The 72,089-nt window shown below is 45.5% G+C and overlaps 2 protein-coding genes across 2 annotated transcripts in view; one reads left to right on the top strand and one right to left on the bottom strand.

Moving 5' to 3' along the window:
• Positions 1 to 993, top strand: part of ZDHHC9 (zinc finger DHHC-type palmitoyltransferase 9) — a 48,585-nt gene extending 47,592 nt beyond the window's left edge. Inside the window, exon 9 of the mRNA XM_066579986.1 lies at positions 1 to 993. This exon is cut by the window's left edge and continues 1,507 nt beyond it. The gene's annotated coding sequence lies outside the window, so the exon portion shown is untranslated.
• Positions 994 to 25,620: 24,627 nt separating this feature from the next.
• SASH3 (SAM and SH3 domain containing 3) lies at positions 25,621 to 70,501 on the bottom strand. The gene is made up of 8 exons (XM_066581439.1): positions 70,362 to 70,501; positions 51,377 to 51,472; positions 39,823 to 39,975; positions 36,396 to 36,525; positions 34,810 to 34,967; positions 33,229 to 33,435; positions 31,383 to 31,533; positions 25,621 to 30,151 (listed from the first exon to the last, which is right to left on the bottom strand). Exons 1-8 carry the CDS (start codon positions 70,416 to 70,418, stop codon positions 29,922 to 29,924), a joined length of 1,182 nt encoding a protein of 393 aa, XP_066437536.1. The 5' UTR covers positions 70,419 to 70,501; the 3' UTR covers positions 25,621 to 29,921.
• Positions 70,502 to 72,089: the final 1,588 nt, after the last annotated feature.

The following is a 72,089-nucleotide window of genomic DNA, read 5'->3' as shown; positions in this document are numbered from 1 at the left end:
TGTGACTGGTTGATTGTAGGTTTCTCAACATTGTGGTATTCACTATCCTCACCACGTTCCTGGTTGCAGATGATCAATTTGTGATATCACGTGCGTTCTTCCGATCATCCTTGGGATTAGCTCGTTCAATCTTGAAGATCCTTTTAAAGTGCTATTTTTTTTTTTTTTTTTATATAATATGCAGGAACTTTTCATTAATCTAAGGAGCCCCAAAACAACTATTGCCTAAAAATGACAATTTCATTTACAGAATTGACCATTCAAAGGTCATCAGGAGAGATACTTGACCTACTCCAGTCCAAATCCAGTGGCATCGGCACCTTCACTTCCAGCCTAAATCCGACACCGCGTTGTGTGGAGTCTTCTTCTTCCCTCTTGTCAGTGAGATCCAGAAGAGAAATAGTGGAACACCTTTTTATTACTGAGGGGCATGAGTGCAAAATTGATTGGCCGAAGTTCTGCCAAGCCAAGTGACATTTCACTATAGAAAGGGGCGTCGATGCTATTTGGAGAAAGTACAAAAAACTTGAGCGAGATTTGACCTTCTTATCATGAAGCAAAGACCTGAGCCATGGGTAGAACCCGAGTCCTCGGTTTTGGAAACTATCAGTATGTACCACGTTTCGAGGCTTGTATCCTCGAAACGTGTTTATGTTCTGCTTGTTTTGAACTACCCTTGCTTCTGGTCTCTGCTTCATTATTAGAAGACCCCCAGCCCTAGTTCTTTTGTATTTCCTCCAAATTGTTGCTGTAGTTGGGGATGTAATTACAGGCAGCTGTTTGGTTAATTTTAATAACTAAGGCTGCTCCCACCCCGCTTCCTTTTCCGTAATGACTGATACAGGTGACTAAATAAAAGCAAAATAGGCTTTGGTACAACCTGTAGGTGAAAACAAAGAGGCCAATAGTAAGTAAAGGTAAAAGCTTTACTTGCACACTGCTTTAACGCGGTTCGAGAGTAAAGTGCCTCTTCCTCAGACAGGTGCATAGTGAAACCACACGTTATAGAGCAAGTGATACACAAAACCATAATTGTGACAAAGGGGGAAATAAAAGCACAAAAAGTCAACAGAAAATACATTTTAAACCAAAAGAGCAGAGCGTTTTTTGTGCTTTTATTTCCCCCTTTGCCACAATTATTGTTTTGTGTCTCACCTGCACCATAATGTATGGTTTCACTATGCAGCTGTCTGAGGAAGAAGCAGTACACGCTCGAAACGTCTTCCACACTCGTTTATGCAAAGTATTTACCCCTTACTTGCAATTCAACCTTAAGCTTGCACGTACAGCGCCGGCTTCACATGGGCGTAAGCGTATCTCTGCTTGTATTTGTGCGATGGGTGTTGCAGTTTTGCGTGCGCATTTGTGTGCAGAGGCCATGCATATTTATGTGTGCAAAAAAACCCACAAGCGTGGTCCCCGCTGATTGCAAAGGGCAACTAAGTTTTAATATGTGCTATTTTAATGCACAAAATAACATGCTGCAGGTTTTTTTGCACGACTGAAGTGTGCGCAGAATGTACGTAACCAAACCGAGTGAAATTATTGCACACACAATACACAGCGCAAATGTGCTTGTGCGAATAAGCGCCAAGGTGTGGCAGAGCCTTGGGGTGCTTTTCCATGGAATGTTTATCGGTCGGATTCCTGCGATCCACCGAGAATCGGTCGCTTCTCATTCATCGTTCACGATGCAGAAAACTGTAAACGGGCAGTATTACTTATGAACGACGGCCTGCTTACTGTGAATGGAGGCAGACCGCAACGATTCCCGTCCCGCTTTACCTCCGTTCAGTCTGCGATGATCGTTTCTCTGTAAAGGCATAGGAACAACTATCGCTGGGACGAGCGGTCGTGTATCTGTGCCATGGAAAAGCACCCTTGGGCAATCTATTCACACTAACTGGCTGGCAACACCTCTATTATTCCATCACTGCTTTGAGCTCTTTCCTTGGGTATTTTATCTCATGCCTGATGTGGAGACAGAAGGGGGCTGGCTTAGTTATAGAAATGTGCCAAAGCGCCAACCCTTGCAATGACCTCACAGCCAACAGAAGAGTCTTACCATGTGACTCAGTGACTGATTTCTGGGGACAATCATATCTCTCCGGATGATACCTTTAAGTCCCAGTCTGAGAGCCAGGATCCATAATTTCTGGTTCGGTGTACTCCCATCCACCAGCGGAAGGACTCTTTCGGCTTATTTGTGGTCAAGGCTGCAGGGGGGTTCATATGACCATTTTGGGTTCTCCTGAAAAGGATTCAAAATAAGGGACATTTCTACTGCACTATTTTCAAGCCCTCCAATTAGAACTTTTGGAATCCTTTTAATGATTCCAGTTGCACCCCATGAACCTTAAAAGGGCCTCACCGTGTTCTCTTTAAAGGGGTTGTGCAGCCTTAAAAAAATAAAATGGCTGCTTTCTTCCAAAAAACAGCACTACACCGCTCCATGGTTCAAGAGTTCAGGAAGTGAAAGGGGCTAAGCTGCTATTCCGCATTCGACCTGTGTACTGGTGCGGTGCTGTTTTTGAAAGAAAAAGAAGAAAAATCTGCCATGTTTCTAGATCCTTACAGCTCCTTTAAGACCGGGGCTTCACACCTAGTCTTGTGATTGCAGTGCAATTCTACCATAGATAATGGGTCACATTAAATCATGTATGTGCTTACCGTTTCATGTAGCTGCATAAATGGCGCTGCTCACAGCTCATAAATTGTTGAGTACCCCAGTCTTGGAGAACGTTCTACTATCCCAAGAGGACTGCACTTTATTCCTGCTATCTTTATGCAAGAGATCTGGTTCTATAGAATGTTGCCAATAGACAGTAATGATGAGACAGATGCTGTGATCTCTTCCACCATTGTAGTCTACGGAGTGGATCCCTAACCAGCGTGCTCTCATATAGGCCAATAGAGTGCCCCATAGTACATCTGATATATATAATTGGCTCTAACTTGTGCTACCTTATCGTATGGTACCAACACCTCTTGGTTCTGTGAATCAGTAAGGGTCCCAGCTTATAGACCCCAATTGGTGTTCTCTCTCAATATGGCAGAGGAGGTGGAGTTCCCATTCACAGGGTTTGCTCATATCTGAGCGCCATCATACTGTTAGATATCATATATATAAAAAGTTGAGTCTCTTTGTACATATATTACTGAATCTGAGTTATAGCATGTATTATACTCGAGAGCTGAATTCACAATTCTGTAAGATGTAGTTGAAACCACTCAACAAGCTTGTAGATGGACACCACCTATTGTGGGGTGGGGTAGTTTTAAGGTTTTTTTCAAAAACTTAAAATTGCTTCACAACCAGTCTGTCCTTCCTGGTTGCTGCTGATTGGCTGTAGCAGTCACATTTCCTGGGCAGCAGGAAGGAGCAATTTATGAAGAAATTTTAAGCCCTGAGAAAACCCCTTTTAGGGTGGCCATACACATGAGATAATGGTTCAGTCCTATGTAACACCACAGATATTGCAGAGGACTGCAGGTCACATCTACTACATTATCACAGATGACATAGGGATACTATATGCAATAACTGATTTTGTCCATTTCGGGCGATGATCGATTTAGAAAAGCAAGACAAACAATTGCTCATGATGAACAGTGTCAGAACGTAGTCTACCACAGACCTGATCTGGCCTGTTGCAAAGTTCTGTCCAACTGTGGCCAAAATTGCAAGTGTATGGCATAAAATATCGAAACCTGGTGATCAATTTGATGTTATGGTGAAATCTCTAACAACCTAAAAGAAGTAATACTTGCCTGCCCCTTCTCACTCACCACTCCTGTTCTTCTATTAGCTGGGCCCCCACTTGTCCTCACTTACGGGTGCATGTTCAGACGTACACTGTGGTGATTGCTGCAGCACTGACCTGAGGTCTTGTGATTGCTGCAGCAGAGGCAATGGTTAGCTGCAGCAGTGCACCTGGAATGGGAATACAGCCACTGAAGGTATCCGGTACGGAAGGGGAGGGGGGGGGGGGGGGAGGGGTAGGTGACTATGCTATTACTACTTTTATGTTTTCTTACACCACTTTGTACCTGTTTCTTTCGTCCTTTCTATTGTTAGTAGGAGTGCTCATACACATATCATTATATACAGACCATTATATTTTGAAGCTTTAGTTTGTTATACATCAGGTTGTTGGCACTATATAAATAAAGATTATTATTACCAGAATGCAAATCACCAGAGCAAGCTCTATGCACTGAATAAGCAGGGAATGCTAGAGAGATGTCTGCTCTCTGCTGAATTGTGAATGCAGCTCTGCAGTATAATACAATGCTTTCATTCAGGATCTGAATGGTGTCCAGAGGTTGACGGGCAGCACACTCATTATGACAGGTCTAACTCTGTGTCTGGTTTAACCTAAATATACTTTGTAATTACACATCCTACTTATTGGAGTCAAAGCCAGTAGACCGCCACCACTCCCACCTTGAGATGATGTAGAAAAACTGGAAATTTTGGATTCTCGCTATTCATCCCGCCTGTTGTCTACCCTTTAATGCTGGTTATAATCTACTATTGTGACAAAATCCTTGATCCTCCTCATTGCATCCATAAGGTGTAGGACTCTTTGGTCCTGCGAGACTCGAATTCCTGCTGGTGGGAAGCGTTGTTTTAGTTCCTTCTCTCAGGTATTAAGTTCCATGAGTTGATCTTGAACATTTATGGAGCATTTTTGTTCAGGTTTCTCTCCCGCATCTTTGGGGGGGTGTGCGGTGACTCTAAGCGTCATTGACTATGCTTCCCATTGTACCATCCCAGTCCACTCAATACGTCATGACCTGCAAGGATAAGGGCTTTGTAAGACTATCAATTCTGTGCGTTCATATATTACTCATCCGTTGCGAAAACTGCTACTGGCCGTAATTCTGAAACCGATCGTATGATAACAGCAAAAAGCTATTTTATTGACTGAATAAAGAAAATAGCCATAAATAAGGTGTCTGCGACTGTCACTGTGTCTTTTTTTTCTTCTCTTGTGAACACTGGATGATAATTGGTTACATGAGCTTCTTGAACCATGACTGTGCATGGTATTCTTCAATCAGGTTTATTGAAAATAATTTCCCCTCGTCATCCTGACAGCATACACCTGGAGGTTGTCCGCTGGACACCTGTTGGCACAGGAAGCGAAAACACAAAAGGCAACTCCCACCACCGGCTCACCAGTGTCTTCCTGTCCCTACAGCACAGTCCAAGCGGAGCCTCCAGGTGTATGCCGGGGGACATCCTCTTTTATCGGGCTGGCAGGGTCTGCGCGGGTGAGACCCTACGAGGGGACCCTCACCCGCAGGATATTACCCAGCACCTATTCCCCATGAGGGAAGAAACTCCCCAGGGCACTGCCCAGAGGGTAGCTGACTGGTGGAGGGACCCCGGCGAGCGTACTGCCTCTACTCACCCCGTCTGCAGCTCCGGTCTGGCAGCGGTGTGTGGGATCCATGACAGCCATCATCGGCACTTAGACACAGCGGGTAAGCGCTTCCTTCCGGATCCAACACTGAGGTATAACAGCAGGGACGGCGCAGCCGCGCGCGATCTGCAGGCAGCATGGGGTGTTCCTCTTTGGTGTGCGTCCGACGTGTAACAGCGCATCCCCCAAGTCCGGCGCGGCGGCGTGATGTCAGCGCAGCCGCATCACGTGGGGGGCGGGGCCTCATCCGGGGGCGTGTTGGCGCCAAATTTAAAAGTTTTTAAAAGGCTGGATTTTCTTTGCAATGGCACCTGTCTGCACCTTATGCTGGGAAGTTGCAGGATGTCAGCCAGGGAGAACACTGAGAGCAGTCTAGCTGTAAGTAGACCTTATATGCTTTTTGCTGGGGTGAAGAGGAAAAAGATAAGGTGCTGGAAGTTTTTTCTTTGCTATCTCCGTTTCTTAGGAAAGAGATGCGCAAAAGAATAGAGAAGCCAAAAAACGCATACGGAAATGCCCGGTCTGCTTACGTCGGCTAGAGGAAAGCCATACAAAACCTCTGTGTACAGATTGTACGGCAAAAGTGATCCATGAAGAGGGCTCCTCTGCCATGGTGGACATCCGGTCCGTAATCCGTGAGGAAATTGAAGCCTCTCTCCCCCTTCCGCCCCCCACGAAAAGGGCAAGGCGGATGCATATGGAGGAGTCTGACTCTGAGGAAGGACTCTTAGAAGACTCCCCCTCGGAATCCATGCCGCCAATGGAAGACGTGAAAAAAATACTTCTCATCGGCGGACCTGGGTCATCTGTTAAACGCAGTCAGACGCACCATGCAGGTGGAGGAAGAGGTTCCGCAGCAGCCATCAGTTCAAGATGGTCTGTTTCGGGGGCTCCAGCCTCAGCCTAAACCAACATTTCCAGTTAATGACATTCTGAAGCAGTTAATTCTGACAGAATGGAAGCAGACGGAACAAAAATTCTTTCAAAGGAATTCAGGGACCGTATGGTCTTCGCACCGGACGACGTCGATTTCCTAGAAACCACCCCCAAGGTGGACCTGGCCGTGGCCACGGTTTCAAAAAAAGCAGCCCTCCCCTTTGAGGACGTCTCACAATTGCGGGATCCACTTGATACCAAGGTGGACTCCGTGATGAAAAAAGCTTGGGAGATCACAGCCCTGACCATTAAGGCTAATATTACGTCCACGTCGGTGGCAAGGTCCATGACAGCCTGGCTGGACCAACTCCAGCCAGAGGGGTTCCAGGGAAGACCTCTCCAGCTGCCTTCCCCTCCTCCAGCAAGCAACCAGGTTCCTAGCAGATGCCTCAATGGAGTCGGTGAGGCTCGGAGCCCGTTCAGCGGCTCTCTCTAATACAGCCAGGAGAGCCGTCTAGGTCAAGGCCTGGGCGGGTGACAACGCATCAAAAAACAGGCTCTGCGCCCTGCCTTTCCAAGGACATAGAATCTTTGGACCTTCCCTGGATACCCTTTTGGAAAAGGCATCAGACAAGAGCCAGGGACTACCCACGGAGAAGTCCTTCAAGCGGCCTCCCTCCTTCTACCCTCCATCCTTTATTCCCCAAGGACATACAAGGGGAAAGGGAAGACTGGACGCTGGTCCTACTCCAAGGGAGGAAAGGGTGAGATACCGCCCTCAAAAACCCTACAGGTCGGGGGTAGGCTTATGGGATTCGCCCTCAAATGAAAGGAGGTGACCTCCAACCCCTGGGCCCTACGCCTAGTTACGGAGGGCTATAAAATCGAATTCTCCTCTCCTCCTAGGAGGTTTGTAGTTACCCCCTGCCAGTCACCCTCCTCTGCTCAGGCCCCCCAGCAGGGGGTACGGGAGCTGTTATCCTTAGGGGCTATCATTCGGGTTCCCATAGAAGAGCAGTACAGGGGTTGCTACTCCACCCTGTTCCTCGTTAAAAAGCCCAACGGGTCTTATAGAACCATTATTAATTTAAAATTTCTAAACAGGTCCATCTCATGCAAAAGGTTCAAAATGGAATCGGTACGGTCGGCGATCTCCTTAATCGCACCGGATACCATCATGGCCACCATAGACTTAAAGGACGCCTACTACCACGTCCCCATCCACGCAGATTTCCAGCAGTTCCTGCGGTTCGCTCTGGTGGTTAATGGATCAGTCTCACACTTCCAGTTTACGTGCCTGCCGTTCAGGATTTCTTCCGCACCTCGGGTGTTTTCTAAACTAGTGTTGGAGATGGTGGCGGCACTAAGGACAAACAAAGTGTTGATCGTCCCGTACCTGGATGATTTCCTTATCATAGCAGGATCAGCCACAGAGCTTCGGTCCCATATTGATCTCGCTCTCCACCTGTTTGAATCATTGGGCTGGATCATCAACACTGCCAAGTCTAGTCTCCTTCCCGAACAAAGGAAAAAATTCCTCGGGGTTATCCTGGACTCTCACCGCCACTGCTCGTCCCTCCCCCTAGAGAGGCAGAAGGCAATATTAGAGGAGTGTTAGGCACTTTCTCCACTAAAATCTCCCTTAGGAGAGGCATGAGGGTCCTTGGTCTCATGACATCCTGTAGAACCCTCCAGGACTTCATCCTGAGTAACTCGGATAAGTTACCCGCTTCCCTGGATCAGTCAGTTCTCCTTACCTCCAAGATAAAGAGATCTTTGGAATGGTGGATGTCCACTTCCAACCTCGCCAGAGCCACAGTTTGGTATCGCGCATCCCCAGTTTCTATTTTTACTGATACAAGTGCAACTGGCTGGGGGGCCCACTCAGGCCGTTATTACGTCCAAGGGGGTTGGAACCAGGAGGAAGCTATCCAGTCCTCCAACTATAAGGAACTTTGCGCTGTATGGAAGGCCGTCCGTGGCTTCGAGACAGAGGTCAGGGGTAGACACTAGAGATGAGCGAACACCAAAATGTTCGGGTGTTCGTTATTCGGAACGAACTTCCCGGGATGCTCGAGGGTTCGTTTCGAACAACGAACCCCATTGAAGTCAATGGGCGACCAGAACATTTTTGTATTTCGCCGATGCTCGCTAAGGTTTTCATGTGTGAAAATCTGGGCAATTCAACAAAGTGATGGGAACGACACAGAAACGGATAGGGCAGGCGAGGGGCTACATGTTGGGCTGCATCTCAAGTTCCCAGGTCCCACTATTAAGCCACAATACCGGCAAGAGTGGGCCCCCCCCCCCCCTCCCAACAACTTTTACTTCTGAAAAGCCCTCATTAGCATGGCATACCTTTGCTAAGCACCACACTACCTCCAACAAAGCACAATCACTGCCTGCATGACACTCCACTGACACTTCTCCTGGGTTACATGCTGCCCAACCGCCCCCCCTCCCCCCCCACAGCGCACACCAAAGTGTCCCTGGGCAGCCTTCAGCTGCCCTCATGCCACACCACGCTCATGTCTATTTAGAATTGCGTCTGCCATGACGAGGGACCGCAGGCACACACTGCAGAGGTTGGCACGGCTAGGCAGCGACCCTCTTTAAAAGTGGCGGGGCGATAGCCCACAATGCTGTACAGAAGCAATGAGAAATAGAATCCTGTGCCACCGCCATCAGGAGCTGCACACGTGGGCATAGCAATGGGGAACCTATGTGCCACACACTATTCATTCTGTCAAGGTGTCTGCATGCCCCAGTCAGACCGGGCTTTTTAATTCATAGACACAGGCAGGTACAACTCCCTATTGTGAAGTCCCTGTCGACCCACAGCATGGGTGGCTCCCTGGAACCCACCGGCGGTACACAGAAATATCCCATTGCATTGCCCAACACAGCTGAGGTAGTAATGTCGTGCGTAATACAGGTGGGCTTCGGCCCACACTGCATGCCCCAGTCAGACGGGTTCTTTAGAAGTGTACAGATGTATTAAAAACTCAGTGTGCACCTACAGCATGGGTGGCTCCCTGGAACCCACCGGCGGTACATAAAAATATCCCATTGCATTGCCCAACACAGCTGAGGTAACGTCAGCTGTAATGCAGGTGGGCTAAAAATTAATTTGATTACACTGTAGGCGAGGGCCCACAAAAATTGCTGTATCAACAGTACTAATGTACATCCCAAAAATTGGCCATGGCCAGCCAAGAGGGCAGGTGAAACCCATTAATCGCTTTGGTTAATGTGGCTTAAGTGGTAACTAGGCCTGGAGGCAGCCCAGTGTAATGAAAAATTGGTTCAAGTTAAAGTTCCAATGCTTTTAAGCGCATTGAAACTTATAAAAATTGTTCTGAAAAATTATTTGAGTGAGCCTTGTGGCCCTAAGAAAAATTGCCCGTTCAGCGTGATTACGTGAGGTTTCAGGAGGAGGAGCAGGAGGAGGAGGAGGAGGAATATTAGACACAGATTGATGAAGCAGAAATGTCCCCGTTTTGGATGGTGAGAGAGAACGTAGCTTCCATCCGCGGGTGCAGCCTACGTATTGCTTACGTATCGCTGCTGTCCGCTGGTGGAGAACAGAAGTCTGGGGAAATCCAGCCTTTGTTCATCTTGATGAGTGTTAGCCTGTCGGCACTGTCGGTTGACAAGCGGCTACGCTTATCTGTGATGATTCCCCCAGCCGCACTAAACACCCTCTCCGACAAGACGCTAGCCGCAGGACAAGCAAGCACCTCCAGGGCATACAGCGCGAGTTCAGGCCACGTGTCCAGCTTCGACACCCAGTAGTTGTAGGGGGCAGAGGCGTCACCAAGGATGGTCGTGCGATCCGCTACGTACTCCCTCACCATCCTTTTACAGTGCTCCCGCCGACTCAGCCGTGACTGGGGAGCGGTGACACAGTCTTGGTGGGGAGCCATAAAGCTGGCCAGGCCCTTAAAGACTGTTGCACTGCCTGGGATGTACATGCTGCTCGATCTACGCACATCCCCTGCTACCTTGCCCTCGGTACTGCGCCTTCTGCCACTAGCGCTGTCGGCTGGGAATTTTACCATCAGCTTGTCCGCAAGGGTCCTGTGGTATAGCAACACTCTCGAACCCCTTTCCTCTTCGGGAATCAGAGTGGGCAGGTTCTCCTTATACCGTGGATCGAGCAGTGTGTACACCCAGTAATCCGTCGTGGCCAGAATGCGTGCAACGCGAGGGTCACGAGAAAGGCATCCTAACATGAAGTCAGCCATGTGTGCCAGGGTACCTGTACGCAACACATGGCTGTCTTCACTAGGAAGATCACTTTCAGGATCCTCCTCCTCCTCCTCCTCCTCCTCCTCAGGCCATACACGCTGAAAGGATGACAGGCAATCAGCCGGTGTACCGTCAGCAGCGGCCCAAGCTGTCTCTTCCCCCTCCTCCTCATCCTCCTCATGCTCCTCCTCCTCCTCCTGTACGCGCTGAGAAATAGACAGGAGGGTGCCCTGACTATCCAGCGGCATACTGTCTTCCCCCGCCCCCGTTTCCGAGCGCAAAGCAGCTGCCTTTATGCTTTGCAGGGAATTTCTCAAGATGCATAGCAGAGGAATGGTGACGCTAATGATTGTAGCATCGCCGCTCACCACCTGGGTAGACTCCTCAAAATTACCAAGGACATGGCAGATGTCTGCCAACCAGGCCCACTCTTCTGAAAGGAATTGAGGAGGCTGACTCCCACTGCGCCGGCCATGTTGGAGTTGGTATTCGACTATAGCTCTACGTTGTTCATAGAGCCTGGCCAACATGTGGAGCGTAGAGTTCCACCGTGTGGGCACGTCGCACAGCAGTCGGTGCACTGGCAGCTTAAAGTGATGTTGCAGGGTGCGCAGGGTGGCAGCGTCCGTGTGGGACTTGCGGAAATGTGCGCAGAGCCGGCGCGCCTTAACGAGCAGGTCTGACAAGCGTGGGTAGCTTTTCAGAAAGCGCTGAACCACCAAATTAAAGACGTGGGCCAGGCATGGCACGTGCGTGAGGCTGCCGAGCTGCAGAGCCGCCACCAGGTTACGGCCGTTGTCACACACGACCATGCCCGGTTGGAGGCTCAACGGCGCAAGCCAGCGGTCGGTCTGCTCTGTCAGACCCTGCAGCAGTTCGTGGGCCGTGTGCCTCTTATCGCCTAAGCTGAGTAGTTTCAGCACGGCCTGCTGACGCTTGCCCACCGCTGTGCTGCCACACCGCGCGACACCGACTGCTGGCGACATGCTGCTGCTAACACATCTTGATTGCGAGACAGAGGAGGAGGAGGAGGAGGAGGGTGCTTTAGTGGAGGAAGCATACACCTCCGCAGATACCAGCACCGAGCTGGGGCCCGCAATTCTGGGGGTGGGTAGGACGTGAGCGGTCCCAGGCTCTGACTCTGTCCCAGCCTCCACTAAATTCACCCAATGTGCCGTCAGGGAGATGTAGTGGCCCTGCCCGCCTGTGCTTGTCCACGTGTCCGTTGTTAAGTGGACCTTGGCAGTAACCGCGTTGGTGAGGGCGCGTACAATGTTGCGGGAGACGTGGTCGTGCAGGGCTGGGACGGCACATCGGGAAAAGTAGTGGCGACTGGGAACTGAGTAGCGCGGGGCCGCCGCCTCCATGATACTTTTGAAGGACTCCGTTTCCACAACCCTATACGGCAGCATCTCAAGGCTGATGAATTTTGCGATGCGGACGGTTAACGTTTGAGCGTGCGGGTGCGTGGCGGCGTACTTGCGCTTGCGCTCGAACACTTGCGCAAGCGACGGCTGGACGGTGCGCTGAACTACACTGCTGGATGGGGCCGAGGACAGCGGAGATGAGGGTGTGGGTGCAGGCCATGAGGCGGTAGTGCCTGTGTCCTGAGAGGGGGGTTGCATCTCAGTGGCAGGTTGGGGCACAGGGGGAGAGGCAGGGGTGCAAACCGGAGGCGCTGAACGGCCTTCGTCCCACCTTGTGGGGTGCTTGGCCATCATATGCCTGCGCATGGTGGTGGTGGTGAGGCTGTTGGTGTTGGCTCCCCGGCTGAGCTTTGCGCAACAAAGGTTGCACACCACTGTTCGTCGGTCGTCAGGCGTCTCTGTGAAAAACTGCCAGACCTTAGAGCACCTCGGCCTCTGCAGGGTGGCATGGCGCGAGGGGGCGCTTTGGGAAACACTTGGTGGATTATTCGCTCTGGCCCTGCCTCTACCCCTGGCCCTGGCCACCGCACTGCCTCTTGCAACCTGCCCTGCTGATGCCCTTGACTCCCCCTCTGAAGACCTGTCCTCCTGAGTAAGCGTTGCACACCAGGTGGGGTCAGTCACCTCATCGTCCTGCTGCTCTTCCTCCGAATCCTCTGTGCGCTGCTCCCTCGGACTTACTGCCCTTACTACTACCTCACTGCAAGACAACTGTGTCTGATCGTCATCGTCCTCCTCACCCACAGAAAGTTGTTGAGACAGTTGGCGGAAGTCCCCAGCCTCATCCCCCGGACCCCGTGAACTTTCGAATGGTTGGGCATCAGTGACTATAAACTCCTCTGGTGGGAGAGGAACCGCTGCTGCCCAATCTGAGCAGGGGCCCGAGAACAGTTCCTGGGAGTGTTCCCGCTCCTGAGCAGGTGTCATTGTAGTGGAGTGAGGAGGCTGGGAGGAAGGAGGAGCAGCAGACAGAGGATTCGGATTTGCAGCAGTGGACGGCGCAGAACTGCGTGTTGACGATAGGTTGCTTGAAGCACTTTCTGCCATCCAGGACAGGACCTGCTCACACTGCTCATTTTCTAATAACCGTCTCCCGCGTGGACCCATTAATTGGGCGATGAATGTGGGGACGCCAGAAACGTGCCTCTCTCCTAATCGCGCAGCAGTCGGCTGCGACACACCGGGATCAGGAGCTCGGCCTGTGCCCACACCCTGACTTGGCCCTCCGCGTCCTCGGCCGCGTCCACGTCCTCTAGACCTACCCCTACCCCTCAGCATGCTGTATTACCAGTGATTTGATTTCACAGGCAGGAAATAAATTGGCGCAAGACTGCAGACCAAATATAATTTTTTCCCTTTTTGGAAAACGAAAGGCCCCACTGCCTCTAGTGAATGAATAATCTAAGTTTAATAACTGTGCTGTGTCCCTGCTAATGTGTCACTGAACGTGAGGGTAGCAGAGTTATTATAACTCTGGCAGAGCAGGTATTTTTTTTCCCAATTAAGGAAAGCAAATGGCGAAGCCAGCAGTAAAGCGTAGCTGGGTGCGTCTGATTTAGCAATGTTGTTCACGCAGCTCACACGTGTCCACCGCCCGTAAGGACGGACAGAGGCTGGACAAATAGATTTGTTTTCAGTTTTTTCCCACCAAAAGGCAGCACTGTGTATATTCAATGAACATGAGAAGTTTAATAACTGTGCTGTGTCCCTGCTAATGTGTCACTGAACGTGAGGGTAGCAGAGTTATTATAACTCTGGCAGAGCAGGTATTTTTTTCCCAATTAAGGAAAGCAAATGGCGAAGCCAGCAGTAAAGCGTAGCTTGGTGCGTATGATTTAGCAATGTTGTTCACGCAGCTCACACGTGTCCACAGGCGTTAGGACGGACAGAGGCTGGACAAATAGATTTGTTTTCAGTTTTTTTCCACCAAAAGGCAGCACTGCGTATATTCAATGAACATGAGAAGTTTAATAACTGTGCTGTGTCCCTGCTTATGTGTCACAGAACGTGAGGGTAGCAGAGCTATTAACTGTGGCAGAGCAGGTATATTTTTTCCCAATTAAGGAAAGCAAATGGCGAAGCCAGCAGTAAAGCGTAGCTGGGTGCGTATGATTTAGCAATGTTGTTCACGCAGCTCACACGTGTCCACAGGCGTTAGGACGGACAGAGGCTGGACAAATAGATTTGTTTTCAGTTTTTTTCCACCAAAAGGCAGCACTGCGTATATTCAATGAACATGAGAAGTTTAATAACTGTGCTGTGTCCCTGCTTATGTGTCACAGAACGTGAGGGTAGCAGAGTTATTATAACTCTGGCAGAGCAGGTATTTTTTTTCCCAATTAAGGAAAGCAAATGGCGAAGCCAGCAGTAAAGCGTAGCTGGGTGCGTATGATTTAGCAATGTTGTTCACGCAGCTCACACGTGTCCACAGGCGTCAGGACGGACAGAGGCTGGACAAATAGATTTGTTTTCAGTTTTTTTCCACCAAAAGGCAGCACTGCGTATATTCAATGAACATGAGAAGTTTAATAACTGTGCTGTGTCCCTGCTTATGTGTCACAGAACGTGAGGGTAGCAGAGTTATTATAACTCTGGCAGAGCAGGTATTTTTTTTCCCAATTAAGGAAAGCAAATGGCGAAGCCAGCAGTAAAGCGTAGCTGGGTGCGTCTGATTTAGCAATGTTGTTCACGCAGCTCACACGTGTCCACAGGCGTTAGGACGGACAGAGGCTGGACAAATAGATTTGTTTTCAGTTTTTTTCCACCAAAAGGCAGCACTGCGTATATTCAATGAACATGAGAAGTTTAATAACTGTGCTGTGTCCCTGCTTATGTGTCACAGAACGTGAGGGTAGCAGAGTTATTATAACTCTGGCAGAGCAGGTATTTTTTTTCCCAATTAAGGAAAGCAAATGGCGAAGCCAGCAGTAAAGCGTAGCTGGGTGCGTATGATTTAGCAATGTTGTTCACGCAGCTCACACGTGTCCACAGGCGTCAGGACGGACAGAGGCTGGACAAATAGATTTGTTTTCAGTTTTTTTCCACCAAAAGGCAGCACTGCGTATATTCAATGAACATGAGAAGTTTAATAACTGTGCTGTGTCCCTGCTTATGTGTCACAGAACGTGAGGGTAGCAGAGTTATTATAACTCTGGCAGAGCAGGTATTTTTTTTCCCAATTAAGGAAAGCAAATGGCGAAGCCAGCAGTAAAGCGTAGCTGGGTGCGTATGATTTAGCAATGTTGTTCACGCAGCTCACACGTGTCCACAGGCGTTAGGACGGACAGAGGCAGGACAAATAGAATTATTTTCACTTGTTTTACAAGCAAAAGGCAGCACTGCGTATATTCAATGAATAATAACTGTGTTGTGGCCCTGCCTATACAATTCTTTCCCTGCAGTATCAATGGAGGGTGGAATGCTCTGCAGAGGCGATTTTGAGAAGCCCAAAAAAAATGCAGCACAGCTAACAGCAGCCTGGACAGTACTGCACACGGATAAATATGGCCCTAGAAAGGACCGTTGAGGTTCTTGAAGGCTACACTCACTCCTAACACTCTCCCTGCCTATGCAGCACTTCTGTCCCTAATGCCAGGTGCAACGCTCTGCAGAGCCGATTTTGAGAAAAAAAAAATGCCACTGCTAACAGCAGCCAACACACAGCTATCAGTGGCCCTAATAAGGACCTTTGGGGGGTCTTGAAGCCTACACTAACTACCAATTCTTTCCCTACAGCAGCTCCGGTACAAACAGCACTGTCCCTCATCTAACTCACCAGGCATCTGAGGCGAGCCGCGGGAGGGGCCGACTTTTATATTAGGCGAACACCTGATCTTCCCAGCCACTCACAGCAGGGGGGTGGTATAGGGCTTGAACGTCACAGGGGGAAGTTGTAATGCCTTCCCTGTCTTTCAATTGGCCAGAAAAGCGCGCAAACGTCTCAGGGAAGTAAGTGAAAGTAACCAGAACACCGCATGGTGTTCGTTACGAATAACGAACATCCCGAACACCCTAATATTCGCACGAATATCAAGCTCGGACGAACACGTTCGCTCATCTCTAGTAGACACATAAAGATCTTTTCAGATAATGTAACTGTGTCCCTCATTCGCCACCAGGGATCCACGCGGAACCCCCGACTTCAAGACGTGGCGGCGAAAGTTCTCGAATAGATAGAACAGCGGACACCTTCCGTCACAGCGTTCCATGTAAGGGGCCCAGAGAACTCCATGGCGGATCATCTCAGCCGCAGGAAGATAGATCCGGGGGAGTGGACTCTACATCCACACGCATTTCAGCGGATCATAGGAAAATGGGGGACACCGCAGGTGGACTTGTTCGCCTCACGGGAGAACACCAAATGTCCCTGGTTTTTCTCCAAGGGAGCAGATGAGGGTTCCCTGGGAATAGATGCGCTGTCCCAGGTCTTGGATTGGGACCTCGCATACGCCCTCTCACCCATCCCCCTGATCCCACTGGTCCTGAGAAAGATCCAGGGGTCCCCAGGCTCTGTCATCCTGGTGGCTCCATTCTGGTCCAAAAGACCCTGGTTTCCGCTCCTGGCCGCTCTCTCGACCCAGGACCCTCTACATCTGCTGAGAGACGATCTCCTACAACAAAGTCCTCTGATATGCCCAGGGGTCCGGAAGTTCAGGCTTGCGGCCTGGAAGCTGAGCCGGTAAAATACCTGAGCCAGGGGCTATCAGGAAGGGTAATAACTACCTTAAGCGAGAGCCTCAAAAAATCTACTAGTCATATATGCTAGTGTTTGGGAGACCTTTTCTAGGTGGTTGGGTCATAGTTTCCATGACCTCCAACAACCTAACATTAGCCAGATATTGGAGTTCCTGCAAGATGGGCTAGATATGGGACTAAGACCTAGTACCCTTAAGGTCCAGGTGGCTGCTCTTGGAGCCTTCTTTGACTCCCCTTTGGGGGACCATAGATTAATTAGGAAATATCTCAAAGGGGCAGTCAGACTTGTGAGGGAAACCATGCCTCCCTGGGATCTTAACCTAGTTTTACAGGCACTCTGCACACACCCCTTTGAGACCCTGGAAGTCCTATCAGTTAGGATTCTTTCCTATAAGGTAGCCTTCTTAGTCGCCATCACATCCGCTAGACGGATTGGGGAAATCCAGTCCCTCTCCATCAGGACTCCGTATATGACCATCTTCCCAGATAAAATAGAGTTCAAACCTGACCCCTTCTTCCAGCCTAAAGTCCTCACAGACTTTCACAGGGAACAACGTATAGTCCTTCCCTCCTTTTGCCAGGAACCCCGTAACACCACGGAACAGAAGTTCCATAATCTAAACGTTAGGCGACGTCTTGAAGTACTTGGAGGTCACGCGTCCCTTCAGAAAGTCTAACAACCTTTTTATTCAATTTCAGGGTCCGGGCAGAGGAGGGGCCACTACTAAAGACTCCTTAGTGCGATGGGTCAGACGGGCTATAGAAGAAGCATACCGATCCCAGGGGATTTCCCTCCCGGGCAACATTAAGGCCCATTCCACCAGGGCGGTCGCCTGTTCCTGGGCGGAAAGGGCCCAGGCGACAACCGACCAAATCTGCAGGACCGCCACATGGTCGAATACCCATACATACACAAAACACTACCGCATGGATTTAGGGGCCAGCTGCGATATGGCCTTCGGGCGTAAGGTGCTACAAGCGGTGGTCCCCCCCCCCCCCCCCCCTAAAAAAGCCCTCAGATTGTTGGCACTTCTCCAGGTGTATGCTGTCAGGATAACGAGGGGAAGACAGGAATTATGTTTACCTGTTAATTCCCTTTCTTGAAGTCAACCTGACAGCATAGGGGCTTTTCCCTCCCCTTGAGTTATGTTTACGTGAAGTAACGTGCTGTATTATAATTTCTGTATTAAAAAATATTGGTTGAGTAAAGCCGGGTCACTGTAGTCATTTGGTACACACTGGTGAGCCGGTGGTGGGAGTTGCCTTTTGTGTTTTCGCTTCCTGTCCCAACAGGTGTCCAGCGGACAACCTTCAGGTGTATGCTGTCAGGATGACTTCAAGAAAGGGAATTAACAGGTAAACCTAATTCCTGTCTTTTCAAATAAAATGAATATTTCAGAGGTCTCACAGGACTGCATGAAAGAAAGCTAACCTATTAATAAATAAAACATTAACGTAAAGTCAGGCCAACTCCTACAGGTTACTCTCTTCACTTTTATGGTGTCTAAGACAATCGACAGACATCTCAGCTAGTAATTAGCCTAATAAGAAAAATAGTTGGATCCTATTTTCACCCACAAAATTAAAAAAGGGGGCTACACACCTCTGGTTATTAGACAAAAAAATAAGATATAAAAAGCGTATAGAAGTATGGGGGGTGGAGAAGAAAAAGGGGGTTTAAAAAAATTCTTAGCAGGCGAGGAAAAGAGGAGCTAGGTGGATATAATATTGTTAGCCCTGCTGTTCTGATGGCTCACGAATGGGCTCCATATTCATTTATCATACCTAAGAAAACACATTTTGAAGTTCTGAGGAGGATTCAAAATTTATCCAAGTTTGCCACAGTGACCACAATTGATCTGCTTCCATCGCGTGTTCCCCACACAATTCCTCCATATGACATAGGTGTGATATTTCCTGATGACATTCAGTTAAGGAAGTGTAGAATAATGGAAGATGGAGCAAGCCTAGTGGGAAAGAAACGGGATGAGAGTGGAAGTATGGAACTTAGTTGCTGCGGTGAGGTGGAAGAGTCTTCTTGTTTTATCTAAGGTGCAGTCACACTTCCTGTTTTCACCTAAGTGACTTCATGGAGAGCATCTTCTCTTTCCTCTCTGTCTCCTCTACCAGTAACCCTTGCCTCACCATAGCATTTATGACAGCAAGCATTGTGGCAAGTTCCTCCTGAACTCTGAGCAAGCGTTCACCCTCTGTTTCACTTTGGACCTCCTTGTCTGCAGTGACCTGCAAACTTTCGTTGCCCCACGGCAACCGCACTTTCCGCCTCCTGGCCCTTTAAATGCATCCAGCACCAATGCTCACAGCAGACATCCACTTTACCTCCGCAGTTCTTTGTGTGTCACTTTCTTATGCCTGCGCATCCTCCACATATGAGGCAAGTCGGGGGTCACTCACCTACAGGATCACCCTCCTTTCCGTCTGGAATGGGTACCACACATATAGAAACGACTCAGACGATTCTTTAAGCACTCTGGTGCCGGCCAGCATTTATTTTAGATACAGCAAAGTTCATTACATCAACAAAGTCCATTTGTCCGTACCCCACCAGGGTGAGAGTCTAGGGTCGTCTTCCATGTCAGACATGGGACTTCCACTACAGGGTATGAGTTTAGAGAGATCCTTCCTGTCAGACTCAAGTCCTTAACTTGTCCACACTGGACCTCAGGCTTGCAGCCCTTTCAGCTCTGCTAAGCTATTAACTTCTCTCTGGGTGTGATAGGAACTGATCCTTTTAAGTTACTTCCTTCACACCCACAAGTCTTATCTCTCTCAGGCAACAGAATGCCTGTCTATAGCCCTCTACAAGCCATTCTGTGTATTGCACTCCTACAGGCCTTATAGTAAAAGTTATTAGATCGAGTATTCACCCACAAAATTAGAAAATAAAAGAATTATATATAAAAAAAAAAAAGGTATAGAAGTATATGATGGAGGGATGGGAAGACAAAGGAAAAATAAAACAATTCTAAATAGATGAGAAAGAAGGGAGAGGAGTTAGGTAGTTAAAATATAGTAAGACCTGCCATTCTGATGGCTCACGAATGGGTTCCGTGTTCATTCATCACGCCTAAGGAAACAAATTTTGAAGTTCTGTGGAGGACTAAAAATCTATCCAAGTTTGCCACCGTAACCAGAATGTATCTGCTTCCCTCACATGTTTTGCACCCACTATTCCTCTATATGACACAGGTGTGATATTTCCTGTTGCCATTTAGACAAGGAAGCAACATGAGTGGTCCGCCAATGACGCAGTATGAACATTTTAGCAGCTGCCAGGCAAAATTGTAGCAAACCCCTCTTTTGTCATCTAATTGAGCCTGGGAGTATAGAGAGGAGGGTGTATTGTGGGGTGTTATTTATCCTGTTACGGCATACTATATGTATGTGGAAAATACTTTGTCCCAGAAAGGTTTTATCATGTCACATCTCCACCAAGTGTGGATCATAGCTCATTCAGGTCCACAGCACCAACATAAACCCGAGACTGAAGAGAAGTGCGGAGACGAGAAGGATATCTGTACCACCTTGATAGTATCTTGTATGTTCTTAACTGAGCAGCGCAAGCCATGGACAATTCATGTGTAAATATAAATGCCTTCTGCCAATCGCTCTGTGGGATCACATCTCCCAAATCCTGTTTCCATGCCTGTTTGAGGGTTGGACCCGTGTTATAGGTCTCCTTGGTCAGCAAGCCATAGATCGGAGGAGACTGCAGGGAAAACCGCAAACCAAAAGAGCAGGCACCTCTGCGGGTAGGGAGAAAAGAATGCAGTACTATTCTGACCAAGAGAAATTAAGGCCTCTTTCACACGGGCGACAGCAATATCACATCTGTGTTTGGTGCGATATCGCTGCGTTTTCTCATGGCAAAATCGCGATTTTGTGTCGCTACAAAGTCGTGCGACTGTGTGGGGCTCTTTTGCAAGGAATTTTGAAATATAAGCCCTGCATAAAAGAAAAAAAAAACATCACCTGAGAGATGCTGTCTGGCTCTGCCGTACGTCTCCTCAGGTCCCTGGAGACTTGCTTGTAGTTTTCCCTCAGCTCTTCCTGGTCAGGAAGTGCTGGCTGTGATTGGCTGAGCCGCGACACTTGAGAACTAATCAAAGGCAGTGCTCGATGAACCAATCACAGCCATTCAATAAATGGAACCCCAATGCAGCTTTCATTAAATATGGCTTCATGCTTTTTATGCCAGATGCAGACTTGGCCATCCATATGGTTCAACAGGAAACTATCATTCCAGACTGCATTCTGCCATGTGTTCAAGGCCCATTAACATCTTTCTTTGACCCATGCAAGGCATTGCTGGCTATGATGTGAGGTCATCAGGGGCACCCTAGTCAGTGTTTGACTATTGAACCCCAGTCGATGCAAAGTACGCCGCATGGTCATTGTGAAAGACTGGTACCATCCTCTGGACCAACAATCTGCCCGCGGTCAAAGTCCCTCAAGTCACCACGTATACCCAAATATTGCCTTCTGCTGTGCAGAGGAGAGGTCAGCAAATTACCTGAGAACAGATCGTTACGTGGCCATCACGTGATACCATGTCACTGATCACAAGATGTCACGTACCAGCTGTTACTAACACAGTGATCGTTCAGTGTAGAAGACGGTTCCAGGTCTGAAGCTTCCACATCTTTAAACCAGTAGGATCATACTCAAAATTGTCAAATTCCTAAAATTTCATACTGTTTGCGCCACGATTTCTGTAGGACAGTATTAATATCCCCAGTGTGTGTTTGGGTGGCGTCGCCGGATGATGCCAGTCTGTGAAATCTATATTAATTCCTCTTGCCAGCAAATATAATAATAGATAATTCCTCTTTATGTTACTGGAAATATTTCTCTGTTTTGAACTTTTCAGAGTGGAGCCATTTCCTGCCACATACATGTAATCGCCCTCACACTTATGTGTTTTTGAAAATTATTTTTTTCCAGCTGAGCCCAGTAGGAGGCGCTGTGTGCGAGCAAACGGCAGGAGAATTGCAGCATTTGTATTGATTTTTCGAGTCACACTTCCTAAATATAGAAATTAGAGAAGCAGAACTTGTTAAGAAGTGTAAAACGGGAACTGGGAGTCACCTCACTTTTTATATTTGCATTGACCCAGATTTGCACCATTCTTGTCTTTTTTTTTTTAAACTCATCAAAATGGATTTCAAATCTATTTTTTCCTCATAATTGAATGAAAAAAAAAGGTTTGGTCCGGTGTCGCCAGTAGAGCAAAGTGTGATTGTTCCCAGTGAGAGAAACCAAGTTATCTTGTAGATATGATACCTTTTAAAGGCTAACAAAAATACATAATGCTACAGCAAGCTTTCGGACCCTCTACTAAGACTGTCTTCTTAGTAGACTTAGTAGAGGATCCGAAAGCTTGCTGTAACATCATGTATTTTTGTTAGCCAGTAAAAGGTATCACATCTACAAGATTACTTGGTTTCTTTCACTGGGAACAATCACACTTTCCTCATGATTATCGCTGGCGTAGCTATAGGATGGGAAGATGTAGCAGTCACATCAAAGTCCTGGAGCCTGAGCGAGTCCAAAGACCACATGAAAAGACTCCTACCAAGACGGCACTTTATTAGAGCCCCCGGTTCTCTCACAATTGGCATTTCCCTGTATGGAGATTTTCCCCGTGACCCCGGAGTGCAGCATAAAATCACGTGATAAGGTTTCTTCGGATCAGCTTTTGTCTGAATCCACATAAGATGGGAAAACCCATCAATTTGAGTGACTTCCATATAGGTCTGGTTATCGGTCGTAGACTAGCCGGGGCCTGGGATGTCACTGCCAACCACGGGGGGGTTTCGCGTTTAACGGTGTGGAGAGTATACAGAGAATGGTGTGATCGAAGAAAACATCCAGTGAAAGGGGATCCTGTGGATGGAAACAACTCCTCACCTAAAGGGGTCAAAGGAGGATGTCTGGAGTCATTCTGACCAACAGGCGCTGCGCAGTCATCCGAGTACAAAGCTGGTGCTCCAACTAACGTGTGTTTGATCACCACTATTTAGTAGTAGGTACATATGAATGAAATCACATTATTCCTCCATATGCAGTTGACCCAGACAAGTGAGAAGACAAGTGATTTTTCCATCTCTTGATTAAATGAAGGAATGTCTCTACACAGAGTTACTTGTCTTCTCATCTATTTCCATTCTTCACATTGTACTTCTATTCTAACTCACTATGGGGTTAATCCCAAAAGGAATGTGCGAAGTCACCAATGGCAGAGAATTTCTCAAAAAAGGAAAACTAATCTAAAATATAACTTTTATTACTTACACTAAAATTTCAGCGAAGTTAATATGAAACAAACACACATATAGTTCACAATACCACTGTGTTCACAGTGAAAAATAGGTGTTTAAAGAAGAGGTTTGTAGCAAGATGAGGGCTATCTCCCCAGTTTTGGTTATTCACCCATATATTATTGGAACCCTATCATGTCTCTCATCCCTCTTCATTAGAAAATACCCCTCTGACTAGTCCACCCGTCATCCAATTCTCAAGTATTTCACTTCACTTATTCACTTTGAATCATTATCTCTCAAATGAGTTGTCAACTAAGTCCAACAAACAGTTGTGTGTAACTGTTATATATATGTCTACATGACTCAGAGGTCTATCCAATAGCCTGGACACATTTTATCTTATATGCATTCATCGAGCAACACGTTCATTCCAACACGCTCCTTTCTAATAATTAGGCAAGGATATAATATCGGTGTCGTCCCTATGTCAGGAAATTTATATAGACTTCAATAAGGGCCATCTAAATGACCTAACAGAAGGTTGCACACTCATGTAGACTCGCGCCAGGTATATACACCAGTCTTAATCACTTAGGGGATGTTCATATATGTGCTACAGATTCTCTTCATGCGAAGTATTGAATGTCAGGGTATTCTACTTGTGCTCAAAGATAGAGAGCCCAATACATCCATATATGTTTCTCTTATACCTAGAGAACGCTGATATACTCCTCTTGTAATACAAAGACGAGGCTAACAGTCCCTATTGGAGATCTGATGTTTCGTCCCCCTTATAGAGATTCTTTTGTTTTATATCTGAAGAATAAGAGAAACATATGTGGATGTATTGGGCTCTCTATCTTTGAGCACAAGTAGAACACAAGTGTGATGATAATGAGATGACGGCTAAGAGGTTTTCTCTACAGAACAGGAAGTGTCAGAGTATTATTAGGTTTAGTGGTCAGTGTGAGAACTGCAGGATTTGAGGATTTTTTTCAATATAGATCACAGCCTCCAAAATTGAAAAAAAAAAAAAAAGATTTTAAAATGTTTAATGTAAAACTCAATTTATATTGGAGGTCATTTTCTGATGACACTTTACCTCCAACTGACTATACAAAGAATTTCATCTAGGTGATGGAACCATTGGTGAAGGCAGTTGGGCTAATGCAGAACCACTGGTCCATCAAAATTAAGGCAAGGGTTGGGTTTTTTTCCTGGCTGTCCATGTATAGCACAGACTGAGAGTCATACAAGGCCCAATTTATTTTATCCCATCTGAAAATGTTTGGAGATTTAGCTCTATAGTGGGAGGATAGCGGAGAATGGAGCAGGTAGGTGTCTGTGCCATCACACCCCACCATGCCAGGAGAGGAGGAGCAGGAGCCTGTACCCCTTACCCACTTTTTAACTTTTGTAGATGGCATCATAACCTTCACTCCTTCTCCATTAAGTTTTGTCCACATTGTTGGGATTACATGGACGGAGAGCCTTGTGTGAGTCCATATAGGCCACAACAAAATGGGATAAAACTCGTCTAAGTGGGACTTCTATTTCTCAAGGATCTTATACCAACTGCATGGATGGCTCTATGGTATGTATGGCTTTGATGTTGTAAGAGGGTTGCAGTTAGACTTGTTTGCAGATCTGTTGTTCTGCAGTTACTGGAGTAAAGGCTTCACCCCGCAACCGCTGACCGGTATCTGAAAGGAGGGCAGAAGGAGGAAGTGAAGGACTAAGCAGGTTGTGTATGAAGCTGCTATAGAAGAAAGTTTGTCACAATGCCCTATGGGCCTACATGGAAGAGTCTAGCATCGGTTAGCCCGACCGGGCAACATCTTCTCTCTGATACTTCCTCTATAACAGAGAAGTCAGCTGCATTCCCGGACTGTTCATCCCCATGGCACTTGTGCAACTGTACTTGATAGATGTCTTGCTTGTTATGGGACGAGCAACGAGATTATTGTCGTTATATCCTGAATACGAGACAGTACAGAGTTGTTTTTCCAGTTCACTGGTTATTAAGAGATCAAGTGCCCAGTCTGCCCTTGTGCTATTGTTTAAGCTAATAAAAGTTTCCTGAGCATCCCCATGGTTGACTCGAGGTTTCCACGACAATCCTGATGGGTGCTTCTGCTGAGGAGCTATGCTAAAAAAGTAGTTCACCGACCCTCATAGATTCTGGTCTGACACGGAACACGAGGGATGGATGGCCCTGCTGCCCACTATGTATGACAAAAGTATCATGACACCCATTATGTGGCACACTCTGTCTCAGACCGACCTTAGCCTGCCTCCCATCATATGGTGCTCCAGCTCGCCACAAAACCCAACAGATAGGGAGATAACCCAGCCTGCACCTTGGTCCACCCCTTCCATAGACTAACAGTATAAAATATCTGTACAGTAACCTGATCGGTCGTAAGGTCTGTCCCATGTGCCAGTATAGAGATCCACATTTGTGATCTCCCCACTAACCACAAATACATTTGCTTAGTTTGTGATTTGCTTTTGAGGAATCTGCGTTCATCCCCTATGATTCACCTGCTGTCTTCTATTTGCTGCACACCTGGCAGATACTTGCCAGGCTAATGGCCAATTATATTTTTTTCAATAGTCACAAACCACAATGAACATCAGAGTACTTCACCACCATCTTTATTTTTAGGTAGAAATAGAAGAAGTAACATTTTACTGACTACAATTTTATTAATTTTCTATAGACAGTTTGTAAAATTCCAATATAGGACTGTATGTGTGTGTAGGGGGGGAGGGGGGGGGGGGGGTAAGGAGGGAAATAGGTCTACGGGTGTTAGATCTGATCAGAATCCTTCTATTTGCAATGCTGAGTAGTGATGAGCAAAGTTTTGAAGAGTTAGAATTTTAGGAAGAAGTTAATTAAATCCAAATTACTTTAAATCAAACTTCATCATTATCCCAATAACTGGTGGATATAGCACTAAGAGAAGGATGAAGAAGTTTTGTTGGTCTTCTTTCTCTTCTTTTCTTTCTCTTCTAGTGGGTTCAGTCAAGAAGGACCGCCCAAGGTTCGGGTTTGCGCCAAACCAAACTCTTAGCAAATTTTGACCAGAAACAGGGTTAGATTGTTTCGATTCACTCAACACTAATTCCAAGTTTTATATCCAGAGCTATATTCTCTATAGAGGGTAAGAAAAGTCTTGAGGCACATACAGGATTTACACTCATGTCAACTCAGAAAAATATAGTCAATATACACTAAAGTGCCCCTTTAATTAGAGTTTCCAGCCCTCCCATATTTAGCTCTTCCTTCCCTTTCACGATTGTCACTTCCCTGTATAGAAATTCTCCTTGTGACCCCGGAGTGCAGCATAAAATCATGCAACAAGTTTTTCGTGGATCAGTTTCATTGTGAATCCACATTAGATGGGAAAATCCAGCGATCTGAGCGACTTCCAACGAGGCCGGGGTATCAGTGCTAGACTAGTTGGGGTCTCACTGCTAACCATGTGGTTTTCTTGTGTAACGGTGTGGAGAGCATACAGAGAATGGCGTGATTGAGGAAAACATCCAGGGAAAGGGGGTTCTGTGGAAACAACTAGTCACCAGAAGGGGTCAGAGGAGGATGTTGGGAATTGTTCTGACCAACGCAGTTAAGAGAAGCAAAATACAACAGTTGTTCCCTAACAAAAGTGAGTGCACCACTGGTGCTCTGACTAGAATAACCGAATGCAAAAACTGATATACCTTAGCATGGATGGGCTATAACAGCAAATAACCAGTTCAAGCACCATTGTGGCTAAGAGAAACAGAAAGATGAGACTCCAGGGGGCAAAACCGCACAAAAATGGTATCCCTGAGCCGCGGAAAAACATCCTCTGGTCAGATGGATCCAGATTTCTGCTGCACCATGCAGTTGAGAGGCTGTTATTTGGGGCAAGCAGCATAGATCAATGACCCTTCCTGTAAGGTTGGTGGAGGTGCAGTAATGCAGCAATGATGTGGGGAAGGTTTTCTTGGCACTGATTAGGTTCTGTGATACCTGTGGATGGACGCAAAGATGAATTGCTGTACTTTTGATGGCCAAAACTAGAACGGTCTGTCTGGACCTCCAGTGCTTCATCCCGTCTTAACCAGTGACAGATTATACATTTTGGTAGAGGATAACAGGTACTACAATAAGCCCTTAGTGACTCCATATACATTGTTATATTTCTGCACTTTCTTCCTTGTCCTGCACATTTATATCCTGATACTATATGATTTCCTGAATTATCTACTTTCAATGCTTCAGAGTGGGACATAATTCAAGTCTGTGTAGCACAGGGTTTCCCAAAGTGGGCTCCGCGAGAGCTTCTCAGGGGCTCCGATGGAGGGTCTAGGTCCCTGCTCTACTCACTACTGTACCAGTGTCTGGCTAGTCTGTACCCAGAATATTAGCATGCAAGACCTGCAGTCGGCATAGCAACATCGGTCACATGAGCCGGCACTGGTCATGTGATCTGTGTTGCTATGCCGACCACGGGTCCTGCATGCTGATTTCCTCGGGACTCTGCTACAAGGGTGAGTAGAGCTGGGACCAATGGTGGATTATAAAAGGGGCGATTGGGGCAATAGCCCCGAGCCCCAAAACTCCAAGGAGGCCCACGGCCGTCCCAATTGCCCCTACTGTAATCTGCACTGCTAAACCTCTCCCTGCATCTGAAGAGCATAGCAATGGGGGACCCTAATACTACTAGAGCAGCAATGAGGGATTAAATCACTACTGAGGTGTCAATGGGGGGGGGGCCCTAATACTACTGGGGCAGCAATGAGGGACCCAATTACTACTGGGTTGGCAATGGAGGACCCTAGTACTACTGGGGCCACAATGGGGGACCCTATTACTACTGGGGGGAGATGGGGAATCCTATTACTACTAGGGTGGCAATGGTGGGTGCTATCACTACTGGGGCCACAATGGGGAAGCCTATTACTACTGGGGCTGCAATAGGGTTCACTATTACTACTGGGGCCAGTATGGGGATCATTATTACTACTGGGGCCAATATAGGGGATACTATTACTAATGGGGCCAATATAGGGGACACTATTACTAATGAGGCCATTATAGGGGACAATATTACTAATGGGGCCAATATAGGGGATGCTATTACTACTGGGGCCAATATAGGGGATGCTATTACTAATGGTGCCAATATAGGGGACGCTATTACTACTGGGGGCAATATAGTTAAAGCTATTACTGCAAGGGCCAATATAGGGGACGGTATTACTATTTGGGAGACAATAGGGGATCCTAATACTACTGGGGCAGCAATGGGGGACGCTAATACTACTGGGGCCGCAATGGGGGCGCTGTCACTACTGGGGCCTCAATTGCGGAGCCCATTACTACTGGGCTGGATTAGGTGTCAGTATTACTACTGGGGCCAATATAGGGGACTCTATTACTGCTGAGGCCAACATAGAGATGCTATTACTACTGGGGTCAATATAGGGACGCTATTATTACTGGGGCCACCAATATAGGGATCTCTATTATTACATGGGATGGATTTGCTGTGGAATTTACAGTAGCAGCAAAGATTTTGAAAATCTCATTCACACCCTGTGTAAAAAAACGGGACAAAACCTGTGCGAATATTTACATGTGGTGCAGGATTCCTCAGCATGTAAATTTCAAATATAATGTATATCAATAGCCCATTCAGCACTCCAGCATTTCTCCCCCTTTTTTTTTTTTTTAAGCGGCCCATTTCTTTTTATAATGACAGAGGTAAAAATCATATGTTGTGATAAGCCACGCCCCTAACCCCTCCCCTGACCACACCTTGGGGCTCCATGACAAAATGTTGCTTCATAGGGGGGTCCATGGCTGAAAAAGTTTGGGAAACACTGGTGTAGCATATAGAGGCACCTCTATCATGAGGCACATTAGCCTGCTGCCTCAGGAGGCAGTCTGCAGGACCTCAGAGGATAAAAATAAAAAATAATTACCAGCTGCGCATGCGATCCAGCTGGGCAGTAAGCCGACAAGCATTCAACTCTCTCACCCTGTTGCTCCCATCCGGTGGTGGCCATCACTGCTGTGATCCCTGACATCTCCACCCGGCATCTGTGTTCGTGCATGCAGACACTGACCAGTAGGCAGTGCAGATGCCGGGTGTTTAGGTCATGGGTTCCTGATCACAGCAGCGAAGGCTGGCACCACACAAGTGCAACAGGGCAAGTGGATTGAATGTTTGTAGGTCACTACCCAGCTGTAGAGACACTATTAATATAGGTGTGGGGGGGGAAGGCACTATGGGGAACACTATTACTTCTGAAGATAATGTGGGAGGCACTATTACTACTGGGGCCACTGTGGCCCCCAATGGGGTCACTTTTACTACTGAAGCTATTAATGGGGGTCACTATTACTACTGGGACCATTGAGGGGGGTCACTGTTACTACTGGGGCCACTATTATTCTGTCAAGTCTCAATGGTCCAAATATGTGTTGGGTATCCTGTGTATTGGCGCTTTCAATGACTGCAAACTAAGTGTTTTTTTTGTGAGGGAGGCGCCATTTAACACTTCGCCTAAGGCAGCATAGAGGCCCCGGGCACCCTGGTAGCATAGTTTATACAACTGCCTCCGACTACTGATGAGCAAGTAGCAAAATAAAATGAACACAGATTCTGCAAATATATGTAACACTAATTAAACTGGAGTGAATTCCTGTCTGACCTGGAGCAGAACCTCCGTTCAAGGAGCGATCGACAGAGAAACATTTACAACATATAAAAAAACATCTAAAAGTACAAAAAAAAAATGGATCCATGTTTTGTGAACACTCTTTGGTCTTCATATCTGAGGGTTTTGCCCCATCTCAGTCAAATATGTGTTTTGGATATTTTGTCATTTTATCAAAACCATTCCTGGATTGATCCCAGGCGTTGACTATTCCGATGTAAAGCTTATGGTCTTGGGTGTCATCCATCTTGGCTGGTCACCTCCTGCGGCTGCTCGGTCACTGTGTGCTTCTTGATAATAGAGTCATCTATGGACAATCTCTGAAAGTTCTCCTCTGCGCTGTTGATGTCCGACTCGTCTCTGCTGTTCTCCAGATTCTCAGGTCCCTCATAACAGCCCGAGTCTCGGGGAAGGTGACAATTGTGACTCGAGGACGGCGTGCCCGTCACCTCTTCATGTTCACTGCCAGCTGGAAGGCATCAAGAATGAAAATGATCAGTTAAGACGAGCGGAGACGTTTTCTTAGGGCTCGTTCACATGGGCATATGTGTATTACGTTGTGCTGAATCCCCATTGCTTTACATTGAAGTATTCAGGCAAGTGTATATTTTTCACAGGACTGAACTTCGTGTGAAAAAATATGCGGCATGTGCTAATTTGGTGTATTTACATGCCAAAATAAGCCATTAAAATCAATGGAGCTGCCTAAATACACAGTGATTACGCAGGAAACCTGCATATTTGCACATCTAAATAATTGGCCCTTCTGTGACTGTTTTTATGTGTAAAAATAGTATTTATTTACACGTGCAAAAAACCCACAAAAGGGACTAAATACAAGGGGTATCCAATTTGCGGTCACAGAATTACACTGCACATTATCTGACTGTAACCCGCATGCGCCAGTGAACTCCTCACAATCACTAGAATACAAGCTGAATGTCTTTGGTAAAAAAAAAAAATAAGTTCAGAGAAATTGCAAAATGCAAAAATAAATAAAAAGTTGCTTTCCAGGTCATTCTATATAAAATTCAGTTTACACATAAGCCTACAGCAACAACTACATTTCTTTCCAGGAATTCGAACAATAAGTAGTCATAGCTCTGCCCTTTGATCAGGTTGATTGTCAGTCCAAGGGAGGTAATGTTTCTCCTTGTAGAGAACACCTACAACAGGCCATGCAATGCTTTCTGGGAGAAAGCTATGCAAATGAGTGATGGCATAATCCTCAACAGCACCACCTGTTGGCAGGTAGCTTCCCTATAGCTTTCCACAATGAGAAACATTATTTCCCAGGACTCACATTGATGCCTTCTCACCCAGCCAACCTACTGTGCTCTGATGAGGGTCAAAAACCTCAATAAAGCTGCCTGTATATAGATATTCCAGCTTGGTTTACATCCCTAGTCATGCTGCAGGGTCTCTTAAAAGGTCAGATGATAGGGTGGCCACCTTCTAATAGGTGGCGCCGTGGAGGATTATTTCATCACTCATTTGCATAAGGTTGATTGGATATTTGCGTGTTCTTGCTTCATTATCAGCCTAGATGGTACTATAATAGATCCCTCACCCCATCCCACCTCTAGATTCCCAACCAACCTCTCTCCTGTTCTTCTTATTGCATGCTATTGTTTTCTATAGCAATGACAAACCTTGGCAAGTTCTCATGCAACTTCACATTTTACATCAAGTTTCCTTACTGTCATAATCCAGCAAGACTTCAGCGGCGGTGAGGAGCTTGACAATGTGCTGCGGGTCAGTTATGTTTAATTCAACTAGATGGCTCTCCTTCAGGTCTTTGAAGTCTTCGATAGTCTCATATCCATTGAGCATTAGAGTTGCGATATGTTCCTGTTAATAAGAATTTGATGAAAATCCATGAGGTAGGCCCATCAGAGGGGAAACATGAAGCTGCTGAGCCTAGGGCAAAATCTGTAACAGGGACCCCAACTAGAATGCTCCATTTATGGTATTAGTCTACTCATATTGGCTCTTAAAACACCAGAGCCTAGGTGTAATTGTGCCATCTGCACCCACTATAGTTACGTCCCTGGGTCCCATACCTGATTATGTGAGATAGGACACATATGGACAGTTATCAATTTAATAGTAGAGTAGAGTAGCTCTGGGATACTGCTGTTGAGGTGATGGGTGCCACCACAGAGGGACCATTTAAGTTCCAAAAAAGTGAGGGTGACTACAGCAAAGCAATACAATCTCATGGAACTGGGGAAGACTCTTGGATCTGAGCCCAAAAAGAGTGTACATACATACCATATGTACTAATCGGTACATTGCTAATTGGTCTATGGAGAATAGGGGCCCAGCCCAACTCACCCCCTGCCCCCCATCCTCCTCCTTCTTCATCGGTAGCGTTAAATGGGTTGTTCAGGATTACAAAAAGCTTAATCCTTGTTTTAAGAAACCGCGTCACTCCTTTCATGGGTTGTTATTGGATTTTCAGCATTTAAGTGAATGGGGCTGAGCAGCAATACCAGACACATCCCACATGCGCTTCTGGGTAAAAAGGATGAAACTTTTTTTAATCCTGGATACCCCCTTTAATTTTTGGATCTACCACTCTAGAATAAGTGAATGAGTAAGGAGGAAAACAACCTGAGGGTCCTGATTAATAATAGATGACATTCAACAAAATGTTTGGGCCCTCCTTTGGATACAGGGATGTGTAGGATTGTGGTCAGAACCATTAGAAGAAGAAGCCCATTTTGTTTCCTCTACGTAGACTCCTCGGTATATGAACATTTTTTAAGGGTTAACACAAACTTATAAGAGCGGTAACTTTTCAGACAACTTCTGCCCATCTACTAGCTTATGTTAGTTTCATAATGTTCTGTAATATACTTGCAGTAAAAATTGTGTTGCTTTCCCAATATAAATCATGTTTGTAGTGGCTGCCACTAGGGGTCTCTCTTCCATCTTCTCTGCAATTTATTCTCTGCCATTAAGTACAGAGCTTTTGTAGTAACAAGGACACATGGACGTTTCCATAGCAACAGAGACAGGGGCTATCTTCACAGGCAGCTCCCATGCAGTCTCCGGTTGCAGGCTGACAGATCTGCAGACACTGTGATAACGATCTTCACAGTCTCAGTCTCTCCTGCTGTTACAGAGTGAGGGTGTATGCCTGTGCACACATTACAAATTATAGTGGATTTACTAACCATTCAGTCAGAATTTTCCTAAATGCATGATTGTCCTGGAAAAGCAGAGGGGTGAACATTCAAATATTGCCTCCTTGCAGATTGGACTAGAGATTGAAATTCTGTTTTGGAAGTAAGGGCAAGGAAGTCAGGACAGTGAACTACTGGTAGAATGCTAGGATTTCTACGTACCCCTTCCCTGAAAGTGGATTGCAAACAGCAGAACAACAGCAAAAAAAAAACACCTGAAAATCAGAACTTGTAGACATGAAACAAGGTGCAAAAAGCAGAAAATGAACAGGTAAGGAGACCCTGGGGTATTGTAGAAAACTTGTTGAAAACTCAGGTACTCTTTAAAGCAACATGGACATAATTCATGTCTGACCTGCATATTAATCCGCTCCAGCAATTCCTGTAAACTCTTAGGCTGGGATTTTTTGCTCCTTCCATGTGTCCTGACTTTTTTGGGGTTCTCAGTCACCTCAGGAAGAATATCAACATAGACGAACTTGAACGATCCAACCTTGTTCTTAAGCATTCCAGTCCAAGTGCCAACTGGTGGTTTTTCAATGATGTCAATGATGTCTCCCACCTGCAGACCAGAAAAGACAGGTCATTGTTGTCCTATTCACTCATTTTATAAATTGTGAACAAAGAGCTACGAAAATCAATCAATTTTTAAACTGTAGCTCCTTTTTTGTTATATATTTATTAGAATGTCCTTGCAGGTTACAATATATTGGACAAACTACCAAGGCCTCATGTCCACGGGGAAAATCAGGCCCGCCGCAGATTCTTCATGCAGAATCCCGCAGCGGTCCCTCCTTTCCCGCGGACATGAGGCTAAAAAGTAAGCATTACTTACCTGTCCGGATGCTGCGGATCTGCCCTCCGGCGCAGCCGGATTTTCTTTCTTCGGCCCGGCGGATGTGCTTGGCACGCCAGTAGCGTGACGCGCGCATGCGCCATGCACTGTATTTTTTTTTTAACTCCTGCTCTCCCACGCCGGAGAGCAGGAATTTAGCTGCGGGTGTGCCGCGGATCTGGACGGCTTCCATAGGCTTCAATAGAAGCCCGCGGGAGACTCGCACTAAAATGGAGCATGCTGCGGGTGTTTTCCCGCACACGCAATCCACGCCTCAAGGGAAAATGACATCCGCAGGCTATTTCTTGCCATCCCTTTCCCATAGTTTTTTCAATTCTTGCCCTTAATTCTCGTTTTTCCTTTTTGGCTGCTTTTACTGAAGCATCTCCTTATTTTCCTTCCCAGCCCAGTATTTAGCAAGGACTTCATGTCCATCATTAGGAACTCACATGGGACCCACCCTTGACTTTCAAGCAGGTCTATCAAAATAGTTTTACTAACAATCATTAAATATCAATAATGTCAAGTATGTGTGTTAAACACTAAAATATTGGTGGCATGCAAACCTCATGTATACAGATGCAGACATGCAGGATAAATGGGCTCTAGTGCACTGAATGAATGCCAATGGCATAAAATAGTCTCACTATGGGCTAATAGAGTCTCCAGGTAGAGGTGGAATATTGCTGCTTCCCCCAGAGAATATGAGAGACTCTTCCCTTTAATACGTGTTTCCTGCCTATCTAGTCTCCAGCAGGATAAATGGACTTTAGTGCACTGAATGGAAGCCAATGGCATAAAAGGGTCTCACTGTGTGCTAATATAGTCTTCAGGGAGAGACTGATGTTCTCTGTGGGAAGCAACAGTATTCAGACTCTTCCCTTTGCTATTGTCATAAATGTTTGCATCCTGCCTATCTAGTCTCCAGCAGCTATAGACCTGTCATTCAGTTATGATAACCCTGAGCATACAAATAAAGTTTGGTCATCTATTTGATTTATATCTACATATTAGCAAGTGACCCTATAAGCAATGACTATGTATCATATATTTTATGATATGAGATATCTTCTCTAGAGCAATTGCAGGCGAGCTTCTTACTCTGAGCTTGAGGGAATCTTTTTCATACGGACTTGGTGTGAAGTCTGTGTGAACCTTTGCTTTTCCACAGAATGGACCGGAGTAAGGAGGTGCGAGGTTCTCCATATTGACGCTGTCTCTGTTGCTGAACATGTATGACGGACTGCAGAGCTCGCTGCCTGTATAGAGATACGATCATAAAGAGTAGCGGCGGGTCATTATATCATATATAAACCACTGTAGAGGACAAACACTTGTAGTGGGACCAATGAATAGAGGAATGACGATCTACTCTTAACTAGACTATTTCTGCAGTTTGAGTTGCTGTTATTGTGGGTTTCTTGGCTTCTTGCAAATTTGTTGCCATGAGCAGAGGGAGGGCTCTTAATGCAATGTGGTTAGTAAGCGATTGTCGTCAGTTTCACTTACAAGGACAATGGCTGAATGAACATGGAAAGTGACAGCCACATTTATAAACCAAAAATGTGGTCAGAGTAGTTGTCACTTCCCTTCCCCCACTCTTCTTGGCGGCACAGGGTGTAGTCCTAATGTGGGATCCAGCACTACATCTCATTAAGGGTGTCCTATAGTGAAATAACAATAGCGTGCTTGAATAGGAAAGCATAGATGCACTACATGATGGTACGGTGGACAGGCTCCTGGGGGCCCAGTACATGGATTTCAATTCTGTGCTGTGGCCCCGGTAAGAGACAGAATAAAACCCAATTGTAAAGTTGTGAAAAGCTGAAATCCGCTTTCTGCATCTCTCTAAGTCCGGTGGGAGCGCTGCTATGACTGTAGAAAGGAAAGCGTAATGGAAGGGTCCTCCCTCTGCTACAATACATGTGACAGTGCAGGCTGGGACTGACGCCATCATTTAGGGATCATGTTAGTGAACGGCGAAGCGCTGATTCAGTGCCGATGTAATGCTGATTACTAGTAAGAGCACGATCCAATCAGAGGACAAGGCAGATTTAAGCTTTCACATATGGGTTGGAATTTGGCGCAATCGCCTGGTTGGACCTGTGCTCATTCCAGGGACTCTCCACGTGGATCGGTACCTGATTCTCTTGCGGACAATGGCAGATGACTTCCTGGTAGATCTGTCCCTATCGTAGCAGAAGAGGTCACTTCCAGTACTCTTCCCTTTCTTCAGTCATAGCGGCGGTCCCACAGTATTTAGAGAGAGACGGAAATTGGATTTCTGATTCCTACATGCTGCTATTCAATTCTACAATTGGGTTTTACTCTCTATATTTTACGGGAGCCACAATACCAAATTCAAATCCAGGTTCCGGGTTCTCAGGGGCCCCTGTGTGCCATCCCATCATGTAGCATGACTTCCTAGTCCAGTACGCTATTGTTACTTCAATACAGGACACCATTAGTGAGATACAGCACTGGATCCGGCCTTTTGACTACATCCTGTATAAAGCACATTACCCAGCAGGTGGGGACACTGAGCATGAGAAGCTACTTCCAGAATATACCTGGCCGCCATACTGAAACATAACGGGTATCGACTGTGTCATTAACTGCTTACTGCCATATTAATGAGGTCGCTCTTTACCACTCAGTGTGTGATATCAGTCTATGAATGAACCCACCACTGGAGGTCTGTCTGCTGACGGATCTGTGCTCATCTTCTGCAGGGTCGGACAGTTTTTTCGGGAGGCCGTCATCCACGCTCCCATCCGGAGAAGTTGGTGAAACGCAGCCCTGCTCTCCGTGTTCTCCCTAGGACAGACAGGTGGATACAGAAATGTCTTTAGGGTATAAAAGTATATAAAACTCATAGAAAAGTCCACAAAACCTGAGATAGAAAACAAATACATAAAAATCTGTCCTGGATCCGCGAGCGTTCTCCTGACCACAGCGCTGCAAAACGGGGTGCTATAAGGGTGCCTTCACACAGGCGAGTTATATGCGCAATATCTGACCTAATGTGATATGGTCAGATATCGTGCGTGAAAAGGATCAATAACTATGAATTACCATACATACTCGAGTATTAGCTGACCCGAGTATAAGCCGAGTCAATAAGTTTTACTACAAAAAACTGGTAAAACTTAGTGATTCGAGTATATACTGGGTAAAAAAAAAAAGCCCTCCATACTCACCTCCCAGCCGGCGTCTGTGTCTGTGCGGCAAGCTGCTTTAGAATTCTCCCCACTGTCATCTCCCTGCTCGGCTTTCAAATCCCCCACCATCAGCGCTGTGTAAGTAAGCGGGGTGATTGGATCGAGTGCCAGTCATTCACTGATTGGCTGTGAATGATCAAGCGCCGGCTGTGATTGGCTGGCGCTCGATCCAATCACAGCATTGATGGCGGGGGGATGGAAGAGCCGAGCAGAGAGGCGGCGGTTGAGGATAGCTGGGAGAATTCAAGTAGCTTGCCGCATCACAGCCAGGAACACAGGAATTCAAGCAGCTTGCTGCACCACCGCTGGGAACACAGACGCCAGCTGGGAGGTGAGTATGGAGGGTTTTTTTTTATTAACCCTTCCCTGACTCGAGTATAAGCCTAGGGGGGCTTTTTAAGCACAAAAATATGTGCTGAAAAACTAGGCTTATACTTGAGTATATATGGTAACTTAACCCCTTCTTGGCGCTGCCCGTTTTTTTCTTTCAATTTTTTTTTCCTCTCCACTTTCCAAAAATCATCACTTTATTTTTCCGCTGACATAGCTACCTTAGGGATCGTTTTTCGCGGGAAAGGTATTTTTCAATGGTACTATTTAATGTATTGGAAGCATTCTTAAAAATTCTAAGCGGGGAGGAATGGAATAAAATTCAATTGTGACATTTTTTTAGTGAGGGTGATGTTTTAACGGTGTTCACAGGGCAGTAAAAATGATGCATCATTGTTATTCTGCGATCGGTACGATTATGTGATACTGAATGTATATCTTTTTTATTATGTAGCACTGCTTAAGACATAATACACCTTTAAGTGCTTATTTACACGGGTGATAAAAGCGCACAAGTTCTGTGCGTTTGCAAGATGCACGAAACTCGTACGTTGTACTAGCCCATTGTTTCCAATGGATTAATTTATGCAGGTGCTTTTACACTCGCAGCGATAGTGCAAGACAGAAAATCTAAAGCATATCCTTTTCTCTGCGATATCGCAGAAAACATGCCCATTATTTGCTATGGGCAGGTAAGAATTGCACTGGACTCGCATGGTGGTCACATGTACACGCGAGTTTCATGCAATTTTTGGATTTCTCCTATTGAAACAACAGGGGACTTTCTGCCAGTGGGAATTGCATGTACCACAATGTGACAGACAAGATCGAAAGTTTGCAAGAGTGATATCGGTCCAAGTTTCTTGCTCGTGTAAACGCAGCCCAAAAATATTACTATTTTTTCCTCTATCTTTTGACCTTCCATAACTATTTCATTTTCCATGGATGCAGCGGCCTGAGGGCTCAGCTGTTGTAGGGTGGCCTTCAGTTTTTATCGGTATTATTTTGCGGTACATACAACTTTCTGGTCACTTTTTATTTATCGTATATACTGGAGTATTAGCCGACCCGAGTATAAGCCGAGTCAATACGTTTTACCACAAAAAACTGGTAAAACTTATTGACTCGAGTCTAAGCCGAGCTATACTCGAGTATATACTAGGTAAAAAAACAAAACGCAATACTCGCCTCCCAGCCGGCGTCTGTCTCCCTGGCCCGATGGTCTCCCCGGTGGTGCGGCAAGCTGCTTCAGACTTCTCCCCGCTGTCATCTCCCTGCTCGGTTTTCAATTTCCCCGCCGTCAGCACTGTGTAAGTAAGCACTGTGATTGGATTGAGTGCCAGCCAATCACAGACGGCAGGGAATTCAAAGCTGAGCAAGGAGATCACAGAGGGGAGAATTCTCAAGCAACTTGCCACACCGCCGGGGAGACCATCGTGCCAGGGACACAGACGCAGGCTGGGAGGTGAGTATTATAGGGTTTTATTTGTTGTTGTTTTTTTTACCTCACTTGAGTATAAAACGAGGGGGGATTTTTCAGCATAAAAAAGTGCTGAAAAACTAGGCTTATGCTCGAGTATATATGGTAATTTCTTTATTGGAAATGGGGTGACCAAAAAAGTGCATTTATTGCATTATGCATTTTCTTTCGGACGCCATGTGAGATTAATGTGTTATTATAATAAACTGGACTTTTACAGATGGAGCAATACCTATTCAAATTTTTCCTCATTTTTTTATTTTTTTGCTACGACGACTGGTAAAAGGTCTTTTTTAAAAGTCTAATATTTTTCGTAATTATTAAAAAAGGTTACTTTTTTGTACTTTGTTTTTTTAGTCCACACAGGGGACTTGAACTTTTGATTGTTTGATTACTTATACAGTATGCAGCATTACTATAGTATTGCATTATACAATATTGTGACAGACATTCTGTTAAGATGTGTCACAGGCAGGTCTTAATAGGTGATCAACCACAGTAGCCCTGGGGGTCTTCAAGAGGCCTTAGGCTGTCATGACACATGGAGGGATCATTGGGGGGCCATTTGGATATCATAATCTTGATCGCTACATTTAAATGACCCTGCCAGAATTGACAGAGGCATTTAAATGGTTATTAGCTACGATTCGAGTATCTCTAATCGTGGCTGATGTGAGCATGTTTGCAGTGGGCTCAGCTTCTAAGTCGCCTCTAAACACTAACACCTGACATGCAGCGTACATGTCTTGGACTACTGATGCACTACATCAGCTTTCTGATTGGCCAGTGCTATTCACATAAGTAATGCTAGCCAATATAAAGTAGTGTGACGTACCTCAGACTACTGAGGCACTGTAGTCTGAGGTGCCGCCATCTTGAAAGATTGAAGAGGGGCCTGGCAAACAGTGAATTTGAGGGAGAACGCCACAAAGGGAGAGTGGAGGATAACTTCCCTCCTCCATTCCCAGGGTAGATTTTATCCCAGCGATCGAAGGGTCGTTTTACGATCGCTCTCTTTTGAAATGAGTAAGAGGGGACAACGGAGGGGTCTCCACTCATCACTCATATAAATGATCTTCTCACCATTTCATCAGCCATTGCCTTCATCATCAGTTTCCCTGACTTCCTGTTCATGGTTCGAGATATAACCGCTCGCCATTTCTTGCTGAACTTGCCCCCACTGTGTTTCCCTTCTTCGGCTCCTTGGGTGTCAGATGGAGTCTCATTTTCAGGGATCTACAGAGAGAAAATGTCAGAAACTGTAAAATATTGACAATATGAATGAAATAGAGATGAGCGAGCACCAAAATGCTCAAGTGCTCGTTACTCGAGTCGAACTTTCAGTGATGCTCGAGAGTTCGTTTTGAGTAACGAACCCCATTGAAGTCAATGGGCGACTCGAGCATTTTTGTATATGACCGGTGCTCCGCTAAGGTTTTCATTTATGAAAATCTTAGCAAATCACCAAAGTCATGTAAAAAATACAGAAATGGATAGGGCAGGCGAGGAGCAACATGCAGGGCTGCATTTCGGGCTCCGAGGTCTCACTATTAAGCCACAATAGTGGCAAGAGTGAGACCCCCCCCCCCCCACTGTCAGCATTAAGATTGTTCTCCTCTGCCACAGCTGTAACAGCTGTGGCAGAGAAGAATGATGTTAGCCCATTGAATTCAATGGAGCCGGCAATACAGCCGGCTCCATTGAAAGCAATGGGCTGCCAGCGAGTGCGGGATGAATTTTTGGGAAGGGCTTAAAAATATAAGCCCTTACCTGAAAATCATCCTAAAATGTGTAAAAATAAAAAATTATGTCAGCATTAAAGGGGTTGTCCCGCGCCGAAATGGGTTTGTTTTTTTTTCAACCCCCCCCCTGTTCGGCGCGAGACAACCCCGATGCAGGGACTGAAAAAAAGAACAGCACAGCGCTTACCTGAATCCCCGCGCTCCGGTGACTTCTATACTTACCGGTTGAAGATGGCCACCGGGGTCTGCTCCCTTCGTGGACCGCAGCTCTTCTGTGCGGTCCATTGCCGATTCCAGCCTCCTGATTGGCTGGAATCAGCACGTGACGGGGCGGAGCTACACGGAGCTACACGGAGCCCCATTGAGAAGATAAGAAGACCCGGACTGCGCAAGCGCGTCTAATTTGGCCATTCAACCATTTTAGACGGCGAAAATTAGATGGGCTCCATGGAGACGAGGACGCCAGCAACGGAGCAGGTAAGTGAAAAACTTTTTATAACTTCTGTATGGCTCATAATTAATGCACAATGTACATTACAAAGTGCATTATTATGGCCATACAGAAGTGTATAGACCCACTTGCTGCCGCTGGACAACCCCTTTAAGATCGCTCTCCTCTGCCACAGCTGTAACAGCTTATAAAAAATATAAGCCCTTACCTGAAAAAGAAAGATTTTAGTGTAAAAAAGAATAAAAATGCAGGCATTATCTTCAATGGAGCCGCTGCTGCTGCCAGCGACTCCATTGAAGACAATGGTCCGCTGGCACACCTGAATTCTTTTTCAGGGAAGGGCTCTACATATAAGCCATTCCCTGGAAATGAATTAAAAGGGATTTAAAAAAAAAAAAAATAGATACCCACCTCCCTTCAGCTGCCGGGGCACAGCCGCGTCTTCTCCTGCTGTCTCCTGCACTGTGGTGCTGAACTGCTGTTATTCAGCTGAGAGCTGCGCTGAGCCAATCAGAGGCAACACTCACTCACCCATTCATGAATTCATGAATGGGTGTGAGTGAGATCTGCCTCTGATTGGTCAGGCTGTGACCAATCAGAGGCAGCTCATTCAGCAGGCGGGGATTTTAAATCCCCGGCTGCTGAATACTACTCACAGCTGTTCAGAGCAGTTCAGGAGGATTGCCAGCTGGCCGCAGCTGAACTCCGTCTGGCGCGACCAGGTGAGTATATATATATTTTTTATTTTTACACATTTCTGGATGAATTGCAGGGAAGGGCTTATATATGTAAGCCCTTCCCGAAAATTCATCCCGCGCTCGCCGGCAGCCCATTGCTTTCAATGGAGCCGGCTGTATTGCCGGCTCCATTGAATTCAATGGGCTAACATCGTTCTGCCGGGACAAGGTGAGTATATTTTTTTTTACTTTTTACACATTTTAGGATGATTTTCAGGTAAGGGCTTATATTTTTAAGCCCTTTCCGAAAATTCATCCCGCGCTAGCCAGCAGCCCATTGCTTTCAATGGAGCCGGCTGTATTGCTGCCTCCATTGAATTCAATGGTCAGTGCTCGTTTAATCGAGACAAGCACCGCGTGGTGCTCGTCTCGAGTAACTAGCATCTCGAGCACCCTAATACTCGAACGAGCATCAAGCTCGGACGAGTATGCTCGCTCATCTCTAGAATGAAACAATATGCAGTCTGTTATCCAGCCCATTGTCAGGGTGGATGGAGCTGGAGGTAGACCGCTCTTTGAATATTGTAATGAATCATAGAATGGTAGAGTTGGAAGAGACCTTCAGGGTTATCGGGTCCAACCCCCTGCTCAGTGCAGGATTTACTAAGTCAACCCAGACAGATGTCTGCCCAGTCTCTGTTTGACGACTTTGATTGAAGAAGAATTCCCCACCTCCTGTGGTAACCTGTTCCACTCATTGATCACCCTCACTGTCTAATATCTAATCTGTGTCTCCTCCCTTTCAGTTTCATCCCATTGCTTCTAGTCTTTCCTTGTACAGATGAGAATAGGGTTAATCCCTCCGCACTGTGACAGCCCTTCAGATATTTGTAGACAGCTATTAAAAGGGTTCTGTCATTAGAAAAAAAAATTCTATACTTACTTTTTCCTCCCCAGGCAGCCGTCTTACCGCAGCTTCACCTCACCGATCTTCTCCTGGCTCCTGCAGTCCCCCCGGGTCACATCACCTCCAAGTGTCCAGACTCTTTTTCCTGTTTTGGAGCATCCATTCTCGGCATCCTCCTTTCTGCAGGGCAGTGTACGTTATGTCATTAGTGACATAGCGTTCAATGCCTAGCAGGGAATGCCGTGCTATTGCTGAAACTGTGCATGCACGCTGTCTCACTGCAATAGTATATGAACACTTGTGGCGAGACAGCGTGCATGCCCACTGCATAACCAAAGAGCCTGTTCCTTCCAAAAACGAAGTTCTTTATTGTTCCATATACATAAATAGGCAGCAATGTTTCAACTCCTACCGCCAGTGCACTTATGCACTGAGCTGAATTCTGCAGGAAGCAGACAGCTTCATTCCTAGTGCAGTGGCCAGGCTTAGGGCTCAGTCACACGGGGGCGCATCGGCACCCTACACAGGCGCTGATGCGCCCGTGTGACTGAGCCCTCACTGCAGGAGGAAGACGGCTGTACCTCAAGACGGACGTCTCTCTGCAGTGCTGAAGAAAGAACACATGACCGGCAATGAAGCCGGTCACATGTTCTTTCTCCCAGCGCTGCAGAGAGACGTCCGTCTTGAGGTACGGCCGTCTCCTTCCTGCAGTAACACGGGCGCCGATGCGCCCATGTGACTGAGCCCTGAGTATTACAAATAATGTTACCATTGAAGTGAGTAGCAGCTGTACATGTACTACCAAGCCTGGCCACTGCAATAGGAACAGAGCTGTCTATTTCCTGCAGAAACCAGCTCTGTGCATGAGCACACAGGGCCAGTGAACACCTGATCAAAGGAGGTCATGGAAGGCAGACCTCCATTGATTTACTGTTAGTGGCCTGTCCTAGGCATAGGCCGTCAATAGTTTACAATTAGACAACCCCTTTAAACAGCAGACTATTCAGAATACAAGTTTGCTCCCCCTGCAGAATGACAGAAGGGTTAAAAACCTAGCAACATTTTAACACAATACTAGCAACCTGTTACATCCTGCCCCTTCTACCCACTGATTCCTGCCACATCTCTGCTGGCCCTTTGAAGTAGAAGCAGCTCTTTACAACCGACAAGAAGTGTGAGCACAGGCTTCGCTGGAAGCGCTGATCTGTTTAGTAACAATCCGCGCTCTTGTGTAATCTTGATGGTTGATCACCATTGTGTAAACCCCCCACAACCCCCAGGTTCAACTTTCTGAGAATACTGTGTGGCTTCAAAACATCTTCTGCAATAACAGAACAACACACTGCAGTCTCATGTAGCAGCAGTCATGCAGGGTAGCAGAAGTTGTGCAGCAGACAATAGAATAAATAAATCTTGTTATTTGTATAGCGCCAACTTATTCCACAGCACTTTCAGGTAATTTTTTTATTTATTACCCCCCTACCAAGCTGGGTACTCATTTTACCAACCTCAGAAGGATGGGAGGCTGAGTTGACCTTGAGCTGGCTGCCTGACCCATGTGGGGATCAAACTTGCAACCTTCTGGTCATGAGTGAGAGCTTATACTCTGCACCACATGAGCAGTAGCTTTGTAGCAAACTGTAGTGTAGCAGAGTTCACATATAGCAATAGTTGTGCAGCAGACTGTAGTGTAGCATTAATTGTGCAGCAGACTATAGTGTAGCAGTATTTGTGCAGCAGACTGTAGTGTAGCAGTGTTTGTGCGACAGATTGTAGTGTAGCAGTGTTTGTGCGACAGATTGTAGTGTAGCGGAGTTCACATGTAGCAGTAGTTGTGCAGCAGACCGTAGTGTAGTAGTAGTTGTGCAGCAGAGTGTAGTGTAGCAGAGTTCACATGTAGCAGTAGTTGCGCAGCAGAGTGTAGTGTAGCAGTGTTTGTACGACAGATTGTAGTGTACCAGAGTTCACATGTAGCAGTAGTTGCGCAGTAGGCTGTAGTGTAGCAGTAGTTGTGCAGCAGAGTGTAGTGTAGCAGAGTTCACATGTAGCAGTAGTTGTGCAGCAGAGTGTAGTGTAGCAGAGTTCACATGTAGCAGTAGTTGTGCAGCAGACCGTAGTGTAGCAGTAGGGCTTCATGTCCACGGGGAAAATCAGGCCCGCCGTGGATTCTTCATGGAGAATCCTGCAGCGGGTCTCTCGTTTCCCAGGGACATGTGGCTAAAAAGAAGAATTTACTCACCTGTCCGGACGCTGCGGATCTGCCCTCCGTCGCGGCCGGATCTTCTTTCTTCGGCCCGGCAGATGTGCTCGGAACGCCAGCAGCATGCCGTGCGCATGCGCCAGGCACTCCATTTTTATCTAACTCCTGCTCTCCCGCGCTCCCGGTGTACCGTGGAGCCGGGCGGCTTCCATAGGCTGCAATAGAAGCCTGCAGGAGCCGTCCCCGCGGGGGACCCGCACTAAAATGGAGCATGCCGCGGTTTTTTCCCCGCACACGCAATCCGCGCCTCAAGGGGAAAATGACATCTGCAGGTATTTAGCTACCTGCGGGTGTCCAATGCATCCCTATGGGGCGCGGCTCCGCGTGCGGGAAAAACGCTGCAGATTTGAAATCTTCTTTTTAACATGGACATGCAGCAGACTATAGGGTAGCAGTAGTTGTGCAGCAGACTGTAGTGTAGCCGTAGTTGTGCAGCAGACTTTAGTGTAGCGGTAGTTGTGCGGCAGACTGTAGCGTAGCAGAGTTCACATGTAGCAGTAGTTGTGCAGCAGACTGTAGTGTAGAAGAAGTCTTGCAGCAGACTGTAGTGTAGCAGGAGTTGTGCAGCAGACTATAGGGTAGCAGGAGTTGTGCAGCAGATAGTAGTGTAGCAGAGTTCACATGTATCAGTAATTGTGCAGCAGATTGTAGTGTCGCAGTAGTTGTGCAGCAGACTGTAGGTAGCAGGAGTTGTGCGACAGATTGTAGTGTAGCAGAGTTCACATGTAGCAGTAGTTGTGCAGCAGACCGTAGTGTCGCAGTAGTTGTGCAGCAAATTACAGTGTAGCAGTAGTTGTGCAGCAGACTGTAGGGTAGTAGTAATTGTGCGGCAGATTGTAATGTAGCAGTAGTTGTGCATCAGACTTTAGTGTAGCGGTAGTTGTGCGGCAGATTGTAGTGTCGCAGTAGTTGTGCAGCAGACTGTAGGTAGCAGGAGTTGTGCGACAGATTGTAGTGTAGCAGAGTTCACATGTAGCAGTAGTTGTGCAGCAGACCGTAGTGTCGCAGTAGTTGTGCAGCAAATTACAGTGTAGCAGTAGTTGTGCAGCAGACTGTAGGGTAGTAGTAATTGTGCGGCAGATTGTAATGTAGCAGTAGTTGTGCATCAGACTTTAGTGTAGCGGTAGTTGTGCGGCAGATTGTAGTGTAGCAAAGTTCACATGTCGCAGTAGTTGTGCAGCAGACTGTAGTGCAGCAGTAGTCATGCAGCAGACTGTAGTGTAGCAGGAGTCGTGCAGCAAACTGTAGTGTAGCAGTAGTCGTGCAGCAAACTGTAGTGTAGCAGTAGTCGTGCAGCAGACTGTAGTGTAGCAGGAGTCGTGCAGCAGACTGTAGTGTAGCAGTAGTCGTGCAGCAGACTGTAGGGTAGCAGGAGTTGTGCAGCAGACTTTAGTGTAGCGGTAGTTGTGCGGCAGATTGTAGTGTCGCAAAGTTCACATGTAGCAGTAGTCATGCAGCAGACTGTAGGGTAGCAGGAGTTGTGCAGCAGACTGCAGTGTAGCAGGAGTTGTGCAGCAGATTGTACTGTAGCAGTAGTTGTGCAGCAGACTGTAGTGTCGCAGTAGTTGTGCAGCAGACTGTAGGGTAGCAGTAGTTGTGCAGCAAGCTGTGACATCCCTTATTGTGAATGATGGATCTCGTGTTAACTATATATATAAAAAAAATGTATTTGCCGTAAAAACTTGAAGGGGTTTTCCACGGAAATACTATTGATGACCTATCATCAGGATAGGTCATCAATAGTTGACCGGCTGGGGTTCGTCGCTGGGGACCCTGACCGATCAGCTGAGCGGGTGCATGCTGTCAACACCGAAAATACACAGAAGTCAGAGCAGAAGCCCCCGTGCTGACCTCCATGTAGTGGCCGGCGCTTGTAACTAGAGACACGTCTCTCATTGAAATCAACGCGAGCCATGCCTGCAGTTACAAGTGCCGGCCACTACATAGAGGTCAGCCGAAAGACTTCAAATGCTTCCGCTCTTAACTCTGTGTATTTGGCGCGGAAGTCTCCGCGCTGACCTCCCATGTAGGGGCCTGCACTTGAAACTGCAGGCACAGATCCCATTGAAATCAATTAACTAAAATAATTCATGAGCTGAGCTTTTGGGCTGAAAGTAAGTGAACCGCTGAGTCTGCTGAACGCATTGAGCAGCGGCAGCTTCCTGCACTGACACCGGAGGAACGACAGGAAGGTAAGTATAACACATCCCCGGACTCTGCAGGTCGCCTACTTTAGGCTCATAGGACTAATCTCTTGAAATACATATTTTTCCACAAAAAAAAAATTGACAAAAAAAAAATCTATTAATAATGTATTTCATTTTTTGTCGCTTTACATTATGCATAGTTTGGGGGAAGAAAAATTCATCATAAATCAGAAAAGAAGAAGAAATGACTGACTATATGTGGAATGAGATAAAGTTTGTTTGACAGATGCCTAATTTTACTGAAAACAACAATAATTGTGTAAGAACAGGTCTGCTCAGCCGAGGACGCTGCGCTCAATATAACAGATTGATCTTCACTGCGCTGCCTGTGTATGGGCAACCAAACTGATACAGTCCAAAATCAATCAGCCTTTACATTTTTTCTTCTGCCCTCATCATACCCGCTGATCGCCTCGAGCGGCTGAAATTCCAAGCTGCAAACGTGATAACATACTTATGTTTAGTGTTGAGCAAACTGAAAAAGCTGAACCCTGTTTTAGGTCAAAATTTGCTAAAAGTTTGGTTCGGCGCGAACCAAATCCATTAAAAGAAGAAGATTAAAAAAAGAAGGAAAAGGAAGAATGAAAAATAAGAAGGAAATAAGGGAAAGAGAAGAAGGGAAAAAAATCCTATTCCATCTTCCTTTTTCTTCTTTTTCTCCCTTTCCCTACTTTTTCTGTCTTTTTTCTTCTTTCTTTTTACTTTTTTCTTCACTAACTTTGCATCAAAAGTCCTTGGATACCCTCCCGGGTGACCTCAGTGTGTTATACAGGGCTTTTATAGCTCTCAGGCCACCTTCACACGGGCGACAAAATCGCAATGCAACAGGGCTACAATCCGCATGTATGTGAAGCTCATGCTCACCAATGGGTTCCTTCATATTTGCAATGGTTTGTAGGCTGCTCTATTGCAAGAAAAAAAAATGGCGGCATGCTGAATATTGCCGCCATTTGTGATGTTTTGTAGCCTATGTTTCCCTATGTAGCCTTCCTTTGTGTTACATCGCATGAAATCATGGTTTTCGTGCGATGCAACTTTAACAGTAGGAAGTGTTACTGTTTCCCCTAAAATAACCCCTAGCTGCATTTAAAAAAAAAATTAAAACAATACCTCACACTCACAGACGCTGTCCGCTCCATTGCACTTCTCATCCCGAAGCTCCAGCACACTTTTTTGCAGTCTTCAGCCTCCACTTCCTGGTTAGGAGGTTCATAAAGCCTGCCTCCAGGAAGTGCTGGGTTTGATTGGTTCTCGAGGAACCAATTACAGCCATTCAATGCGATTTTTTTTTCTTAAATGCAACTATGGGTTAATTTCGGGGTAGAGCTTATATCATAAGCCCCAGCCCTGAATATCCTGGCAGAAGAGCGCTACAGAGTCGTGTGACGTTGTAGGATCCAACAAAATCGTGATATCGCCACAAGAAAATGCAACGATATCGTGGGAACACAGCTGCAATATAGCTGCAATTTTTTTTGCGCCAATATCGCTGTCACCTGTGTGAAAGAGGCCTTAGTGTTATGCACCAGTTTTACGGGTATTGGTGAACTTCCACTTCGGTTCCAACGAATTCAGACCGACCTTACCTTTTGCCAAATTCAGTGAGCCGGCTGAACTGAACGTTGCAGAAGTTTGCTCTACTCTGCTTATGTTTATCATTCCTTGCTATTCTTGTAATCCCAGGTTGCCCTCTGCCAGACCAACATCCATAAACCGCCACAAATGAGTGACTGCAGTGGTATAAAGATGCGCTCTAAGTCTTTTCTGAATTTCTCTTCAAGATTGTAAGGAATTGTAAGCTTGGAGAAAGATACTGTTGTTCTACATTAACATGTTGTTCAGGATCTCGTCAGATATCTGTAGTCCACATGTAAATGTAGACTCAATCCAATGAAAACCCACCTCTAAAATCTGGTCACCTTACTTTTGTGTACTCTTCTAATGGAGGATGATCAAACAAGTCACTTGTCTCAGGATTACTGCTTCTCCTTGTGGAGAGCGCCAGGTCTGTAAGGAGACTTATAGGCCATGCAATGCTCCTCTGGGAAAACTGATATGCAAATGAGAGAGATGGTATAGTATAGCTTCCCTAAAAGTCAATGCCCAACATTCTAGCAGGCAACACGACTACGGCTTATATCCTTGGTCATTTTGAAAGACCTGTTACAAGGTTGGTCACTGAGTTCTAGAGAAGTTACACTTCCTTTTAGTAAGTGGTGCTGCAGAGTAACTGGTCCATCCACAAAGAAGCCTTGGTATGTATCAGTATGAGATGAGAGGCATGTAGAGGCGCAGAGATTTCCATAGGTGTCATATTAAGGAACTTAGAGATGAGCGAACCTACTCGTTTCAAGTAATTACTCAGTCGAGCAACGCGATTTTCGAGTACTTCCGTACTCGGGTGAAAATATTCGGGGGGCGCCGGGGGGCGGGGGGAGGCGTTGCAGAGCGGGAGGTAGCAGCGGGGAACAGGGGGGAGCCCTCTCTCTCCCCCCCCCCACTCCCCGCTGCAACCCCCCACTCACCCATGGCGCCCCCCGAATCTTTTCGCCCGAGTATGGAAGTACTCGAAAATCGCGGCGCTCGGGCGAAAAAGGGGCGTGGCCGAGTACGCTCGCTCATCTCTATAAGGATCCATAAAATGTGGCTGCATAACTTGTCTGGGTGCAACAAAGCCTACCTGAGATCAATAGAGGGAAAGTACCGAGTATAAGCAGCGCCACCCAGAGGTCACACAGTGTACAATCCACATTTAGCAAACTTTCTCACTATGAGAAAGCATTTGCCAAAGGAATAAACTACCAGAAAAGCTAAAACCCAGAAAAGCTTTTAAGTTTGAACCCAACCTGACAGACAATGGCACCATTTATTATGCTACTAGAACTTATATAACTATTTGTATTAATTTCAAAGTATTTATATACATAAAACAAAAACTTCTACATTATTCTACATCTTTCTGCATTAACACTGTCATGTCCATGCATTAAATTTAGCTCTGATTTTGTGTTTTTGAGTCAGAAGGTCTATAAATGGCCCAGCGGTATCCTGTTCTTATACGGTACTTTATATATTGTGCTATCAAGCAGCAAAAAGAGGAAGCAAATACAGCCCTAATGAATCATGAGTGATATGCACAGCGGAATATTTAATGATCTGGTCATATGCAGAGATGAGATATATATACACTGAATGGCCACTTTATTAGACCTTCATCGAGTAGCACGATGGACCTCTGTTGGCCTTCAGAACTGCAGCAACTCATTGTGGTGTAGATTCCACTAGGTGATAAAATCATTCTGTAGGAGTATCGGCCAGTATTGTTCTATCTTGTCTTCACCAGAATAATGGGTGGAGACATGCTTTGGCAGTCCTGAGTTGAAGGACAAGCCACCAGTGGCTGATTGGCTGCCACAGACGTGCCCTCCTGAGCTGGACCTCCTGCCTGATCCTCCTGGGCCGGCCGGTACCCACACACATGCCGCTGAAAGCGAGCAGGGCTGGCCCTGAAGGTAAGCTGGCCTCCCATCCCTGCTCCTGACAGCTCACATGTGTAGTGGCTGAGACCCAGCCGACACCCTGGGATCACCGCTCCCAGCACATGCCGCCGCAGTCACTCTGCTTTCTGACCAGCATCCATGGGGGCAGACAAGCGCCTTCTCTACAAGCCACTGGCCCTACTAGCTAATGGGGACAGTGGAGGACAAGGAGGCATGAAGCCGGCCCCCCCCCCACTTCTCACCACCCTTTTTGCTCTCTCATGGTCCCATGCAGTCCGCATCCAAAACGCGCTGTTTAGGGCCCTGCTGTGCCGCCTCATTGGCGCTGCCGCTAGCAACGCTGTCACTCTGCCTGTTCTCCCTGTGGTCTCTAGCAGCAGTAGCAGGTGCAACTTCAGGGCCGGCCTCGCTTCCAGCGGCATATATGTGTGTGGGGTCCGGGAGGATGAGGCAGGAGATCCAGCTCAGGAGGGCACGTCAGCAGCCAATCAGCTGCTGGAGGTGTGTCCTTCAACTCAGGAAAGCCAAAGCATGTCTCCACCCATTATTCTGGTGGAGATAAGATACAACAGTACTATATCGGCCCCTGCAGACAGGAACCTCCTTGTAGTCGCTGCAAATTAGATAGAGGTGCTGACGTGTTCTCACCAGCTGACAAGAAGGGGTCATCCATTCATGCAACATAGATCTGGATCCATCATCTGCAGTTTACTGACTGTGCAGCGCCTATTGAAAAGAATGATTCCTGACATCCCTGGCAGATGTGGTATTGCAGGCATAGCTCCCACTGAAGTGAACTTAATTTCACTTTGCCTTTTATTATGGATGATTCCACAATGCATGAACACTCTGTACTATTAGAATTGGTCTGTAGACGGCAGCTATGGACTCACCTCACTCTCCAGGTTGAATTCTTTGTCGCACACACCAGGAGAGCTGAGCTTTGATTTGCCAAAATCCTTAAAACTGCTGGAACGTTGTAAGGAGAGCTGAAGAAGAAGAAACACAGAATGAAGGCAGAAGAAAAAAAATGAAATGCAGCATCAAATCTCTAGTTCATCACTAGTAATACTCCAAAAACTGGTCCAGCGTTATACATTAGTCTCTTCTGCACATCGGAGGACACTGGAACAGATATACTCCCCTACACAATATACTCCCCTACAAATTTACAACTGACCACATCTGCAGTTTCACCGCAACTTACTTGTCCAGCAAAACAATCGACGCCATGCTGGATCCCAACAGATCCCAATATAAGTCATTGGAGTCTGTTGGTGTTTTTAACAGAAACCATTGCACAGTTGTAAAGTTGGGGGCGCCATTTTATTAACCAACAAAACCTCATGTTGGCAGATCATTCGGTGGCCTCTTTGCTTCTCTTAGAACATGTTCACCTGGCACTTCCATGTGGCTAATCCATGTTGGATTTTTCTGACACAGATCTTCTACATAGTCAGCGGCAACAGTCCAAGGCTAAAGGAAAAGTCACACGGGCGTTTTGATGCACAAATTTTTGAACGCATCCGTTATGCGTTCAAAAATTTGCGTGACCTAAGCGGGCGTCACGGCGGAACAAACGCTGCTAGCAGCGTTTATCCGCTCAATAGGGCTCCATCACACAGGCGTTTCCCGCTATCCCCTGCTGCGGCTGTGACAGCTGTGGCAGGGGTTTTCTTCATCTCAGCAGGGAGTCCCATTATTACTGGACACTGTGACAGCATCGCGCTCCTCTGTGACAGCTGTAGCAGAGGATTTCTTCATCTCAGCGGGGAGTCCCATTTTCACTACACACTGTGACAATGCTGTCAGTGTTCAGTGACAATGGGACTCTCCGCAGAGGGGAATAAATCCTCTGTTACAACTGTAGGACAGGATCGCAATGTTCTCTGTATGCCAATGGGGCCGCCGCAGCTGCCAACGGCCCCATTGCCCACAGGTGAAACCCCTGGATGTGACAGCATCCAGGGGTCTTACATCCAAGGAATCCCCTGCTGCAGCTGTCACAGTCGCAGCAGGGGATAGCGGGCAGCAGTCTTTTTGAGCGAATAAATGCTGCTAGCAGTGGTTTTTCCGCCGTGTGTCCGCTTCGGTCACGCAAATTTTGGAAAGGCATAATGGATGCGTTCAAAAATTTGTGCGTCAAAATGCCTGTGTGACTGAGGCCTCAATGTGACAAATCTTTCTGTGGCCACCAGATACCATTTCCATGCAGAAACCGCTTTGAAAATTGACATGTCAATTCTTTTTCTCTGCAAGGTAGATTTCAAAATGTGTGTGCAGAAAACTCCCCACTCCCATTGACTTGATTGCGATGCAATTGGGATGCAGATTCTGATGCTGATTTTGGTATAGAAACCGCATTATGATCCTCATCTAACAAAGGCCCCCCGCACACGGGCAAAAATTCCCAGGATTTCCCGCAGAATTTCCACCCGTGGCCGCTGCCATAGGATTGCATTAGAAAACGCAATCCTAGACAGACAGACGGGATTTTCTCCACATGAAATCATGTACGAAAAACAAATTGCGGCATGTTCTATTTCTGTGCGGGGTTCGCAGAGACCCGCACAGAAATGTCAGTGGTGACGGGCAGGCTCCTCTCTGCGCATGTGCCAACTGGCTGGCAGCCGGAACACAGCGCAAAGAGGAGACGCCAGGAGCTGGTAAGCCACAGGACTCTGCAGGGACAAGGGACCGCATCCCGCTGTGAGAATTCTCGCAGCAGGATCCAACCAGGCCGTCTGTAGGTGGCCAAACTCAGTGTAAATGGGGCCTTTTATAGAGACTTACTGTCCATTTTTTTTTTTTTTTTTTTTTAAATTCTATAGTTTTTGATCTCTGGAGTACTTAAAGGGACTGCCCACTTGTGATATTAGTAATTATATGTAAGTCCTTATCTACACGTAATACCTGCTATTTATCTTCCTCGCTGTTTGCTGAGTTGGCTGCTTTTTAGTTCAGTTCCACTAAGGCAGAGCTGTGATGTCTGATTATAGTTTATCTACTGTGTCTACAGGTAGTCTGAGACATGCCCCTTGTCTTATCATTGGTTGAAGCTGCTGCATCCTCACATAGGACGCAGTATTATACTAGTTATATTCTCGTACATAGGGGACAGTATTATAGTAGTTATATTTATGTACATAGGAGGCAGTATTATAGTAGTTATATTCTTGTACATAGGGGCAGTATTATAGTAGTTATATTCTTGTACATAGGAGGCAGTATTATAGTAGTTATATTCTTGTACATAGGGGCAGTATTATAGTAGTTATATTCTTGTACATAGGAGGCAGTATTATAGTAGTTATATTCTTGCACATAGGGAGCAGTATTATAGTAGTTATATTCTTGTACATAGGAGGCAGTATTATAGTAGTTATATTCTTGTACATAGGGGGCAGTATTATAGTAGATATATTCTTGTACATATGGGCAGTATTATAGCAGTTATATTTTTGTACATAGGAGGCAGTATTATAGTAGTTATATTCTTGTACATAGGGGCAGTATTATAGTAGTTATATTCTTGTACATAGGAGGCAGTATTATAGTAGTTATATTCTTGTACATAGGGGGCAGTATTATTGTAGATATATTCTTGTACATAGGGGGCAGTATTATAGTAGTTATATTCATGTACACAGGAGCAGTATTATAGTAGTTATACTCTTGTACATAGGAGCAGTATTATAGTAGTTATATTCTTGTACATAGGAGCAGTATTATAGTAGTTATATTCTTGTACATAGGAGGCAGTATTATAGTAGTTATATTCTTGTAAATAGGGGGCAGTATTATAGTAGTTATATTCTTGTACATAGGAGGCAGTATTATAGTAGTTATATTCTTGTACATAGGGAGCAGTATTATAGTAGTTATATTCTTGTACATAGGGGGCAGTATTATAGTAGTTATATTCTTGTACATACGGAGCAGTATTATAGTAGTTTTATTCTCGTACATAGGGGGCAGTATTATAGTAGTTATATTCTTGTACATAGGGATCAGTATTATAGTAGTTATATTCTTGTACATAGGGAGCAGTAATATAGTAGTTATATTCTTGTACATAGGAGGCAGTATTATAGTAGTTATATTATTGTACATAGGGGGCAGTATTGTGGTAGTTATATTCTTGTACATAGGGACAGTAATATAGTAGTTATATTCTTGTACATAGGAGGTAGTATTATAGTAGTTATATTCTTGTACATAGGGAGCAGTATTATAGTAGTTATATTCTTGTGCACAGGGGGCAGTATTATAGTAGTTATATTCTTGTACATAGGAGGCAGTATTATAGTTGTTATATTCTTGTACATAGGTGCAGTATTATAGTAGTTATATTCTTGTACATAGGGGGCAGTATTATAGTAGTTATATTCTTGTACATAGGAGCCAGTATTATAGTAGTTATATTCTTGTACATAGGAGCAGTATTATAGTAGTTATGTTCTTGTACATAGGAGCAGTATTATAGTAGTTATATTCTTGTACATAGGGGGTAGTATTATAGTAGTTATGTGCTTGTACATAGGAGCAGTATTATAGTAGTTATATTTTTGTACATAGGGGGTAGTATTATAGTAGTTATATTCTTGTACACAGGGGGCAGTATTATAGTAGTTATATTCTTGTACATAGGGGGTAGTATTATAGTAGTTATATTCTTGTACACAGGGGGCAGTATTATAGTAGTTATATTCTTGTACATAGGGGGTAGTATTATAGTAGTTATATTCTTGTACATAGGAGGCAGTATTATAGTAGTTATATTCTTGTACATAGGAGCAGTATTATAGTAGTTATATTCTTGTACATAGGAGGCAGTATTATAGTAGTTATGTGCTTGTACATAGGAGCAGTATTATAGTAGTTATATTCTTGTACATAGGGGGTAGTATTATAGTAGTTATATTCTTGTACACAGGGGGCAGTATTATAGTAGTTATATTCTTGTACATAAGTTAGCAGTATTATAGTAGTTATATTCTTGTACATAGGGGGCAGTATTATAGTAGTTATATTCTTGTACATAGGGGGCAGTATTATAGTAGTTATATTCTTGTACATAGGAAAAGTATTATAGTAGTTATATTCTTGTACATAGGAAAAGTATTATAGTAGTTATGTTCTTGTAGCTAGCGGGCAGTATTAACTTCATTTCATATTAATTGACTCATAAACGACTGACACTGAGAATAAGATGCATTTTATACCAAGGTGGGCTGTTTATGAAATGTTTCTTCTGGACTAAGTTTTGTTGAGAACATTCAGAGTAAATAACATATGTGTTTTCTCTTTAAAAATATTATAATTCGGTCTATGAAGTCCAGATACTGTAGAACATCATCTAATCACTTTTTTCTTGACTCATATTCGCAGAATATTTGGGACTGTGAAACGTATTTTCCACATGAAGCCAGAGGAGATGTTATGTTCCATTTTATTTTATCTAGTAACTCTACAAACATTACATTTTGGTTTATTTCTTAGAATATTTTTTTATTGAGCCTTAAAATGCATCTTCATAAAAAATAACTATATTTTTCTTATGTCATCAAATAGGAAATGTCAGTAATAAAAATAACTCGAATCTCAGGCAGCTGAATATTTCACACTGAATGGCGCAGTTAAAGGATTTTATTACAGTTATTACTTTATGAAAAGCTGGTGGTTCAGGCAAAGCAGCCAAGAAATGTCCTAATTAAGTTACATACACTACTATCCTCACTTAGTAAGTTATAACCCGAAGATACATTCGCAGAAGTGTTACAATCTGCAGAGTTAAGCCAGTATCATAGAGACACAAGATTAATGAATTCATTGAAAAGGAGAACACAAAAAGTCAGGCGTCAGTACAGGATAAGTATTGTATGTACACAGTGACTCCACCAGCAGAATAGTGAGTGCAGCTCTGGAGTATAATACAGGATGTGACTCAGGATCAGTACAGGATAAGTAATGTATGTGCACAGTGACTCCACCAGCAGAATAGTGAGTGCAGCTCTGGAGTATAATACAGGATGTAACTCCGGATCAGTACAGGATAAGTAATGTATGTACACAGTGACTCCACCAGCAGAATAGTGAGTGCAGCTCTGGGGTATAATACAGGATGTAACTCAGGATCAGTACAGGATAAGTAATGTATGTACACAGTGACTCCATCAGCAGAATAGTGAGTGCAGCTCTAGAGTATAATACTGGATGTAACTCAGGATCAGTACAGGATAAGTAATGTATGTACACAGTGACTCAACCAGCAGAATAGTGAGTGCAGCTCTGGAGTATAATACAGCATGTAACTCAGGATCAGTACAGGATAAGTAATGTATGTACATAGTGACTCCATCAGCAGAATAGTGAGTGCAGCTCTAGAGTATAATACTGGATGTAACTCAGGATCAGTACAGGATAAGTAATGTATGTACACAGTGACTCAACCAGCAGAATAGTGAGTGCAGCTCTGGAGTATAATACAGGATGTAACGCAGGATCAGTACAGGATAAGTAATGTATGTACACAGTGACTCCACCAGCAGAATAGTGAGTGCAGCTCTGAAGTATAATACAGGATGTAACTCAGGATCAGTACAGGATAAGTAATGTATGTACATAGTGACTCTACCAGCAGAATAGTGATTGCAGCTCCGCAGTATAATACAGAATGTAACTCAGGATCAGTACAGGATAAGTAATGTATGTACACAGTGACTCCACCAGCAGAACAGTGAGTGCAGCTCCGCAGTATAATACAAGATGTAACTCAGAATCAGTACAGGATAAGTAATGTATGTACACAGTGACACCACCAGCAGAATAGTGAGTGCAGCTCTGGAGTATAATACAGGATGTAACTCGGGGTCAGTACAGGATTAGTAATGTATGTACACAGTGACTCCATCAGCAGAATAGTGAGTGCAGCTCTGCAGTATAATACAGGATGTAAGTCCGGATCAGTACAGGATATGTAATGTATATTTTGCACTGACTCATGGTGATTTTAATGATAAGTTGACCAAGAAATTTAATGTCATTTTCCCAACAACTCAAATATGAGCAGTCAATGGTCCATATCACAAATGAAGTAGGCTGGAGATCAATGGAGTAGTGGACACTCCTAGATGGTACATTTCCTGGGAAAGTTGCCACTTCCTCTTGTAAACCAGGTATACACTATATAGACAAAAGTATTTGGACACTGCAGAAAATCAGCAAATATGCAAACACTGAGTTTGCCGCACGCCATGCTGGGAAGGGCATGGGTAAAATAAAAAGCTGCTCATTTTGTAATAACCATTCATCCGATCGAGCAATTGTGGCACAAACTGTAGTGACGGGTATGACACCGCCACCCACGCCCATCCTCACAACAATCTCTTCTCGCAGCCTGGCACAAGGAATGGCGAGCTATTCCTGCCCAGACTTACAGAGTACTCGTGGAAAGTATGCCTCGACGTGCTACAGCTGTAATATAAGCAAAAGGAGGGCCGAAAGTTACTAAATAGAGGAATAAAGCACTTCTTCTGAAAAACATACAGTGTCCAAATATTTTTGTCCATATAGTGTATATATGTATATGTATACACACTCACAGACTACTGGAACATTTCAGGTCATTTTTGACATTAGCATAGTTAAAGTCCAGCAAATAACTAAACATGGTTCAAAGATTCAAAAGTAAATTAAAAAGCATTAAAATTAGGATATTTTAACCTTTGAATTTATGATTTTAATCAAAGGACTTATGTTAGAGAACACATCAAGGATGGCTGCTCTGCACCACAAAAAGCAAATCATGATTCTATGTAACCAGTGTTGGAATAGACTGCATTACAGGATGTGGACAGAGCATATTGCTATCATAATGGCAAGAAAAAGGTACATAACCAAAAACAACAGACAGACAATTATAACCCTTAGAGGTGAAGGTCTGTCCTACAGGGAAACTGCCAAGAGAGCCAAGGTGGCAGTCAGTGCAGTTTCCTATACTATCAAAAGGCACTTGGAAACTGGAGGAAACTCTGACAGGAAAAGATCTGGCCGACCGAAGGCCACTGCAGAATCAGATGGCAAGTATTTGAGAGTCAACAGTTTGCATGATGGGCGCCTCACAGCACAAAACCTTCAAGCGCAGTTTAATAGGGCAAAAAATAAATAAAGAAGTTTCCATTTCAGCTGTGAAGAGGGGACTTCTATCTGCAGGTCTGGCAGGTAGAGGATCAGTGAGAAGCCACTGCTGAGACTGCAAAATAAAAAAAGCCTTGCCTGGGCCAAGCAGCCCCTCCAATGGATTACTGAAGAGTGGAAGATGGGCTTGCAGACTGATGAATAAAAATGTGACATATTTGGTACATCACTCAGGGTTTTGTACGCCATCAAGTAGGTGACTGGATGGTTCCTGAGCGTGTAACACCAACTGTCAAACATGGAGGAGGAAGTATGATTGTCTGGGGCTCTTTTGTTTGATCCAGAGTTGGCAACTTGCACAGAGTGACTGGACACTGGACAAAAAGAGCTACCACTGCATACTGATATGCCATCCAATATCCTCTGGTGTACGCCTAGTTGGTCAGGGGTTCATATTATAGCAACACAATGATTAAAAACATTCTTTAATGTTACGTCAGAACACCTTGAGAAGATCAGAAGAAGACAGCAGGCTACAAATAATGGAACAACCTGCACAGTCTCCAGATTTAAGGCACAACAATTATCGCTCAAAATTCGCTCAAAAGCCATCTTTTGAGTGATAACCGTTGCATCTAAACGCAATGCCATCATGCACTCTTCGTGCACTCTGATTCTTCGTTCATCGCTGATTTTGAACAATTTTCGAGCGATCATCTTGCAGTGTAAATGGGGCTTTAAACCCACCTTGTTTGGGATGGACTGGACAGAAGGGTGAAAGCAAAGCAACCCGCAAGTGCGGCAGATTTGTGGGAACTTCTGAACATTTCTGAACAATATCTGAATGCAATTGTAGAAAGAATGCCTCCATTGTGTGAAGCTGTTTTATCAGCTAGAGCGGCGACTGGGAAGAGGCAAAAATCTAGATTTAATTGGCGAAACAGTTTAACTATTATTTTTATCTTAATCTGCTTATTTGTTCTCTGCGTTCATTTCACAGCACATTTGAGACTTTAAACTGTGTAAAAATCAATAAAAACTGGAGGAATTGAGGTGTTTCACCAGATATATATATATATATATATATATATATATATATATATATATATACACACACATTAAAAGGCAGGCCTTTACATGATGATGGTGAGAGGTTTAAAAGTAACACTTTGTAATAAGAATGAAACCCTCGTCCCGCAGCTGGAGTGCGGTTTCTTCTTCTCACTTCTCAGGCAGATGCTGAAGTCTCATATTCTCAGTTCTGTAGATACCTTTTACAGAAATATGAAATGAAATATTAACCCCTCGTCTCACTGCAGCGGCGGCACAGCTTGGCAGGAAGCACATTTATACCTCCGACAAGCTGCAGAGAAGTGACACCGATCAGAGCAGAGTCTGACTGAACAGACTGAACTCCAACAAAAAGACAAGTTGTTCTTGGTTTCTGCTCCCCTGATAAAAAGAATAAACCATTCAGCGGATTACTGATGGCTGAGATGTAAATAGTTTGTCTAGACAGATGGAAAAAGTTATTTCCCCTTGTTTATTTAAATAAGTTAGGCCGCCTGCACACGAGCGTTCCGGATTCCGCTAGCGGATTTTCACGCGCGTATGGTACCTAAATGTGCTTGCGGATAGGTGCGGATGCGTGAAAAATCACGCACGGATATACGCGGATGTGTTGCGGAAAAAAACGCGCAGAAAAACCAGCAGACACCCCTTATTGTAAACCCAACCCCTAGAGAACTGCCCATTCCTTGGAAAACAGCTTAAAAACCAACACCCAGACTCCGTTTTGTCCCTCTTGCTTGTGCAAGCACCGTTAAATTATTCTGGCAACATGCTTTCACCCGGTGAGCAGATGTCTTTGTGGGCATGGTTGATCCATGTAACTTTTTTCAGGCGCTTCTCCAGCGTGACTTTATTTCAGTCACTGCAAAAAAATTCACAAGAGGAATTCATTACTACAGATTTTGCATTCTTACATCCTGCATTGGCAAGAAATACTACCTATCTCCCTCTACAAATTTGCCTGTGAAGCTCTGTGCTGTGTGTTGGGACGCCTCCTACCATGCCTACTTCCTGTAGTCATAGCAACCAGTGACTCCATCCGCAGCTGCACTGCGGATGTACTGCGTGAAAAAACGCACCCATTCACTTGTATTGGAGGCTTCACGCGCAGAATCCGACCCAAATTAGAACAGGTCACAGATGTTTTCACGCGCGTGAAAAAACGCGATACAAATCCGTCCGTCTAGGGACAACTGCGGATCCTCATAGGAGTATATTGGCTGCGGTCTGGGGCAGATAGGCAGCCTGCACACGGGCGGAAATCCCGCCGCGGGATTTCCGCCACTGAAAGTTTGCATAGGAGTGCATTACAATACGCACTCCTATGCAGACGGCCGCGGTTTGGCCGCGCAAAATCTCGCGCGGCAAAGAAACCGCGGCATGTCCTATTTTTGTGCGGGGCACGCACTCACCCGGCCGCCGGCTCCGGTCTGCGCATGCGCTGGCTGCGCCGCAGCCAGCACATGAAAGGGCTGGGGCCGCCAGGCGCGAGAGAGTACGCGCTTGTCCCTGCAGGCTCTCGGGTCGGGTCCCGCGGCGAGATTTCTCGCTGCCGGATCCGACCCGCTCGTGTGCAGGTGGCCATAATGTGCCTAAAATAACGCGCTGGAAATTCCGTTCGTGTGCAGGCACCCTATGTAACTTTTTACAATTTTCTTATCTCATGTCCACAGAAATGTATCAATATATTTGCTGTATCTGATGGCGCATCTATTTGACAGACTAATATGGTAGCTACGCCAACTAAGCTAGATTTAAGTTTAAATTTGTGCCAATTTCTAGCATAAATTATAGTAACGTTAAGTAGTAATGTGCAGCCATTTTCCCAATCCCACACAGCGTTTGAAACGTGTCAGACATCAGATCAAAAACGTCTTAGTTTTTGGTTCTTGTTCCCCAGAAATCTGTCTTGGAATTCTTACCACATAATGTACACCCCATTATCTTGTTATTTTGTAATGCCAACTTATTACGCAGCACTATCAGGTCATTTTTTATTTATTACCCCCCACCAAGCTGGGTACTCATTTTACCAACCTCGGAAGGATGAGTCGACCTTGAGCCAGCTACCTGAACCATTCGGAGTTTGAATTTGCAACCTTCAGGTCGTGAGCGAGAGCTTACAGTCTGCGCCACACAAGGCATTGTTCAGTGCCCTCCGTAGAGCAAGGATCAACTTGCTCCAGCTTTGAGTTCAATTAACGTAATATCATTTTTTACTTAAATCAGTATTAAGATCGTCCATTTGTAGGTCAAACATAAATTAATTAAATCGTTAGTGCCATCAGGAAAACACTTGTTCGTATGTCTTAGTAGTTCTTATGGACATCTTAGTTGAGTTCCTCCCTCAAGCCCCTTTATGAAGATCCCCCTTTCACTCTGCAGTACTTGGGCTACTCATGGATTTCAGGTAATTTCAGGCCTCGTGTAACACTACATTGGAGGACGGTGACATGGTCTACATCCATGATCGTGACAGTCAGTTGTCCTCCGATGTGTTCTTCATGTCATTAGATAGAAAACATTTCCTGATCGAGTGGTTTCTTACTACTTAGCACCTCCAGGTTATCTGCATCCCACACGTTACATGCACCGATTGCACGTTTGCATGACTCTAATGAGGTGACTAATGAGCACAAATGCCACATTTCTCCTGAAACTTCTGAAAACTTGAAAAACTGTGCTAAAAATATCACAATGGGCAAAAAAGTAGATCTGAACCCTCCAAATATCTGATCAAAGTGGGAGGGAAATGTAAGATTCAGTTTTGTTTGGTTTTTTTGTATAATTGTGGTTACAAAGTTGTACTTCAGTCTAAAGATGAACAAAATGGGCAATTTTAACAAAAAATAATTTCCTGGGTTAAATTGAAAGGGGTTTTTAGGTAAAAACTATTGATGACCTATCCACAGGTTAGGCCATTAATAATCGTTGGGGATCTGCCGCTTGTGATCCCCAGCGATAAGCTGATTGCCCGGCTCACTCTAAGGGCTCTTTCACAGAGGCATTGCGATTTTCGGCTGCCTGCATCGTGGCTTAAAATTGCATGAACGAGGGGCAGCCGCGACCAAGCCCCTCCCTGGCAAGGGGAGGGGGTAGGAGCTTAGCTGAGCTAGTGCGCTAAACTCCCTCCCCCTTCCCTTGCCCGCAGCTCCCATAAACTTTGTCAGAGAGGGAGAGGGAGTATATAGTACACTAACTTAGCTAAGCTCCCTGAATGGATGCATTGGAATCCAATGCTTCAGATGGTCGCGATTTCCGGCTAAATAGCTGCACTAAAACGTTTGTGTTAAACAAGCCTGACTTCCAGTACTCATTCAGCATAGAAGCACTTTACCATGTGCTCCTGGCGTCCTCATTGTGGATATATTTCAAAAGAGATGTAATTAGGAGGGGGAAATGCGTTGGGTTAGGAGGATTGATATGATTTTTTGTAGCGTCACTATATTTATGGATTAGTCAGTATGGACATTACCTTCTAGTGTTATTGTCTTTGAGATGACCCTGATGTTTATCTAGTTGTAAGCTATGTGGATTGGTGATTTATGGACATATTAATATGATTACCTTAGCTTTTTTGGTTATTTATTGTATAATATACCTGTGTAAGATATATTTGGTTGTTAAAGGAGATAAAAGTATCTTCGGTTCTGTCTCTAGTTGTTTATAATAATAAGATCTTTTTCTTACATTTTCCCCTGAAATTAGGGTGAGATGGGGCAATTGGGTTCCTGGTAGGGTCGTCCTTTTTAGGACGGTTACCCCACATATTTATTATTAGGTTAGGATATCGGACATGAACAGCGTGTGATAGGCTTCTTTCCCATTTTTAACAGATGAAATAAAAGTTACATTTTATGTTCCATACCGCACATATATTCTGTGAGTTCTCACAGGTGTCTAATAACCTGAGACTGATGCTCACAGGACTTGTTTTGTTAGCTTGTCATATTGGAGATGTTTTTTATGGTTTAGTAGGTCTCAGAGTGCTCTCCTCTCTAGCATTTCCCAGTAAAGTGCGCTATTTTATTTAGAATTTTAATGAAATCTGTAATGACGGCTATGAGTGAAGCTTCCAGCCCACGTGTGAACAAGCCCTTACAAGAGCAGGAAATGCATTACAAAATAACAAAGAAATCACATTACTAGATCATTAGTAAAGCCTGCAGGTCCGAAAATGGAGCTAAGCCACATTGAAGGCAACACATGCGTTAACTTGGTTTTAACCGTTGCAGCTTTTGTTTTTTACCGCAACATGTGAACACAAAGTATAAAAACACCAACCGAAAAGTCAATTTCAATGGAACGTAATCACCACTTCATGATGATGAAAACAGCCATGAAACATTAGGTAAGAGTGCGGTGTGCGATGCCGGCGGAGATACATCCTCCTCTTATAGTTCCTGTAATGTCTTGTCTATTTAGTTGTTTATGTATTTTTGTACTTTTGATTAAGGCCGGATTTACACAAGCGTATGCTCATATGCGCACGCGTGAGTGCAGTGTTTTTCTGTGTATTGGCGTATTTTACACAAAAAATCACGCACCGATGCTCCCAACATAATTAGTCTAATGAAATGCTCAGGAAAAACATGCTTATATGAACAAACCCATTGAAATAATTTTCAACTCAAATGGGGGGGAAGGGACTTGTTATTTGTATAGCATCAACTTATTCCGCAGGTAATTTGTTTATTAGCCCCCACTAAACTGGGTACTCATTTTTTTTTACCAACCTCAGAGGGATGGAAGGCTGAGTCAACCTTGAGCTGGCTACCTGAACCAAGTGGGGATTGAACCCACAACCTTCAGGTCGTGACTGAAAGCTTAGGACTGCCTTAGCACTCTGTACCACATGAGGCCCATGTGGTTTTGATGTATGGAGCAAGCACAAACTGGCAAGAAGGTGAGATTTCAATTTATCCATTAAAGTGAATGACAGGCAAGAGCTGCTTATGATGGGCTTAGCGCCTCAGCCAATCAGAAGCAGCTCTTTCAGCAGGGGGGGATTTGAATTCCCTGCCTACTGAAAGAACTTCAGTGCAGAGTCGGGGACAGCGCAGAGAGGACGCGGTTGAGCCCTGGCAGCTGAAAAAAGGTGAGTATGCTTTTTTAAAAACTTTCTACACCAGTTTCGGTTGCTTTTCTGGGAAGCGTTTATATTTAAAGCCCTTTCCTGAAAAACAATTAAGGGGTGAAGGCAGCTGGATCCTCTACCTCAGCTGTCATCTGTGACAGCTGCGGTAGGAAATTCTTCATTCCCTGCGGGGATGAAGAAAACATCTGTCGCATGTGGCAGATGTGTTCTTCATCCCCGTGGGGGACACCATTAGTACAGGGGCCACTGTGGGATGTCACTATTAATACTGGGGCCGCTGTGGGATGTCACTATTACTACAGGGGCCGCTGTGGGGTGTCGCTATTAACGCTGGGGCCGCTCTATGGGGTGTCACCATTACTACAGGGGGCCACTGTGGAGTGTCACCATTACTACAGGGGGCCACTGTGGGATGTCACTATTACTACAGGGGCCACTGTGGGGTGTCGCTATTAACGCTGGGGCCGCTCTGTGGGATGTCACTATTACTACAGGGGGCCACTGTGGGATGTCACCATTACTACAGGGGGCCACTGTGGGATGTCACCATTACTACAGGGGCCTCTCTGTGGGGCATTGCTATTAATGCTGGGGCTGCTCTGTGGGATGTCACTATTACCACTGGAACCTCTGTGAGATGTCACTATTACCACTGGGGCTGCTGTGGGATGTCACCACTACTACAGGGGGCCACTGTGAGATCTCACTATTACTAGAGGGGCTGCTGTGGGGTGTCGCTATTAACGCTGGGGCCGCTCTGTGGGATGTCACTATTACTACAGGGGGCCACTGTGGGATGTCACCATTACTACAGGGGGCCACTGTGGGATGTCACCATTACTACAGGGGCCTCTCTGTGGGGCATTGCTATTAATGCTGGGGCTGCTCTGTGGGATGTCACCATTACTACAGTGGGCCACTGTGGGATGTTAATATTACTACAGTGGGCCACTGTGGGATGTTAATATTACCACTGGGGTTGCTCTGTGGGATGTCACTATTACTACAGGGGGCCACTGTGGGATGTCACCATTACTACAGGGGCCGCTCTGTGGGGCGTTGCTATTAATGCTGGGGCTGCTCTGTGGGATGTCACCATTACTACAGTGGGCCACTGTGGGATGTCAATATTACTACAGGGGCCACTGTGAGATGTCACTATTACCACTGGGGTTGCTCTGTGGGATGTCACTATTAACGCTGGGGCTGCTCTGTGGGATGTCACTATTACTACAGGGGCCGCTCTTTGGGATGCCACTATTAACGCTGGGGCCGCTCTGTGGGGTGTCACTATTACCACTAGGGCCGCTCTGGGGGATGTCACTATTACCACTGGGGCCGCTTTGTGAGATGCCACTATTACCCCTGGGGTCACTCTATGAGATGCCACTATTACTACAGGGGCCGCTCTGTGGGATGTCACTATTACCACTGGGGCCGCTCTGTATGATGTCACTATTAACGCTGGGGCTGATCTGGGGGATGCCACTATTAATGCAGGGGCCGTTCTGGGGGATGTCTCACACGCAATTCGAGCAACTGCAGTGTGTTCTCGTGAGTAGATGACGTTTAGTGTGATTCACGCTAAACGTCATCTATTTGTGAGAACACGCTGGCCTGGATCCCGCGCATGTGGACAGCCGCTGGACAGGATCCAGGAGATAAAGGAGAAAAAACGCTGCGATAAGCCATGCCCTATTTTTTTTTGTAAGAAAGGTGGCAACCGTAACTGTAGTCCATCTACAACACTAAACGCATAAGGCAAATTTCACACGGGCGAGCGCGATATCTGGCCGTGAAACTTGGCCTGATATTGCACTCATGCATGTGCGACTTACCTGCGGAGGCGAGTGTTTGTGTTAAAAACGCCTCTCATAACCCCAGGGAAGTGGTGGTCCTCCGGCACGGCTGTAAGGATCTGCACGTGTGTACTATTGTTTTCAATGGGAAATCTCGCATTACACTCGCTTGCACCTCGCACGCCCTGCAATGTTTTTTCTTATGCGATTTTCTCGGTCGTGTGAAAGCGCCCTAACTATGACCGTGCCGCATAGCCTGATTTATATAAAATGAGACAGCTCGGACTGGGCGAAAACGTGTGTATCTGGGTAAAGAACTGGCTCAATGATAGTAAGCAGAGGGTGGTAATAAATGGCTCATACTCTGATTGGGCCACCGTCGCTAGCGGGGTGCCACAGAGTTCAGCATTGGGCCCCATTCTGTTCAATATATTTATCAACGACCTAATAGAGGGGCTGCACAGTAAAATATCAATGTTTGCAGAGGACACAAAATTATACAAGATAATTAATGCAACGGAGGACAATGTGCGGCTACAAACAGACCTGGATAAGCTGGGGGCTTGGGCAGAAAAATGGCAAATGAAGTTCATTGTGGATAAATGTAAGGTTCTGCACATGGGCAGGAGAAACGGATGTCACCAATATACACTAAATGGGGTACTGCTAGGGAAAAGTGATATGGAAAAGGACCTGGGGGTACTAGTGGATTGTAGACTAAACTGGAGTTACCAATGCCAGTCAGCTGCTGCAAAAGCTAATAAAGTCTTGGGGTGCATTAGGTATAGGGGCGAAGGATGAGAACATTATCCTTCCACTATATAAGGCACTTGTCAGGCCCCACATGGAGTACTGTGTACAGTTCTGGTCACCGGTGCTCAGGAAAGATGTTGCAGTGCTTGAGGGGGTTCAAAGAAGGGCAACTAAATTAATAAACGGAATGGAGGACTGGAGTATCCAGAGAGGCATCAAAATTCATCCTGGAAAAAAGACGGCTAAGGCTGCCTGTCCATAGGTGTTGCGAAATCCCGCGGTGGATCTCCGCCGCGGAAGCCACCGCCCTATAGTAGGAGCCGGCAGACGGATCTCCGCGGTGAGGCTATCTGACAGATAGGCTCACTGCAGAGAATCACGGCAATTCGCAGCATGCTGCGATTTGCCGTCCGCGAGCGGAGAATCACTATGATTGTCCGCTCATGGACAGGGGGGCTGCGCTTTGCATAGCAATGCTATGGAAAGCGTGCATTGCGTTCCCCGCGGCCAGATTATCGCTGCAGGGAACGCAATGCAAAAGCGCCCGTGGACAGGCAGCCTAAGGGGCGACCAAATAACTATGTATAAATACATGAGGGGCCAATACAAGGATCTCTCCCATGATCTGTTTATACCCAGGACTGCGACAGTAACAAGAGGGCATCCGCTACATCTAGAAGGAAGCAGGTTTCATCACCAACATAGAAGGGGGTTCTTTACTGTAAGAGCAGTTAGACTGTGGAACTCTCTGCCTGAGGACGTGGTGATGGCAAAATCAATAGAGGAGTTTAAGGGGGACTAGCGGTTTTTCCAGAGCGCTATGATATTACAGGATATAGACATTAGGTGACCAGCGGGGTTGATGATCTCAAATGGTGATCCAGGGATTACTCTGGCTGCAAATATAGATTCGGGAAGGATTTTTTTCCTGCCACAGGAGCTAATTGGCTCAATGTTTTTTTTATTGCCTTCCTCTGGACCAACAAGGGGGTTGAAACAGGCTGAGCTGGATGGACATTGTCCAACATACTATGTTATTATGTTACCTAAACTCCCACAATGCACTGCACTCTATAAAGCAGTAGGAATGTGAATGCAGCTCTGGATGTGACTGGAGTGAAGGAAGGTATTTGCGCAGTTCCTTGGTATCATACGTTCTATATTGTTGTGTAGCTCTGAAATCTGTAAATCGCAGCTCTGATCTTGTCACGCTGCATTCACAATTCTCTGGAGCTTTGATGACTGGCAGAGACTTTTCTCTCGCAATTTCCCGTTAGATGACAGGTAGTCGACTTCCTGACCGGAGAATAAGACGATTGCGGTTTCTGCGGACGAAAGCTACAGTAAAATGCTGGAAATTGTCGCTATGATGGTGTGGAGGCGCCTCAGATGAGCCTCCAGTAATCAGGTCTTACAGCAGCTTGTAGGGGAGGACAACCCTCATCATCTGCTTGGTTTGGGGACCCTACAGCAATGTGACAAGCATGTTACATGACAGTTAGTGATACAGCGACCACAAAGAGCCACCGAGATGCAGATTAATGCCCGTGACCCCGTGAGTGGCATATAGATGGGCAGGTTGTGGCAGCATGGTTGGGCTAAGAGCTGCCAATCACTGTGGTACAGCCCAGCTTGGTGGGACATGAGGTGGAGGACCTTGACCCCAGTTTAAGGACCGCTAGGGAGATCGTGCCAATATTTAATAAAATGTCTTGTTAAACCACAACAAGCTGACACCGCCAGAGATTAGCGGACAGCAGCGGTTTTACGATGTCCATACAATTAATAGTGCAACCGTGTAATATGGGGTTGACTCGAGTCCTCCAGAGTGGGAGCTGCTCCTTCTACTGGCTCTCTGCCCCAGTAGTAGTGAAGGGGGTCTCTGAGATTGTATCACACATAGCAGGATAATAGGATTAGATACACAGCTCATCAGACAATATTATACAAAGGATTAGATACAGCAGCTCAGTAGACAGTATCACACATAGGATTAGATACAGCAGCTCAGTAGACAGTATCACACATAGGATTAGATACAGCAGCTCAGTAGACAGTATCACACCTGATGGCAGAGCAGATAATATCAGACCTAATGGCTTAGCTCATTAGACAATATCACATATGACAAGGTTAGATACACTAACTCAGCAGACAGTATCACAAATGATAGACTTAGATTCAGAATTTGAGTGGACAGTATCACCTGTTAGGTTTAGATACAGCAGCTCAGTAGAGAGCATGACACATGATAGAGTTAGATACATCATAAAATACAGTGGCCTGTATTACATATGATAAGCTTACATACAGCAGCTCAGTGGATAGTACCACACATGATGGGATTGCATACATGTCTCAGCAGAAAGTATCAAGCATGACTGGCTTAGATACACAGCTCATAAGATAGTATCACACATGACAGGATTAGATACATGGCTCAGTAAATAGTATCACATAAAAGAATTAGATACAGAGGCTCAGGATGCAGTACCACACATCATAGGCTTGGCTACAACAGCTCAGAAAGCAGTATCACGTATAATAGGGTTAGATACAGTGGGCCAATAAAATAGTATCACACGTTAAAGGATTGGATACACAGCTCAGTAAACAGTATTACACATAAAGGAATTAGATACAGAAGCTCAGCAGGCAAAATTATGCCTCATTAGATTATTATGAAATTCAATAACATTTAGTTATCTAGTGCTGTGTGGTTCCCAATTGCTAGGGTTAGATACATCAACAGTACAGGGGGTTGCCCTTTGTACTGCAGGCTGCTATGGTATGAACACCGCTGTATATGGTGGCGATACTGGTTCAATGATGTGCAGTCCAGGCCTCAATACACTGCAGTCAGCCAACCAAAGATAATTTATTGTGATGTCACTATCAACTATGTCAGCTAAACAACTCAACTCTGCTACATCCATGGGGGGGGTGTAAGCATTTTTAGACTCTGCATATTGGGGATACATAGTCACATGTGCAGCATTTATATTAGGTGCCTCCTACCTTCTTCTTCTGACCGGGGTCCTTGTCCGAAGCGTTGGACGGTTTTCGCCGTAACATCTCGGATGACTTTTTCTCTTGGCCTCGTAGATACAATTGGTTAATGTATCAGGACTGGCGTAGATTTGTGCTCGTCCTCTCTGGTGTGATAGCATACAACATATTACAGGAAGCCAGGTCACATGATCTGCCAAAAAAGTAACTTCTTGCTCGGAGTGTTACTGCAGGCTGAGGAGACCTGTAAATGAGGAAGGAAACCGCAGCAGTGATGCCCCCCCCCCCCCCCCCCCCCAGAAGAGACTAGGATACTGCTCAGCCTGTCCTATTATCATACAAGTCACTGGTCGAGGGGCTCCTGGTGACCTGGGTAGATGGGTGGCAAAGATCAGGCCTGCTGTGGTTCTAATACCCAATGCCCACATATAGCACGGGTCTGGATCTCTAATTTATGGTATTGGGGCTGTGGTAATGAAATTTTAGATTACAACGAGTGATATCAATCCATGGAATGGCGCTTGTAAGGTGACTAATGACGGGCTTTAATGTACACCAATGACAAGCATTTTTAAAAGGTCACTTCTGTCTAAGTCTGTGTTCATGTCAGGTTTTGATTTTTATTAGTACCATGTTGCCGTACATAAAATTGATTGACTTTAATTATTTTGGTAATTGAAATAGGGAGAAAACAGGAATGTTCTTAATGTTCCACTAGTGGGTCTGATCGCTGGTATAATAGTATTCCAAAAGATTATTGTCCGCTAGAATAGGTTCTCACTTGTACAGGGGAGCAAGGTACAGCAAAGGATATACTGATTGAGGAAACCCCCTGACTCTATCACATTCCTTGAATGACAAGGCTTTTACTGAACTTAGCATTGTCAGGTGTTAAACAGCCAAGATCAGGGATAACACAGATCTTTGAAATTTCCTCTGCCCGTACCATGCAGCCGACATTATGATACACTCTATTGTGGAAAACAGTACTGCTCCCAATATACAAGAATATAACTACTATAATACTGCCCCCTATGTACAAGAATATAGCTACTATAATACTGCCCCCTATGTACAAGAATATAACTACTATACTACTGTTCCCCTATGTACAAGAATATAACTACTATAATACTGCCCCCTATGTACAAGAACATAACTACTATAATACTACTTCCTATGTACAAGAATATAACTACTATAATACTGCCTCCTATGTGCAAGAATATAACTACTATAATACTGCTGCTATGTACAATAATATACCTACTATAATACTGCCCCCTATGTACAAGAATATAACTACTATAATACTGCCTCCTATGTACAAGAATATAACTACTATAATACTGCCCCCTATGTACAATAATATAACTACTATAATACGGCCCCCTATATACAAGAATATAACTACTATAATACTGCCTCCTATGTACAAGAATATAACTACTATAATGCTGCCTCCTATGTACAACAATATACCTACTATAATACTGCCTCCCATGTACAATAATATAACTACTATAATACTGCCTCTATGTACAAGAACATAACTACTATAATACTGCTGCCTATGTACAAGAATATAACTACTATAATGCTGCCTTCTATGTACAAGAATATAACTACTATAATACTGCCTCCTATGTACAAGAATATAACTACTATAATACTGCCTCTATGTACAAGAACATTACTATAATACTGCCTCCTATGTACAAGAATATACCTACTATT

Source organism: Eleutherodactylus coqui, chromosome 10 (assembly GCF_035609145.1).
Source record: "Eleutherodactylus coqui strain aEleCoq1 chromosome 10, aEleCoq1.hap1, whole genome shotgun sequence".
Taxonomy (NCBI): domain Eukaryota; kingdom Metazoa; phylum Chordata; class Amphibia; order Anura; family Eleutherodactylidae; genus Eleutherodactylus; species Eleutherodactylus coqui.
The sequence above is the reverse complement of the archived record's forward strand: the minus strand, read 5'-3'. Positions and strand labels throughout refer to the sequence as shown.

What these genes read in the sequence shown, in the direction of transcription:
- SASH3 (XM_066581439.1), bottom strand. Translation starts at nt 70,418, where the DNA reads ATGTTACGGCGAAAACCGTCCAACGCTTCGGACAAGGACCCCGGTCAG. An exon ending in AATTCAACCTGGAGAGTGAG is followed by an intron (nt 39,976 to 51,376) that starts GTGAGTCCATAG and finishes TTCTCTCTGTAG; the next exon opens with ATCCCTGAAAATGAGACTCC. An exon ending in CAGCAGACAGACCTCCAGTG is followed by an intron (nt 34,968 to 36,395) that starts GTGGGTTCATTC and finishes ATCTCTATACAG; the next exon opens with GCAGCGAGCTCTGCAGTCCG.